At 40.9% G+C, this 72,089-nt stretch overlaps 3 protein-coding genes across 6 annotated transcripts in view; all 3 read right to left on the reverse strand.

The window, feature by feature from the left end:
* Nucleotides 1–261: 261 nt before the first annotated feature.
* On the reverse strand, nt 262–19,562 carry LOC121877384 (glucose dehydrogenase [FAD, quinone]-like). 3 transcript variants are annotated; one of them, XM_042383123.1, is made up of 14 exons: nt 19,519–19,562; nt 15,574–15,720; nt 14,212–14,414; nt 13,750–13,939; nt 13,483–13,617; nt 7,771–7,892; nt 6,907–6,963; nt 5,056–5,169; nt 4,572–4,728; nt 3,061–3,218; nt 2,546–2,723; nt 2,106–2,179; nt 1,773–1,924; nt 262–1,664 (listed from the first exon to the last, which is right to left on the reverse strand). In XM_042383123.1, the coding sequence occupies exons 2-14, from the start codon at nt 15,713–15,715 to the stop codon at nt 1,514–1,516; spliced, it is 1,833 nt and encodes a 610-aa protein (XP_042239057.1). In that variant the 5' UTR covers nt 15,716–15,720; nt 19,519–19,562; the 3' UTR covers nt 262–1,513. The 3 variants fall into 3 exon arrangements, with proteins under 3 accessions (XP_042239057.1, XP_042239058.1, XP_042239059.1); XM_042383124.1 differs by lacking the exon at nt 19,519–19,562 and adding an exon at nt 19,477–19,497; XM_042383125.1 differs by lacking the exon at nt 19,519–19,562 and adding an exon at nt 16,104–16,118.
* Nucleotides 19,563–24,708: 5,146 nt separating this feature from the next.
* LOC121877233 (zinc finger protein 708-like) lies at nt 24,709–51,094 on the reverse strand. Of its 2 annotated transcripts, XR_006090950.1 has the most exons (4): nt 50,894–51,094; nt 38,448–38,604; nt 37,895–38,129; nt 24,709–25,391 (listed from the first exon to the last, which is right to left on the reverse strand). XR_006090950.1 is itself a non-coding variant. In XM_042382866.1 (3 exons), exon 3 carries the CDS (start codon nt 38,073–38,075, stop codon nt 37,122–37,124), a length of 954 nt encoding a protein of 317 aa, XP_042238800.1. In that variant the 5' UTR covers nt 38,076–38,129; nt 38,448–38,604; nt 50,894–51,094; the 3' UTR covers nt 29,663–37,121. The 2 variants fall into 2 exon arrangements, 1 of the variants encoding a protein (XP_042238800.1); XM_042382866.1 differs by lacking the exon at nt 24,709–25,391 and having other exon boundaries at nt 29,663–38,129.
* A 14,173-nt stretch (nt 51,095–65,267) lies between these two features.
* The window catches only part of LOC121877377 (serine proteinase stubble-like), a 72,180-nt gene continuing 65,358 nt past the window's right edge, over nt 65,268–72,089 (reverse strand). Inside the window, exon 8 of the mRNA XM_042383113.1 lies at nt 65,268–67,174. Coding sequence (XP_042239047.1) covers nt 67,016–67,174 — 159 coding nt within the window. The 3' untranslated portion in view covers nt 65,268–67,015. The remainder of the gene's footprint in view (nt 67,175–72,089) is intronic.

The raw sequence follows: 72,089 nt of genomic DNA on the forward strand, positions 1-72,089 counted from the left end.
TACCTTGACAGTGTGATGCTCAGATGTTGCAGTATCACGTTATTATTCTTTTTGTATTTTACCGTAAGATGTTTCCCATGTTGTTTCCGACGCGATTATAATATATAATCCAAACCCACATGTAGAGAAGAAGTGACAAGCCAAGAATATAAGAGTGTTTTGGAAAAGTTGTCAGACATACAGACAGATAGACGGACAGCTAGACATGAGTAACACTATACAGTATATCCCTGCCATGAGAGGTAACACAAAACACAGGAGTAGATATTTGTCATTACTATATATGTGTACAGTTACATACAGAGGACGGTGACATGTTAACAAGACATCAGAGTAATCATGAACAAAGAGAAGATAACAACAGAGGTAGGTTCTATGCAAAAATAATAAAAATTAGTTACTATCTACTCCAATGAAATTAATGAATGTAATGGTAAGTAAATAAATTATATACACAGGAAAAGGAATTTGTTCAATTACAGTAATATTTGGCGGCCTCAGTATAAACATCATTTTTGTTATCCAGTACATAAGGAACCTCTCGCGTTATGCTGGGTCAGGTTCGGGGTCAATTACTTTTTTTTTAGGATAAATCAAATTACAAATACAATTACTGCTCCCAAGATTCAGTCATAATTACAATTATCTATAAAATGTTGTTATATTACACTTATAATTACTTTATTTCCCAAAGATTCCAGTGAGAACTATAATTATTGTCGACCAAAAATAAAATACTTAAAATTTAACTTCATTTTCTCCAACTACGTTCCTGAATGTTCGTGACTGTGATTACAAGAATGACAACGAGGTCATCTGGAAGGTGGAAGTGTACAAAATGCGTATGGTAATCCTTCAAGGATTTCAGTGTTTCATTAATTTTATATTTGCTAAGCCCTGCTAGGAAGGTAATTTTTCAAACACTTCACCGTTTCTCTTCATCATTACTATTGAAAGGAAGGACGTGACACCAAGTTAAGGCCTGCTGAGGTGAAAAAAAAATCCTATTAGCGTTGAGAGACTGTGGCAGTACATCCCACTAGCGCCCTCGAGAATCTTCACCGAGTGTAGTGTTGGGGTCGCTTCCTTCCAGTACAGCAGTTAATCACTCGACTATATTGGCACATTTCAACATATTGTTTTATTACTAGACCCGCTGTGTTTAACCCCGATGCTCCTCGCTGTCGTACCATCTCACTCCATGTCGATCATGTGAGCCTCTTTGACTCGGGAGATCCTTTGGTTGGTGATGGACTTTTTTTTTTATCCTCCTCTTCTCACTATTCCTGAGCAGCAGCCGCTCCTTGTATCTTATCTCCTTGACATCACCGAGCACTTGATCTTTGTTCTCCTGTGACGGCAGACAGCCTCTTATAACCTATATGATTTGGCACGACTGAAAATTAATGATCCAGCCACAGTTGGAGAGGTTTGTTCAGGTGTTTATCGCAGTAGGTCACCTGGAGCCTGGGCGACCCACACCTGCTTGATGAGGTCCCTACACGTATATCCTTCACAGAGGGTCAACAGTGGCGCCCCAATCCTGCTTGATGAGGTCGGCGCCCTTCTCACCGATCATGATAACTGCAGCGTTGGTGTTGCCAGATACCACCAGCGGCATGATGGAGGCGTCGATCACCCTCAGTCCTGCCACGCCCCGCACCCTGTAGAGGGGATTTGTGTTAGTGTACACACACATACACACACACACGTTTGTTACAATTAGCTGGCATAACAGACACTATGACAAGTCTTCTGACACATCCACATACTTGAGGTTGTGGTCGACGACGCTGTAATAATCGTTGACGGGACCCATCTTGCAGGAGCCGGCGAAGTGTATGGCGGAGCTGACCATGTGACGCAGGTAACACTCCCAGTAACTGTCTGACCCCTCCTTCAGCCCCTCACACCCCGGCAACACCTGTACACGATACTCACCTTACATACGCCACTAAAGAAAACTCACACCTCTTATCTGTATAATTATTATTTTATTGCAATTATTATCCTGCATCTGTTTTCTATCAGTAAATTATTCATCGTATCGTCATGACTGCGTGTGTTTGTATAAAAGCGCGGGCAAAGACAGGGTCATTCATTACCTTGTCGTGGAACCTGGCGCCGTGTTCCTCCCTCAGGGCCGATGTATTGCCCAGTGCCAAAGCGAACCTGATAGCTGCAGCAGCCAGCCAGGTGACACAACCATATTAATCATCATCATCATCATCATCATCATCATTATTCTAAACTATCAAACGCCCCACATTACCCTCACGCTAACAAGTCATCAACAGCAAGAACGTAAATGTATGGAAAAATATTACGCAAATGAGAATGATATACTGTAGTTGTGGATAGACAATAATGACGATTATGATATTTTAGAGAAGGAAAGATACATAGACTGGGAAGGCGAATAATGGAAAGAAACAATTATAACAGAAACAAATAATAATAATAATAATAATAATAATAATAATAATAATAATAATAATAATAATAATAATAATAATAATAATAATCACATGCCTCCTGTAATTACCTTTAATCAATGTCTTGACGTCATCAGGATGGCTGAGGTAGTTGGGGTCAATGAGAGGGGCATCCCGAGGGTGACCTGACCTGAGCCTCACCGTTCCTCGACTCTTGGGCCGGGTCAGGCTGGGGTAAGCATGGTACACTTTCTTCAGCTGCACCGGACCGAAGTACTGTGCTACAAGCTGGTGGTAATGGTGGCAGTGAGGTCAGTTGCGGTAGTGGTGATGGTGGTGAGGTCAGTAGTGGTGGTAGTGGTAGCCAGGTGAGTGGTGGTGGTGGCCAGGTGAGTAGTGGTAATCAGATTAGTGGCGGTGGTGGTACTTAGGTTAGTGGCGGTGGTGGTACTTAGGTTAGTGGCGGTGGTAGTACTTAGGTTAGTGGCGGTGGTAGTGGTGGTGGTGATACAGATGTCATACATAATTATAAATAAGATATAATAAGAATCAGTGTTAAAACAATCATCAATCTCAAGCCATGTCAGTAAGGAGGGGGGATACCCGCTTCACCTGGTGTTCTTACATCTTTCCTGAGGTTAACGGCAGTAGTAAGGGTGAGTCCCAGGTCGAAGACGCTTGGCAATGATGAGAAGAGGAACTGTATCTGTGGCCATAAAGGGTCGCCCTCTTTCGACGGGAGCCAGGCAACAGCCTCAAAGCCAAGGGGGACAGAGAGTGGACCTGTGAACGAGGAATGCGACGACGTAAATGTACGCTAGTGTTAGTTGCCTCTTACTGAACAAACTGAAGGGACTTTTCCCGATACCTGATACATTTCGATAAGTTTAAGTATTTCATTGTTTTTTGTTTTGTTTTATTACTTATATACAAATAGCAGTATAATGATGTAGATGTTATGAATGATTAAAATGGCTCCTTTCTTCTGATTCTGTCGAGAATTATCTCTGCGCCACGTCAAAAAACCTTTGATCTGATTAATTCTTCTTCGCGCAAACTGGACATTATAGACTCCCTGGTCCTGCTATTCATTGCATCCCATTACACACCTCTGGTGCTGTCGTCGACACTTACATTTTTCATTTGAATGTGTATATAGTGGCTCTGTCAACTGCGCAGTTTTAATTTTGTCTAGTATTAACTAATTTCTTATCAAAAGATGTTGAACCGGTCCCATTGATCACGGACATAAGTGAAAGTGGTTTGGCTAGAATATTAGGTTAAGTTAATCAACCCCTTTCAGTACGTTACAACCCTTTGAATATAATGTCCCTTCCCATGATTACGATGCTGTGATCCAGAGTAACTCAATTAGCGGACTGCGGTCGGGAAGCTTAGGTGCGGACTCCAGCATCTTTCTCTCTCTCTCTTATTTATCACCCCAGGGCCCTTCTTCAACAGGAGAGGGATGGATTTTTTTTACCCGCATGTTACTTTTCTACACGGCACTAGTTCAGTTTTTTAATTTATTTACAATGTTAACATGCAGTATTTTGAGATTATAAATGTATATAGCCGGATATACATCTTAAATGAAACGTTTCATCCGGATCTTTGCCACCCAGGAAATTTGTGTGACTGGAACTTCACATATAGTACACCTTTTCACATATACGTTGAGACACTGTTATATACCTATTTGACAAATTTCATAACCGAATGACAGAACACATATCGAATGACAATCTAAAATAACTGTTGGTGGTATGTCATTCTCCAATTGTTACATTCTCAAACTATATGTAGACTGTCGGTTTGTTGTTCACGGCTGTCAATTTCATAACTTATGTCAGTCATTTCCGTTAGCATGAACGAACAGTTATTTTAGATTGTCATTCGATATGTGTTCTGTCATTCGGTTATGAAATTTGTCAAATAGGTATATAACAGTGTCTCAACGTATATGTGAAAAGGTGTATTTACTATAAATTACCCTGACCCTTGAATACAATGAATTCTTCTCTTGAGTAAGACGTCATTGTATACAGTGGATTTAGTCAACGTATTCAAATGGTAAATAATGCGTTACGTGTACAGGCAATGATTAAACACAACTGTTAACATCAATGAGCTCACCCTGGCCGTTCGTAAGGTAGTTTTTTATGGAGCTGGGGGCCACGAGAGACAGTATATTCCCGGCGGAGTTCTTGTTGACAATCCAGGTGAGGCCATAGACCCCAGGGTGGTCGTGGAAGTTCTCGCCCACCCCGGCCACGTCCGCCACCACGGGGATCTGAGGATAGCAAGAGAGTGTTGCACCACCTGCCTACCAACCAACTGGTGTTGGTGGAGAACCATTTGACCGCCAGCCTCCCTGCTATTGGTCAGGATGTGGTTTAGTGAATCAAATCGTCCTTCACTGTACATTCTGCTTGTAACTGGGAACACAAATTATGAATACAAACACAAGATGACTATTTCTGAACATCGATAACAATTATATTCATTGTTATTCTTTTTATGTTTTGTGTCACTACCTTCAGCGCCTGTTACCAGTATATATACTCATGATACATCACATGTCAGTGTGTAGAGGCAACGTACAGGTGAAATAACTCACGTGGTGCTCCTGCAGGTGTTGTGAGGGGCCGACACCAGACAACATCAGTAACTTGGGAGACCCGACGGCGCCCGCTGACAGCACCACCTCCCTCCGTGCCAACGCCGTCCTCACCTGCAGCGGGAGTAACACAGATTTTGTTGTTCCACCTTCAGTAGACTAAACACTGCACTCTTTTTTTAGGTTTCATATATGTCATCATACATGTTAAGAACTTTGTGAGTGTGTGTGTGTGCGGTGGAGCCCAACATCAGGCAGACATGCTTACAGAGCTCCAAGAAGACCCCAACGGCGGTTTCGACGGAAAAGGTGACCACCATGGGAAACCAACGACTACACCGGCGGAAGAAGGCAATGCTTGATGGACAGGCTACTAAGGCGAAACCCAAAAACTGGGCTATCGGCAGCCCATTACAACTCCCCTTCTCCCCAGTCGTTGCAACACTTGCACCACTGGATCAGGAAAAGGGAGAGCCAAGATGTGTGGTTGCAGCCTGCGCTCCTGCCTCACCACATAAATCAACTCAAGCGCAGCCACCATCCAGCTCATCATACCTCTCATCATCATCAAACCCCTTTATACCAAAAGTCCTATGACGACTGACGAATGGCGATGGGGACAGGCAGATATGACTGCCGGGAATCTCTGGTCACAACTCTGCACATGGGCGGCACAGATAAGATTGTCGTTTATGTAACGGGATCTAGGCAGCAGTGCAATCCGGTCCTGTCTGTGTGCCTGAAGAGCCCTTGCGAGGAGCCACTCTGCTAACCCCACATGGGGAGGGGGCTAGAAAAGGTGTCCTAAACATAGCCTGCCTAAAGAGCCAACCTGACTGGGCAACCGCACCCAGTAGGGTCATCCTTATGTGGTCGAAAACTCAATTATAATCCCATATAAAAAAACAACAACTATACAACCTCTAATGGTCGCTGCATGGAATGTCAGGACCCTTCTGGATACTGGCACAAATGAGCGTCCTGAAAGAAGAACCTCCCTTGTGGCAAAGAGCTGGCTAGGTACAACATCGACATAGCAATCATTAGTGAGTCCCGGTTCCCAGACGAGGGTCAATTCACAGAACGGGGGTCTGGCTATACCTTCTTCTGGAAGGGTAAGCCTGCTGCGGAGAGAAACCACATTCATGGAGTTGGCTTTGCCATCCGCCAATGCATCCTACACAGGCTAACTGAAATGCCTGTTGGGAACAACGAGTGCCTCATAATGCTCTGGGTTCCACTGAATCACTCACGTCATGCCCTTTTAATCAGTGTATACGCCCCAACAATGGATGCAGAGGATGACATCAAGGAGGCCTTTTATGCAGACCTTGACAGAGTGTTAATCTCTATCCCCAGAGAAGATAAGGTTGTGCTCCTTGGTGACTTTAATGCCAGAGTTGGCAGAGATGCTGACATTTGGCAGGGAATCATAGGGAGAAATGGACTAGGCAAGTGTAATCCCAACGGCCTATACTCCTCAGCAAGTGTGCCGACAACAGTTGCAGATATTGACTATGAGGTAACAGTCACTGAATGCCGCATAGATCTGCGGCTCACCTAATTCAACACAGTTAGGGTAGCTACTTATGTATTAGGATATCTAATTTTAAGGTAATAAAATGGCGGCGAAGTGTGTCTATTGGGGGTGGATGGAGGCCCCGTTTAAAAAAGTAATAATAAAAAAAAAATAATAGTAGTAGTAGTTGTAGTAGTAGTAGTAGTAGTAGTAGTAGTAGTGTGTGTGTGTGTGTGTGTGTGTGTGTGTGTGTGTGTGTGTGCGCGTCACCCCAAGTACAGTACATCATTCAATAACTGGGAGCCGTCTCACACAACACACAGTACACCCACCTTCCCACGTTGCTCAAAGCGAACTCCCAGTGCTCGCTTATGCTCATCAAACAGAATCTGAAATAATACAAGTTATTTAGTACTTAACAGACTCACCACAGTTTATTGAGAGGACTTTTATTCATAAGCCGTTCAATATTAATTCACACTCTTGAAGTTCATGTTTCATAATGTTTACCTGTGTTGGATAATTGTTTTGTTCTGAAGCTTATCAGTAAATCATATTTGTAAGATTAGAATAGAAAATATTTTGTTTCCTAGTGACTATATTTGTCTTCCTCAATCTGTTCAAGACGATCATTTATTGGTTATAAAAACAAAAAATTAAACCATCGTCCTCAAAGGGTTACAACTTAAACCATATCACTTCAAGTGTTCATAATGTTGACAATATTTCCCAAAACAGTATTTGTCAGTCTTAATCGTCACTACTCTTAATGCGGTGAAGAACTTACCAAGGTTTTTTTATTGATTTAATAACAATCATGTTAAAAAGTGTGGACAAATCCCTGGGCCAGGAGTATACTATGGGAGTAGTATACATAAGGAGGAGTATACTTAGTAGGAGTGTACATGGAGAGGAGTAGGGAGAAGTATAATTAAGAGTGAGTATACCTAGGAAGGAATATACCTGTGAAGGAGTATACAGTAGTATACTCGGACAAGAGTATAATAGGACTGGAATATGTCACAGCAAAAGAATATTTAAGTAGTAAGAATATACCTGGCGAGAAATATACTTAACCTGGGACAACAGTATACTTAGAAGAGTAGTATGCCAAGAATAGCAATATACCTAGAGTAACAGTATACCTAGAACAACAGTATACCTAGAACAACAGTATACCTAGAACAGCAGTATACCTTAGTGACGTAGGCGTTGAAGGCGACGTGTAGGTTGGGTCGTGTAGAGGCGGGCTTGATGTAGACTTCAGCTGTGGAAGCCCGTCGGCCATTTTGAGTGGTGAACTGTAGTGAACTGAAACCTGTGATAGTGATGATGAGGAAATATTATAATTACGTCAAGTTTGCCTGAGTTTACCGGAGTCAACAGGTTACATTTTGTGAGTCAACAGGAGTTTGCCCTTCTTGTGTGAGTTAATAAGAGTTTACCTTTCATAAAATAGACGACGGAAGTTTACAGTTCATGTTTGACCTGTCACGTCTCGCCGCCACAATATTGGCGCGAAAACACGGACTCGGTGATCCCCGCCGGTCTATAGGCCTATCTGTCACCGAGAAGGTGCCATTAAGCAGTCAATCAGCGTCTTCGATCAAAACTTGACGTCACAAACCCGCGAGAGTTTTCCCACAAGTGAGGCGGATCCATATAAGACTTTGTTCGCCTGCCTCCACAGCCTCCACCTCACTCACTCCCCTCCTCCCTTCAACAGCATGTGTGGAATCCTCGACTCTCCAGCGCCAGTCTGAGCCTCGTTTCAGCTGCCTTACTGCTAAGAGATCTTTGGGTGTTTTACCTTTAAAGTCGAAATGGAATCCGGTCATTTCGCCCACACTATAGAGTCGGTTCGCCCACAAGTCATTTCGCCCACACTATGGAGTCGGTTCGCCCACACCTGTTTTGTTACCTGCTTTATTTAGGCTAAGTATTGTATCAATGTAAAGAACTGAACTTCAATAAAGTTTTCGAAACTATGAAAATATCGTATGTAGGTTTCGTAATTTTTAAGGTCCAGCGGATTTATTCAGTCAATGTCAAGATGGCAGACTGTCAAGATTATTGCATTCAATGCAATGTGCCTGCACGGGCACGGCAAGAAGATCTACAGTGCGACGAGTGTGGGAAGTGGCAGCACAGGAAATGTGATACTTGTGTACCTCGAGCTGAGTACCGGGAAGCTGTTAAATCCGGTCATTCCATAGACTGGAGTTACAATTCGTGCACCGACAGTATCATGCCAGTATCAGACATGATTATCCCCGCCGTGGAGAGCACCAGGACTGAAGGTATCACTTTAATCCAGACGTTTTGTACAATATAATTTGTGTACAATGTAATTTCTTCGTAGTTTAACTGAACATACATGGTAATGGAACATTGCTTTATTACTTACTAGACACAAAGGAACCAGTTCCCCTTCCAATGGAACTAGAGTCTTCAATTGAAAATCCGCCCATACGAGACACTAACGAGCAACCAGAGTGTGATGTTACGTTGAAGGTCGTGGAGGAGGGTACAAAACACGGTCGAGTCAAGCTCATTGACAGCATAGAGTACACATATAACGTAAAAATGCGGCGGCCTAATGCAACATATTGGCAGTGTACTGTCTGCCCGAAAGCTAACCCGTGCAAGACCAAACATCTTAAATCCACTCTAAGTTACTTCTATGATTGACATTTTAAAACGTTTTAGTTTGTGTATTTTAATAGCTTTTTATATTTGAAAGTCACCGAATAAACAACCAGACAGTTAATTTGTATATATTACATTGTTATCCAGTACATGAATAAACATAAATAAACTTGACAAAGTGTGGGCGAACTGACTTCAGGTGTGGGCCAACCGACTCCTAAGTGTGGGCGAACTGACTTCAGGTGTGGGCCAACCGACTCCTAAGTGCGGGCGAATAAAATTCTAAATGTGGGCGAATGGACTTGTGGGCGAATTGACCGTAAGCCGTCTAAATTATATGTTCAGTCTTAGCATATATGTGCAACTTAGGTGATACTTATCACTCAGGTGCTCATTATGTGACTTACGTGTTCCAACTAGTGTCTACTTTGTCATTTATTACTTTAAATTCTGGTGTATTTGACCATCCCTGACGTAGGGCCGGCATCGTGTCGTAACCAAGCCTATCCAGTTGTTGAAATTTGTATACATATTAGTATTAAGATAAACTATGAGCGTGATAGCTAAGATTTACTATTACTATTCTGATACTCCACTGCAACACACTACTACTTACTTCACGAGAAAAACTTCTAGTTGACATCTTTCATAAGTATTGGACTAAGTATTCCTTGGAGGCTCTGAGTAAACCTTAAACTCTTAACTTGAGGTTTTTAGTACGTGACAGAGCCATCTGTTTACCGTTCGTGTGGGATTCAATACAAGTTTACCGTTTGTGATTCAACAGGAAGTTAAGGAAGTCCGTTGGTTAAAGGGGTTAAGGAGGCCCATTTGCTTAAGGAGCCCATTTTATTAAGGGGTTTGAGGAGGTCCGTGGGTAATGGGGTTAATGGGGTCCGTGGGTAATGGTGTTAATGGGGTCTGTGGGTAATGGGGTTAATGGGGTCCGTGGGTAAGGGGTTTAATGGGGTCCGTGGGTAAGGGGTTTAATGGGGTCCGTGGGTAAGGGGTTTAATGGGGTCTGTGACTCTGTGGGTTAAGGGGTATAATGAGGTAAGTGGGTAATATGCTATGTACCCGCCTCATGTGTGGTTACAAAAAGTAGTAGAAGGCGAGCCGCAAAAACTGACTCTTACTTCCCCAGTCACTGACCATCTCCATTTCTCAGAGCCAATGGGAGTTTGATCACATCACCGGATACACAGTTCCTTGTATGTCTGTGCTTCTGGGTGTCATGTCACTGTGAGTCCCGGGGAAGTGATGCTCATAGAGAATGTCGTCAGGTGGGAAAGGAGAGAGAAGAAGAGAAAAGCGGGGAGGAGAAGGGGAAAAAGGGGGGAGGTAAAAAAGAAGGAGGAAATGAAGGTTGTACTCGTCTCTCTGTAAAATGTCAATAGATTATCCTCAAGATATGTAAGCTAAGGTGTTTTATTTTTCAAAGTGAGGCCAGAAACATGATCAGAGCCAATCTTATTTCCATTTAAATAACTGAGTATTATAACAACAGAAAGTAATATTGTTAACTGCTATAATTAGGTTAGATAGTATCGTGGTCAATCACTATAATTAAACCACACGCTCACTACGACCTCACGCGCCATTTAACACACTCACTTTAAGCAAGAAATCGTGTAAAACTCGTTGACCTGTTTTCCCGATGACGTTGTCTGGATCTGTTAAGTAATGCTGAGGTTATGCCACGTCGGGTGGAGCCCCTGGACCATGGTGTGAGGTCTATAGAAGAGATCTACAATGTGTGTGGTGTTGCAATTATGTGAAAAAAATCGTAATTGGTGGTAATTGGATCTACTCTGTATATCAATTCCAAGCGATTCGTGTTTTTATTCTCTCTGAAACTCTAAACGACGCGAGTGTGAAGAGAGAAGAGCGTAAGAAACTCCGGATGAGCTTGAAGTAAAGGAGAGAAATTTCAAGGAACAAAGAGGCCGGATTCTGTTGGGTTGTATACAAGGAGACAATAGTAAGGTGACAGAAGTTATGACATCACAAGACAAGGGTTACTGCCACTTAAACAATTTAGGCAAGTGATCTCTGAGCTGATACACACAATGAACTTTAATGTTTTATGCTGTTTATTTAACCTTTCCCATAAAAAAAATCCGAGCAAGTATATTTCCCCCCAAAACTTGTCAGGGTAAGTAAAAAAAGAAAATATACAAGCAAATAAATTTAAAAAATCACCCTTGCCCGAGTTAAGTAAATGATTCACTTAAAGAAAATAGAGAGACGAAGAATTATATAAAACGAAGTGAGTAAAAAAAAAAAGCATATAAATTCAAAAGTAATGTAGACAGGCCACAGAAGATGATCTAGAAAGGAAATGCAAGTAGATGGAAGGTGATGACAGATGGCATAACTGTAGGGAAATGTATAGAAAGTTTAAACAAATGAACCAGAAAAAAATTAAATAACTTTGGGGTGGAACTCTTAAAAGTAAAGACAATAAGATCCTATTTGAGACAGAAAAGATAAAAAAGAGAGATGGGCAGAGTAAGTCGAAGAACTATGTAATGATAAGGATAGAGTAGACGTAAGAAGCGAAAACGAAATAAAAATCGAACCACCAATTCTAGAAACAGAAGTTGGGACAGCTGTGAGCAAAATAAAAATTAATAAAGATTGTGGGGTTGATCAGCTTCCAGAAGAATTTATAAAACAAATGGGTATGAATGGGCTAATATATTTGACTCAGATATGTGGACACTTTCAGCAGACACCAGAAAGAGGTTAGAGGCCTTTGAAACGTGGTCTTATACGCTTATGTTAAGAATAAGTTACACTGACAGGAAAACAAATGAAGAAGTACTGTGATTAGCAAAAACTTGAAGAGAAATAATTGAAATGTACAGAAAAAGAAAAATTAGATACTTTGGTCATATAAATAGGGATGAGGGGATAATAACAGAAATATTAATGGGTAAAGTTGAGGGTAGGAGGACCAGGGGAAGGCAGAGACTGGGATGGAAGAATGGAATTAAAAACTGGACCCCAAGAGAGATACAAAACCTTGGAGATTTGGTAAAAACAGCCCGAGAACGTTTAGAGTGGAGGACTGGGGTCGCCAACCCTCAAATAATGAGGATGGTACTCTGATTGATTGATTGGCAGTGATAATGATACTGATAGTGTGTCAGTGTTAGCACTACTACAAGTGTGGTACAGTACAGTGTTAGCACTACTACAAGTGTGGTACAGTACAGTGTTAGCACTACTACAAGTGAGGTACAGTACAGTGTTAGCACTACTACATGTGTGGTACAGTACAGTGTTAGCACTACTACAAGTGAGGTACAGTACAGTGTTAGCACTACTACAAGTGTGGTGCAGTGTTAGCACTACTACAAGTGTGGTACAGTGTTAGCACTACTACAAGTGTGGTACAGTGTTAGCACTACTACAAGTGTGGTACAGTACAGTGTTAGTACAAGTGTGGTGCAGTACAAGTGTGGTGCAGTGTTAGCACTACTACAACTGTGGTACAGTGTTAGCACTACTACAAGTGTGGTACAGTACAGTGTTAGCACTACTAGTGTGGCACTACTACAAATTGTGGTACAGTGTTAGCACTACTACAAGTGTGGTACAGTGTTAGCACTACTACAAGTGTGGTGCAGTGTTAGCACTACTACAACTGTGGTACAGTGTTAGCACTACTACAAGTGTGGTACAGTACAGTGTCAGCACTACTACAAGTGTGTACAGTACAGTGTTAGCACTACTACAAGTGTGTACAGTACAGTGTTAGCACTACTACAAGTGTGGTGCAGTACAGTTAGCACTACTACAAGTGTGTACAGTGTTAGCACTACTACAAGTGTGGTACAGTACAGTGTTAGCACTACTACAAGTGTGGTACAGTACAGTGTTAGCACTACTACAAGTACAGTGTGTGCTACTACAGTACAGTGTGTCAGCACTACTACAAGTGTGGTACAGTACAGTGTTAGCACTACTACAAGTGTGGTACAGTACAGTGTTAGCACTACTACAAGTGTGGTACAGTACAGTGTTAGCACTACTACAAGTGTGGTACAGTACAGTGTTAGCGCTACTACAAGTGTGGTACAGTACAGTGTTAGCACTACTACAAGTGTGGTACAGTACAGTGTCAGCACTACTACAAGTGTGGTACAGTACAGTGTTAGCGCTACTACAAGTGTGGTACAGTACAGTGTTAGCGCTACTATCAGGATGAAACAGCGATTTCATCTCTCTAAAAGCCTTTCACTTGCCCTTACCAATCTGTTCTGGTCCGTTGTAGTCGATGAGGTTGTAGCCCAGCTGCTGACCCGCTTTCAGGATCCCTCTGGATACGGGCTCGCTGTAGCTCTGCTCTTCCACCGTCAGAGGTCCGCCTCGACCGTGGTACACAGCTGCTCCCCAGATACAAAACGGTGTTTTTAAGTCTTTGAAAAACCTGTATTATCGTTATTTGATGTTGCTTGGGAGAGAGAGAGAGAGAGAGAAATAATTGTTGTTGATCTCAGGGTGAACTCTTCACTAACCTGTATCAGCATTATGGGTTCCTCTGTAGTCCTCCGCCTTCTTGAAGTACTTGAGGGCGTCCTTGTACCGCCAGCCAGGGTTGCCCATCGCCTCCCAGTTGTCGAAATCCCGCCTGTTGCCACGGACGTACAGTAGCCAGTTTATGGAAGAGCCGCCGCCCAGGACACGACCCAAAGGGGTAGGGCTCTTCTGTAATAAATAGATCACTTGAAGATTCGTCCCCCAGGTTATTTCACCGGAAGATTAACCATCCTAACCTAACATTTGTCAATTAGTAGACATAATTAATACACTGTATACGTCCATAAAAACACATGTGAGCCAAACTGCCAAAGAAAACTACACTACACTACATAGATCTATGAACGTCTCCTCACAGTTCTTTTGTAAACAGTCAGCACAGCTAAATCTGGATCTAACTGAGCACCTTCCTCACCACCATCAATTTCTCATGTACTCACGTTATCGTTGTAGCCTCTCAGTCCAAAAGATTGCGGTACTGTTCTGTAGTTCCAGTCAACGTCGCTGCGATCGAGGTTGATGCTGAATGCCGGAACGACACTCTCAGGGGGCGGTGGTCCTCCAGCCTCCAGCAGCAACACCCGCCACTCCGCCACCTCGGACAGACGCGACGCCAACACGCCTCCCGCCGACCCTGACCCAACTGTCCACACAAACATTGGGTTATAGCAAGCATGTCAAGTACAAAACATAAGGGAACTATTTCATTAATATGTTATCATAAATATAATATCCTTTCATACATATGAGACCCCGAATTACTTGAGCGAATCTCGAAACTGCTTCTCTACCCAAAGATTACACTTGTATCTCACTTAGGTTTGGCACAGCTTCGAAAAGGAGTACAAGGGAACTTTCTTTTTTACGTGACAGTAAATTTAGTCACCGTAAATATGACCAATACTATGTAATTAATCACTTTCTCTCGATCGTCCGGAAAACCAAGTCTAGTTTATAGTTGTAAAGAAGAATCTGTTATGTAGGGTCTTATAATTTAACCTTGTACACTGTCACCAGCTCCAATATACTGTAATGTGTGAGCAATGTAGAGTTTCGTGACCTTAATCATCCTAGAGGAAGAGTTTGTGATACAGTTGTGTGTTGATAGATGATGAGTCTTACAACCACGTCACCCACCACCAGCATGTCATCCACGTCACCCATCCACCACCACTAACAAGTCATCCACGTCACCCGTCCACGTCACCCACCACCAGCATGTCATCCACGTCACCCATCCACCACCACTAACAAGTCATCCACGTCACCCGTCCACGTCACCCTCCACCACCAAGTCATCCACACTTACGGTCAGAGATATTTATTAACCAGTTCAGTATAAGCTATTTCCTTCTTGTCTTCCCAAACAGGTGGTACAATACGTAGTGGCTAGACAAGTGTATGACATTGACCTTATTGTTTATCTTCGTTTATTTGCCTCCACACTGTCGAGATACAAGTTTTGTATACATTTCCTGTGTATGTATATTGTGTATCTGCTTTGTCTGTACACATATTGAATCTATATGTAATTGTATGACGATTTTACTGAATAAAACTGAACTGAACGGAACTAGAGTGTTTCTTCTCAGAGGCTGTGATGAAGAAAGAGAAGTTCACTTGATCGTATAGGCCTCATCACAACACCGTCACCACTTCCAGCACAACACTGTCACCAGCATCACAACACTGTCATCATCATCACAACAGTGTCACCACCACCACAACACTCACCATCACCACAACACTCACCATTACCACAACATACCAGGTGACGAGGAGTATCAGTGGCTGTAACTTACCGACGATGAAGTCGTACTGGAGTAAGAGGTCGTCGGAGGCGTCGTAGTCGTGTCGTGGCGTCCCAGGGAAGAGCACCAAAAGCAGGAGCCGCAGCATCCCATTCAAGGTCCCCCGGGTTAAGTGTAATAGCTGCCTCGCCATCTTCTCTGGAGGTTAAGGTAGGTTAGGTTAGGTTCTGCGTTCTTAGTAAATAGAGTTATATGGATGCTCTTATTTACTCAACATACTATAGTGTTTTGCCTCTTGTCCTCACTCTGTCAAGTTAGCCAGCTACTGTTACAACCCGACAAATTTATCCTGCTGTCATTACCACTCAGCACGTCATATGTTCCTGTGCTATACTGTATCTTACACACACACGCACACACACACACGCACACACACACACACACACACGACCACCACCACCACTCTACTTACACTGACACACACACACACACGACCACTACCACCACTCTACTTACACTGACACACACACACACACTGACACATACACACACAACCACCATCACCACTCTACTTACAGTACACTGGCACATACACACACGACCACCACCACTCTACTACACTGGCACATACACACGACCACCACCACCACTCTACTTACACTGGCACATACACACGACCACTACCACCACTCTACTTACACTGGCACATACACACGACCACCACCACTCTACACCTGGCGCACACACGACCACTACCACCACTCTACTTACACTGACACACACACACACACAGCCACCATCACCACTCTACTTACAGTACACTGACACACACACACAACCACCATCACCACTCTGCCACAGTACACTGGCACATACACACACGACCACTACCACCACTCTACTTACACTGACACACACACACGACCACTACCACCACTCTACTTACACTGACACACACACACGACCACTACCACCACTCTACTTACACTGACACACACACCACTACCACCACTCTACTACACTGACACACACACACGACCACCTACCACCACTCTACTTACACTGGCACATACACGACCATCACCACCACTCTACTTACACTGATACACGACCACCACCACCACTTACACTGACACATACACACACCACTACCACCACTCTGACTGACACACACACACGACCACTACCACCACTCTACTTACACTGACACACACACACGACCACTACCACCACTCTACTTACACTGACACACACACACGACCACTACCACCACTTACTTACACTGGCATACACACACGACCACCACCACCACTACTCTACTCTACTTACACTGACACACGACCACTACCACCACTCTACTTACACTGGCACACACACACCACTACCACCACTCTACTTACACTGACACACACGACCACTACCACCACTCTACTTACACACATACACGACCTACCACCACTCTACTCTACACTGCACATACACACACGACCACTACCACCACTCTTGACACACACACGACCACCACCACCACTCTACTTACTGACACACACACGACCACTACCACCACTCTACTTACACTGGCACATACACACACGACCACTACCACCACTCTACTTACTGACACACACACACGACCATCACCACCACCTACTTACACTGGCACATACACAGACCACTACCACCTCTCTTACACTGACACACACACACGACCACTACCACTCTGCCACACTGGCACACACACACGACCACTACCACCACTCTACTTACACTGACACACACACACGACCATCACCACCACTCTACTTACACTGGCACATACACACACGACCACTACCACCACTCTACTTGCACTGACACACACACACGACCACCACCACCACTCTACTTACACTGACACACACACACGACTACCACCACTCTACTTACACTGGCACATACACACACGACCACTCACACCACTCTCTACACTGACACACACACACGACCATCACCACCACTCTTGGCACACACACGACCACTACCACACTCTACTTACACTGGCACACACACATACCACTACCACCACTCTCTTTACACTGGCACATACACACGACCACCACCCTCTACTTACACTGACACACACGACCACACCACCACTTGGCACATACACACACGACCACCACCACCACTTACTGACACACACACACACGACCATCACCACCACTCTACTTACACTGGCACATACACACACGACCACTACCACCACTTACTTACACTGACACACACACGACCACTACCACCACTCTACTTACACTGGCACATACACACGACCACTACCACCACTCTGACACTGACACACACACACACACCACCACTCTACACTGGCACATACACACACGACCACTACCACCACTCTCACACACACTTACACACACGACCACTACCACCACTCTACTTACACTGACACACACACACACACTACCACCCACTCTACTTACACTGGCACATACACACACGACCACTACCACCACTCTACTACACTGACACACACACCACACCACCACTTACCACTCACTCTACACACTGACACACACACACACACGACCACTACCACCACTACTACCACTACACACACGACCACTACCACCACTCTACTTACACTGACACACACACACCACACCACTCTACTTACACTGACACACGACCACCACCACCACTCTACTTACACTGGCACATACACACACGACCATCACCACCACTCTACTTACACTGACACACACACACGACCACTACCACCACTCTACTTACACTGGCACATACACACACGACCACTCACCACCACTCTACTTACACTGACACACACACACACGACCACTACCACCACTCCTTACACTTACACACACACACCACTACACCACTCTACTTACACTGGCACATACACACACTACCACCACTCTATTTACACTGACACACACACACGACCACTACCACCACTCTACTTACACTGACACACACACGACCATCACCACCACTCTACTTACACACACACCTCACCACCACTCTACTTACACTGCACAACACATACACGACCACTACCACCACTTACACTGGCACATACTACCACTCTACTTACACTGACACACACACGACCACTACCACCACCACACTGGCACATACACACACGACCACTACCACCACTACTTACACTGGCACATACACACACGACCACTACCACCACTCTTTACACTGACACACACACACACCATACCACCACTCTACTTACACTGGCACATACACACACGATACCACCACTCACACACTGACACATACACACACGACCACTACCACCACTCTACTTACACTGACACATACACACACAACCATCACCACCACTCTACTTACACTGGCACATACACACGACCACTACCACCACTCTACTTACACTGACACACACACCACTACCACCACCACTCTTGGCACCACACCACCACCACCACCTACACACTGGCACATACACACACGACCACTCACCACCACCTACTTACACTGACACACACACACACCATCACCACCACCTACTTACACTGCACATACACACACACCACTACCACCACTCTACTTACACTGACACATACACACACCACCACCACTCTACTTACACTGACACATACACACACACCACCACTCTACTTACACATCACACACGACATCACCACCACTCTACTTACACTGACACATACACACACGACCATCACCACCACTCTACTTTACACTGACACATACACACACAACCATCACCACCACTCTACTTACACTGGCACATACACACACGACCACTACCACCACTCTACTTACACTGACACACACACACACAACCATCACCACCACTCTACTTACACTGACACATACACACGACCACTCACCACCACTTGACACTGACACACACACACCGACCATCACCACCACTCTACTTACACTGACACATACACACACAACCATCACCACCACTCTACTTACACTGGCACATACACACACGACCACCACCACCACTCTACTTACACTGACACACACAACTCGTTCCTCCAATAGACCACTGACCAAACTCAACCCCCCCCCCCTCCTAGTAACCAGTTCCGCTCACCGAAAAAACATGATGTTCATATTAATAAAAAGTCTTAAAATCTGAATGATGTAACCGGACACACACACACACACACACACACACGCACACATTAATACCAAAATAGTTCTCCCATTGCAACTTTCCTGTAGTTAAGAACACATAATAATACAATAACAATTCACAAAGATAAAAAAAAGGGTACAAAAATATATTTATTATATTACATCAACTACAAACTATTTTTTTTATTACATAATCAAACTACAGAAGTAATGCAAAACAAAAATGAAAGTTCCAATGTAACATTTTACTATATATAACAAAAAATTTAACCTATATTAGTTTCACTATAATTATATTGACGATGTGAGATAAGACATGTACAGTAGAGTGAGTGAGAGTATGAGGCAGACATGTAGAGTGCGTGAGAGTATGAGGCAGACATGTAGAGTGCGTGAGAGTATGGGGCAGACATGTAGAGTGCGTGAGAGTATGAGGCAGACATGTAGAGTGCGTGAGAGTATGAGGCAGACATGTAGAGTGTATGAGAGTATGAGGCAGACATGTAGAGTGTGCGTGAGAGTATGAGGCAGATATGTAGAGTGCGTGAGAGTATGAGGCAGACATGTAGGCGTGAGAGTATGAGGCAGACATGTAGAGTGCGTGAGAGTATGAGGCAGACATGTAGAGTGCGTGAGAGTATGAGGCAGACATGTAGATGAGTGGCAGACATGTAGAGTGCGTGAGAGTATGAGGCAGACATGTAGAGTGCGTGAGAGTATGAGGCAGACATGTAGAGTGCGTGAGAGTATGAGGCAGACATGTAGAGTGCGTGAGAGTATGAGGCAGACATGTAGAGTGCGTGAGAGTATGAGGCAGACATGTAGAGTGTGTGAGAGTATGAGGCAGACATGTAGAGTGCGTGAGAGTATGAGTCAGACATGTAGAGTGCGTGAGAGTATGAGGCAGACATGTAGAGTGCGTGAGAGTGTGAGGCAGACATGTAGAGTGCTTGAGAGTATAAGGGAGGGTGAGGTGTGAGGGAGAGTGAGGCGTTAGGGAGGTGTAAGGGAGAGTGAGGTGAGAGGGAGGAGTGAGGCGTAAGGGAAGTGTGAGGGATGCGTGGGGGAGAATGAGTTATGAGGGATAGTGAGGCGTGAAGGGGGAGTGAGGTGTTAGGGAGAGTGAGGTGTGAGGTGTGAGAGAGTGAGAGCTTGATTAAGGTAGTGTGAGGAGTAAGGGAGGAAGATTTACACAGTCACTCAACAGTGAAGATAAACTTACCCCTCTAACTGGTGGAGTGAGACTGTAAGTAACTGGGTCGGTTAAGCTGCAGTAGAGAGGTACCTTGACTGAGGCAAAACATGGTATCGAAACTTCATTATGACTCTCTGATGATCCTCACTCAAAGGGAAAATCAAAATTAGTAATATTTGCAGGTGTGGACACAGGTTACAGGTTGGAGTCATAGTACAGGTGTGGACATACGCTACAGGTGTGGACACAGGCTACAGGTGTGGAGTCAGAGAAAAGGTGTGCAGGTGTAGAGTCAGGGTAAAGGTGTGGACACAGGCTGCAGGTGTGGAGTTAGGTACAGGTGTAGTCAGGATAAACGTGTAGATACAGGCTACAGATGTAGAGTCAGGGTAAAGGTGTAGACAGGCTGCAGGTTGTAGAGTCAGGCTACAGGTGTGTACCCAGGCTACAGGTGTGGATCCAGGCTACAGGTGTGGACCCACGCTACAGGTGTGGTGTCAGGATAAAGGTGTAGAGACAAGCCACAGGTGTGAGTCAGAACACAGGTGTGTATCTAGGCTTCAGGTATGGACCTAGGCTACAGGTGTGGACCCAGAACACACATGTGGACCCATGCTACAAGTGTGGACCCCACACTACAGATATGAGCTCAGACTACAGGAGTGGACCTAAACTACAGGTTTGGACCTAGGCTACAGGTGTGAACCTAAGCTACAGGTGTGGACCTAATCTACAGGTTTTGGACCCAGGCTACAAAAATGGACCTAAGAATATACAGGTTATGTGTAAGTCTAATCATCAGTTTCTTCCCTGACCTATAGCGTAACCTGATAACCCACACTAGTAGTAAGCAGTTACCAAACAGGGAGGTACTACTGCCTGGGAGGATATTGGAAGCATAAAGTGTTGACTAATGGTAGACCCTGTTGCCATATGAAATCACAAAATTGTGACCAAGTCCCAAGTTGCTGATCTGCCTCATTTACACACAATTGCAGGGTTTCAATTGTATCTCTCACTCTTGATTTTTTCATTTTGTATTTACTGTATTATTATTTTTTATTATAATTGCATTTATTTTTATAATTATTATTTTTCTGACGGGGCATCCTCCACTCAGGCGGAACTAATAGCCCTCCTTGCTGCCCTTCTCGCTGAGGAAGAAGCAGATGGTTTCTGCCCCTTGCTTGTCTGCTGCGATTCCAGGCCTGCTCTCAACGGGATTGCATTTGGATCAGGGGAAAATAAGGACCTCATCCTCCGAATACGAGGATTAACATCCACACTTCAGGATGCAGGCCATCCTGTGACATTCCTATGGATACCCAGTCATGTCGGTATCTTGGGGAATGAGGCAGCAGATGGCCTTGCCAAGACTGGCTGCAACAAGGCCCACACCTGACTACGTTGTTCCTCGAACACTTTTACAGCCCAGGACCCAAATTCGCCGCAAACAGAGAGAAGCTCGGGAAGCAGCCATCCCCCTGGACTCCCCGCCCACCTGGTACGATGTCCTCCGTAAACTTCCTGACCTCTCGTACGTCTATGGGAAAGGGCCGCGGAAAGGGGACGTGATTGCTGCCCGTATCACCATTGGGTCTGACTTTGCTTGGGAGATTGGTATCCTCGCATCCCCTGAGCAACGCTCTTGTGCATTATGCAGAAGACCCGACAGCAGCACCCTTAACCACTACCTCCTAAGATGTCCCCACACACAACGCTTCCATGACTCCTGCTGGACCACCACTCCACGACCCCCTGACAGAGACACGATGATCCTCCCCATACTGGCCAGATATCTTGTAAAAAACATTGATTATGTGTTAAAGGAATATCCTTCCTTCCTTAGGCTTTAGCAAGCCCCTTTATAATATTTATGCTGTATATACTTGTCACACTTGCCAGATGCTTCTGGTGTCATTGTACAGGGGTACCTAGTGACAGCACTAGGATCCCGCTTCCTCTATCAAGGAATAAACAATTGAAATTGAAATTGAAAATTGAATTATTATTATTATTATTATTATTATTACTATTATTATTATTATATTTTCTCCCCACGGGCCCGATGTGGGTCAGTGACTTGTGCCCGGGTGGGTTAATCCCCGTAAAAAAAAAGTATCAAAAACACCTAAGGCAAAAAAAAAAAAAAAGGAAAAAAACATGTCGCCGGATTTGCAGTTGAGTGGTGACGGTGACGAGCAAAAGAATTCGAATAAATTAAGTATTTATCTATCATTCCACCACTTACCAGCTTACTAGCAGTTCGAGCAGTTGGGCTGGTTTTTTTTTCTTTTCTCCCGTGTTAGAATGAAAAGAAATTCGAGTACCCAGAGAAAACCTGTTTTATTTGGTTGGGTCACACTGGACAACACTCTTCTCACATGTGTCCGAGCCAAGCAAGAGTTGAACCCATAACATAGTTTGAGAGAGACACCCCATGCCTTCTTTTTTTTGGGAAGGAGGAACCCGTTTGGTATAAAGAGAATGATTGCATTACATCAGAAAGGAGCAAAAGATCAAGAAATAATGCCACACTGACACAGATCAAGATGGAGGTAAACGACATTTAAGAAAAGATAAAAACAACCATGATAAAAAAATGCTGCTCCTGATTAGAAAGTTGGCAAAACGGGAAGAATGTGCTTAACTTTAGAGCTACACTTATGATGAAACTGAGACTATGTGGGGAATACACCCCAGCTTATTTCACCAAAAGATCAACCACCCAAACACTAATCTAACTTAACCAAACCTAACTGAATATTAACTACCCTTATGCAACATGTTGGGTTGGGTTAGGTTAGTTTAAGGTTGATTAACATTAGGTTAAGTTATATTACCATTACGGTGGCTAATCTTCAAGAAAAATAAGCTGAAGGTATTTAACCTTTAGAATCGGTTAGATTTTTTTTTTTTTTCGGACAACGGGGATTATCTGTTCCCGGCATTGTGATGATACATTCCAAGTTATTCCATTAACGTCTGAGTTTTTTAGCCCACATATTGTGTTTCTAATAAGACATCAGTGGCCTGAAAGAGTTTGTTAAGTTGATTATAGACTTGCATACCTAGTACAGTAGTTCGGATGCGTTTATAAAGTAAGTGCAAATGAATGTACCGCCCAAATAATTTACAAGTCAGGAAATTTATTTTGTCGTGATGTAAGAAACTTTATCTCCTAAACTAAGATTTATTTAGTTCCTAAAGTGAATAGGAAATTAACTCATAGTAAAATAACAAATTTACCAAATATAAACAATCTTAGTTTGTTGTTCAGGAGATCAACCATTTAATGCCTAAGATATTCTCGTGTGAAAATGGTCACATGATGACACAATGTAGCGAGGCCAGACTTGCCATGTAGGAGTAGACTGGCTGCCTTATACTTTTTTGAAGTTCTAGAACCTTCACACAATCAACATGCATCTGCATTAGATAATTTCTTGAGTGTATAAGAATAAAAGAAGAAGAATCATCATACAAACATCTAATTTTCAATGGTCTTAGGCTCAGTGGTCTCAACTCTGTCACTGTTTGACAGCTAAGCTGTCTTCACATAAGTGGCAGGAGCAATTCCAGGTTTTGACAAAGAGGTGGAATCAACCTCAATAGATAAGAGTTGGCCAGCAAGTGGTAAAAGCACAAACCTCTTCCAGAATTACAAGAAAATTTAGATCCTCTAAGGAGCATTCTTTGCATTTTAAGAGTGAAAACTGAAGGTTTTACAAGTGGTTATTCTGATAGTTTCCTTTCATCTTTTACATAATTTGTAAATTTGACAATAGGAAACTGCATTCTGGTAATTCAGAGAAAAACTCCAAGGCAATAATTAAGTAATTTATTGAGCTACATTTATGGATACATACAAGTTATCAAACACTAACAGAAACACATACAAGTTATCAAACACTAACAGAAATACATACAAGTTATCAAACACTAACAGAAATACTATATTAATAAGGATGACCAACAACTGGTCTTATGCTAAGTCACTGCAGCTGGTCAGGTTGGGTGAGACAATGTGGGCCAGGCAAAATGTTCTCAGTAAAGGATTAAGTCAATTAGGATTGGCATCTATAAAGCTGACTGATGCATCTAATGAAATAGAAATAAAATACTAATACTGTACCTGTACGTACAGTAGACCTTCGACATAACACGAGAATGGGATAAAAAATGGTCACAAAATATACAGTACTGTAGAATCACAATACAGTATATAATTCTATCTATTTCACTAAGAAATATATCTGTACAGTATACAGTAGGGTATGGACCACAGCCCCAACAAATACACCAAAAAATTCCTTTGAGACAACACTTCAAGAAAAAAATCTTGAACAAATTATAACTCGCCTTGAGTCACAACAACTGCTTCCTGGACAACAGTCATTTAGACTCAAGTTGAGTGATGGACCAATAGAACTTGGGGTGTCGTGAATCATGCGTGATCTGCGTAGATGCTGCTGGTCAGTGCTGGCAGACGACATGCCCGTGCTGCCATCTATTAAGGGCAAGAGAAACTTATTTAATGATCTTATACTAAAGATCACAACTTCAAGTTAAAGTAGCCACAAGTAAAGGAAATTATTAGCGTCAACTTCGTTGGAGTAAGAGCTGTGAACCAGTGATTATTGTGAACTGTAGTAATAATCTACCAAAGAATGTTGCGACAGTAAGAGTTATGAACTGTTGTAATAACTTACTAGAGAATGTTGTGACAGTAAAGGCAGTGTCACACTGGCATTCTTTCGTTGATTTTTTTTAACTTTCAGAAAATCTTCAAACTTTTTGCTGTACACCGTCACACACGCGTTTAGCACCAACTTGCCAGTTTCCCTCGTTCGACAACTGTCAACAAACAAGATGGATCCAACTGATGAGGAAAGCGCAGTAATTCTACGCCTTTTTTGGTGTATGAAGAGTCCTAGTGATCCCAGAGACAGATGCACTGCCTTATCTGGTCCACCAAGAACTCCTCGGAGAGGCGTGTCCATACTTGGGAAATGATTTTATCTGTTGGCTCCGTCATGTTGTTGTTATTCCGCAGGGTCAAAATGTAAACAACAAACAATATTTTCTTATCCTTTTAAAATCACGAAATTAAACATTATACCTGTAAAGAGTAATGTTGGGAAGAAGAGTCATAATTACTTCATAATAATTTTAGCTTTATATTTTAAGTAGAAATTAGTTAATTTTTATAACTATTTGTAGTATCAATTATAGATCTTGATTGACTCTGGTAAGTTGTCGTATCAGTTGTCAGTGCAGACGGTCTGTACCGTTTGACAACAGCCAGCGACAAAGCCGACAATTCGTGAAAAAAGTCGACAGTAATGAAAAAGTTAACAATAGAAATGCTAGTGTAATGCCACCTTATGAGTTGTGATCCTGTGAGTGTTGTGACAGTAAGAGTTGTGAACAAGTAAATGTAACAGTAAAAGTTGTTAACTCTTGTAATAAACCCCAGATACTGTTATAACAATAAGAGTTGTGAACTGTTGTAATAACTTGCCAGAGAAAATTATAACAGAACGAGCTGTGAACTGTAGTAATAACTTGCCAGAAAATGTTGTGACAGCAAGAGATGTGAATTTGCACATGTTCTGTTACAGTCTAGAGCCTGTACAGTAGCTAAAACAACTATCTGTGCAGGTGGGGGTCGATATGCTCTGAAATTTTACGTGCGACTAGTGACAGCCCTCATATACCAAAATTAATAGTCCATGTTCTCATATTGTTCCCACAAAGTACATATGCACAAATAGTTGTTTTAGCTACTGTACATGCCCAGCACTTACCAACAGTATGCAACACAGCCAGCCAGCCCATCAATAGCAAGGAGCATTAAGGCGGCATAACACTGGGCACTTTCCTTCAAACATGTTTAGCAAACACGGCCCAGCTAGCAAAACAAAGAGACGTTTTGCGTCAAACCGGGATGTTTTGTTGGTGCATCTACCCAATGCAACGAAAACAACAACAAAGCATCTAGTTGAGGTTAGCCATGGATCCCATAACTACAGTTGAGGTCTTGCAGGATTGTGCTATAGTTCTCCAATTGCTAAAGCAAGTGAGGCATCTGCAAAGGCTAAAGAAAAGACAAATGGGTGTGTAATGAAAGTTTCTTTAAAAAGTGGCAGGGGCTGGCTGGTCAAAGAAGACTCTGAATAAAGATTTAATAATACTGTTCTAAAGAAGTTTTAAAGTGACGAATAAATAGAAATATGTCACCGGTTGTAAATGTTTTAAATGATCATTGTTTCATGATTTATTTCAATTTTTACTTGAAATTATATGAAGCTCATTTGAGCACTAATCCGGCTAGCAGAGATCCACGCCAAACCGTTGTCCATTCCTAGCAACAGCCAAAATCCTGCTACTTGTTGGGCGTTTTGGCCAATGGCCAGCAAAACGGGTGACATGTTTGGAGGAAAGTGCACAATGTGCCACCACGTTTAGTCCATATGTAATATGGATGTGTTCGGGTGTCTTCAAAAGGGGATGAGCTGTTGCTATCACTAAACCCCAAAGCTCAAGTTTAATATAATTTCTGACATTTATACTTTTACTTTTATCTTTCATATTTTTCATCCCATTTTATTTTGTTTTGTTTAAAAGAATCTCAAAGGCTATTTTCAAAGTAAACCTCCAATTGTCTTATTATTTTATAGTTTTGACACTTATATTTTTCAATAAATATGTTTTGTACAAGAAATAAATAAACAAGTTCAAAGTTATATGTATCTTTAAGCTAAGAACATTACCATTTCTGAGAGAAAAAAAAATCATAAAAATAACCCCAACTAATTACATTAGAAATATGGAAGTCATGGAACGATAGCAGCATAAATGACATATTCTTCACATTATTTTCATTTGATTTCTAACAAATAACATTTGATACCTTTACCTCTTGAATGATCCCCCTCAGCACTAGTGAGCTCTCATGTGGCTAAATGACCGGTCACGGCAAAATAGTCTGACAGGCTGTTTTGGGTTATTTTGCCAGTCCACTGTTTATGTAATAGAAGTAATGATATAATAGTATTGTATTATGCAAATAAAATTATGACATGATATATATGCACACTTTTTTTTTATATAAAATTGTAAATGAGAAATAACAAGATATAATATTCATGGAGATGGCTGATACAGTAATTGTGTAACCGACCCACCACCCAGTACAACTCAAGAGCAGGTGAGGCTGAGTGTGGGTCAGTTTATAGTAGAGGACAAAATTGGATACAGTAGTTAAGTTATTTGTGTTTGTAATGATCATTTCAGACAAAACCAAGACAAATTTCTTCTATGACATCATTCTTGCATTTTACCCATAACCGAGATATTGGGAGTTGAAATTCAGGAAATTACTAGAAAAGGTACTATTGCATTTGTTGCCACTAACCAACTCTCAGGAATTTTATCTTTTTAATCAATAGCTTCAAGAATTCTGAGACACTTTTCATCTATGACATTTCCCTCGCAAACGACCAAGAACTAAGATATTTAATGTGCCGGGAGGCAGATCCCCTGGTTAAGAAGTTAGATAGGTTTGGTTGCTTAGGATAACTTAATTAGTAATATGTGATTGATAATACAGTAAATACTATTATATCATTGCTTCTATTACATAAACAATGGATTGACAATATAGACCAAAACAGCGTGTCAGGTTATTTTTTGCCGTGATCGGTAATGTAGCCTATTCGTTATCTTAATTTCTCATCAAAAGTAATATTACCTCCTGTATATCCTTTCTTCTTAAAACCACCATATGTGGCAGCATCAGTTTTCCATCTACAGGTATTTCTCTTTTTGCTCATAGTAATACATGGTACAGGTATCCCTCGCTATACAAACTATCAATACAAAAATTCACTCATAAGCATTTCCTAAATTACCACCCCTTTTTTTTTACGAAAGTTTTCCCTGCTATTATGAATTTGGGTCCTGGTGAAAATTCAAATCACGCACCCGCAGGAGTGGCCACATCCCTCAAACTCTCTCCCTACCAGGTCGAGGTGTGAGTTATGTTATAGCTATTTTTCAACTCATAATTTTGGATAGATAAACATAACTTTCTTCATTTGTTTTTTTATTCCGTTACATACACACACAATCCTACATACAGAATATATATATTTATATATATATATATATATATATATATATATATATATATATATATATATATATATATATATATATATATATATATATATATATATATATATATATATATATATATATATATATATATATATATATATATATATATATATATATATATATATATATATATATATATATACTGTATACCAAAAGATAAAAAACATAAGGGGAATAAACATTTCTCCATGCACCACCAAGAGTTGTAGCAGGATGAGCTGGGAGGATCTGTGTAAAAGTTCTTTTTCAACTCGTAATTTCAGGTAAAAAACTTAACTTTCTTCACTTTTATATAGTACTCAGTTACATGAACACACAATCCTACATATATAATGTTAAAAAAGTAAGAGACATAACTATCATTAGGTCAAGAACAAAGGGAATAAGCATTTCTTTGTATGTGGCAGAAGAAGTGTTGCTAAGGGTCAGCAGAGACAGCATCCCCAGCCGGGCTACATTGCTACGGCAAGGCTTGAGGCCACACAGCCACCATCTATACAAAAATGACGGTTGTATTAAACCTTCATATAGCTTTTCCTCAATGGTTTTAGTTGTATATTTTCATCTAAATAGTACTTTATTAATGTTTTTAATATGTTTGACAGTAAATTACAGTAGTTGTGTACTGTTTATCATTAGTTAGATAAGTTTTTTTTTGTTCATGAACATGGGATACCTGTACAGGTATCCCTCATTAGCATTAATCACTTAACATTAATTTGGTTTAGTGATAAAAAAAAAGGACAACCTTTCTTACTTAACGTTAGGTCAAAATTCTGTTTAATAGAGATTGCTTGACTCACTGGGAAGGTGAAAACTGGGAAGAGGTGGCCTGTGAGATGGCATGTTGCCATTGCTACATGTAACAAAACTATAAAAGTTGTGGAAAAATCAAAACAATACAATAATCTAATGTAGCTTAGAAATAAAAAAAATATACAATAAAACTATAAAATATGAAAAATGAATTGAATGGATGTGTATATGTGTGGAGCAAACGTTTGTGTGAAGGCATAGGCTGTAACTGTGTCGCCGAACCCTCCAGCTAGCCGCACTCCAACACTGATGTCATGTCACAACACACGCACACACTGTATGTTCCTTTACCTTTCTCTAATGAAGGCTTTTGTTAAACCACCAATGTATGTAATAAGTCATTTATGTCCAACGTATATTTTCAGCCTTCGGGCTGCAGAACTTTTTCAATAAACCGTTAATTATTATTATTATTATTATTACACACACACACACATACACTCTTGGAGTCAGATGGGTGACTGCTTGACTGAACTGCATCACATTGCCCAGAGCAAGGTTTGAGTATGGAAGGATCTATTTTTTGTAAACAAAAAAAGTGCTATTTTATTTTATGATATGCTAGGTATCAATCATATTGTTTATCATAGCTTTTTCCTTTCACTTTTGACTTACAAATCTAAATCTGATTGAATTAGGCTCACCTTTCACTCACTAAATTGTTTTAACACCAAACCATATTGTTTATATTGTATAGAAGTTTGGTGTCAATAAATAAAGTGTTTACCTTCAAAACTGTTTATAAAAAACTAATTTATTATTATTATTAGGGGGCACGGTGTTTACTGCTTTGCTATTTGATCCTGTTCTCTGCCCTCCGTGCTTTGTTGTCATCCTTCATTTACCAATAACTTCCCTTAACGTTAGGTTTTTTTTTGGAACACAGCCCCATCGATAAGGGGAGTTCTGGCTGAAAATACGATGAAAATCGGAAAAATACGAAAAATATTCAGAAAAATTCCTGAGGAAAGCTGTTGCCTATGGCTTTCTGCTGACGTATTTTGATTGCGTAATTCATAATAATTATGTAGCTATGCATGATTGTTCTACCCCCGTTCATTTAGAGGGCCCTTCTGTTTATGAAGTAAAGGCTGTAGAAAAATATTTATAATAATATTTTGGTGTAAAGTAATACCAAGCACTTGGTAAAAATCAGTATCTGGCACTTTTCTCAGTTTGCTAGCAACAGAACGAGAGTCAGTTACCCATCAAACATGTGAGAGTGAGGTACAATTGCGAGTTGCTCTCGAGCAACTACCTAAGGCTCAGCCATTTATGGCCAATTCTAATAAAACAAAAACTATGTAGAAGAATATTAGGCATGGCTGAACTTATAGATTTTCTTTATATTTGGCTTGGTTTATTATTTGCTGATTTATCTTTATAAATATTTGAAGGAAAAAATGGTAAGTTAGGAAAAAAGTTTATGCACCCAAAAAAGTGATAATCAGAAATATCTATATGTCACATTTAAGAGGAATAAATTACCTATACAGTACTCCACATAAATTTCAGAATAATCTAGTGAGAAGTTACGAGAAGTAGGATTTTGAAAATTGATAAGAATATAAGGGAAAAATCAGGTATCAAGGATTAAGCAGAACCGATTCAGGGGTATAGCAACTATGCATCTGGTGTCCTTAATTGCTGACAGGATACTTATTTCGTAATTCAGCCGGACACTCCCCTTAAACGAGGGATACCTGTATAAGGAAATTTTCCATCACAATATAAATTACCCTGTAAATGTGTCTCAGGTGATGATCATTGTGGTCCATTTACTGTACTGTAATTAAATTTTCTGGGCTTAAACTGTGCAATGATGGAGTTTTCCTGTGCAATTATGAAAAATAGGAATAATTTAGGAGAATGCAAACTACTTAAAGCTCAGTATAGAATCACACTATATTGATGGTCTACTGTACTACTACTGCTACTACTGTAATATTACTGTACTACTATTATTAGTACTGCTGCTGCTATGGTTACTACTAATGATAACAATATTTCTATAAATCTGTAGCTCAGTGGTAGAGCATTTGCCTTGAAAGAGGAGGCTCCTGAGTTGATTCCCAATTGAATTGGAGGATGGAGCTCCTCTCTTGTGCATGGCGTCTCATAAGTCGCACAACATAGGGAAAATACACTGTACATTACTACTGTATACTAGTAAATTTTCCAATGCTTCACCATCTACTTCAATACACACATTGATTCTAAGTGAACAAGATGCCTCCACTCTCATCAGTATATCTTTGGTAATCTTGTTACATTCAGCTGTGATATTCTGCCTTAAATTTTCAGTGGTTCTTGGATGATATTGGTCGACAAAATATTTTAGATGTTATCAATTATATTCTTTTACAACTGATCAGTGTGTAGCATCAGGCTCTCGGTACATGAATATTAAACCGACTCTTTTCTCTAGTGTCAAATTCTCTGCCATCTTCTTTAATTTGTTATGATTCCTATTGAGTGCGACTTATGAAAAACCCTGTCTATTAGCCCTTGCACATGCAGTTAGTAAAACAAATACATACTGCATACACTTGTCAATGGTGGAAAAATCCTTGAGTGGACTATCATGCTGCCAAGGGGTAGAGTAACCCACTAGCTGCTCAGTGCTAAGAAACAGGGTATAAATTACCTGCCAGAACATTTTGCATCATAACAGAAAAAAGCATCTATGAAAAAAATCATCATATAATAATAATAATAATAATAATAATAATAATAATAATAATAATAAAATCCTATAATGTGTTTGCCCACCCAAATGAAAAATACGAGAACAGTTAACCAATACAAACATACAGACAGACAAAAGTGTGGGGACACATTAGAGAATACCATACAATTAAACATAGATCATATTAGCCTTAAGTCTTAATCACATTAAACTTACAGTGACTCCAGAGTAAATTATATATCAACAATGACATGACCTGGAGAAAAGAAACCTAACTATATATAAAATGGGTAAAGTGGCCCGGGACTTGGTGTTGTCAACTTGACCAATGCCACTTTATGATAGTCCACATTCTCTCTCTCTCTCTCTTTTTGCTTTACAGTAATATACTAAATTTGATGATGTGAGTTGAAGAAACATTTGAACATTTTCTTTGATAAATACCTGTTTACTACCATCTGAGTCACCACAAAATGAAGAAATGCAGCTACAGTAGAACGTCAATTTAACGTGAATCGATTTAAAATTATTGATTTGAAGCGACACCCACAATTAATGACAACGTATCAATTTAAAGCGAATTTTTCCCATTTGACGCGAATCAAATCTGGAGCGTCATATGGAAATACACAATATTTTATGTTTCACACCTAATGTTTCCCGCCAGACACCTCTCTGGGCAGCTACAAGGCTGCCCGCCACCCTCCGACACCCTCAGTTCTCGCGCTGACGCTCTAATGAACGGACATATTGTGTGACACTATCTCCTTCCACCACGTGCATCAACCATCGCCACTACATCATTAACTGGCCCATCAATGTCTGGGCAGACAAGACCATCATCCAGTGTTTCCGTGTCAGGTGCCTCCACAGCCACACCACCAGACAGTGATGTGGATGATGAGCTGGCCGTGTTGGGCTCTGCATCTTCAGAGGATGACTTACCAAACTAAAGGTGGGTGAATATCTATTTTTGATAGCATAAAGTAATGAAAAACTAAGTTGAAAGTGAAAGTGCAGGGTGAGGGCCAGTGACGCGAGGCAGCAGACAGTACAGTACAGTACCTCGCAGTAACAGTACCGTCCAGCTCTCAACTCGACTGCAGGAAGTGCTTGCTGCATATATATCATTACGCCATATATTTTTCTCATATTTATTAGCTAATAAAAGTCTTTTTAGTATTATGTGTTTCTCTCAAGTACCAAACTATATTATTCCATTGAAACAACACTTTGGTTTAGTGCGAATTCGATGTAAAGCGACCTCTCCTGGAACGTATCTCACGTTATATCGACATTCTACTGTACTTAAATTTTTTCATATAATGTACCTTGAAGCGTAACAGTTTTATTTTCTCACCAGATGCATGAACCAATGTATCTTGCAATTTTTCTTAAGACCTGGCATAAGGAGAATGTGACTTGACAAAAGTGATTCTGGACCAATTGAGACATGCCAAAAATAACTTGGTTATAACTGTGGCAGCATAGGAGGTCTTACAGTGCTTGCCAGAGCTGCATTATATTCCACAACAAACAGCCATATTGTACTTGAATAATATACCTATAACTTCTTGTAATACACAAAGTGCAGAACAAGAGAAGCATAATAAACTATAGCAATAAAAAAACTATACTGTACTGTATATCCAAGATCCATTTTATGTTCCATGAGGTAACATGGGACATTACATTCTGGGTTGTCTACCCTTATGTCTGATACTACCACTTTGCAGATGCCCAATAATAAGTGAAGGACTTCCATTAAAAGTAAAAAATACAGTGGACGGGAGAATACAGTAATCCCTTGCCAATGTTCTAGAATTCTCCCGCAGTTGACAAACTGTGGTTGGCAAGGGCGGTGTCTAATGGGAAATAAGGGTTTGGGGAAATGACCCCTGAGAGACATACCTAAAGTCCTATAATGTACTGTACAGATCAAGGTTAAAAATAAGTACAGGAAGTACGCTATCCTTAAAAAAAAACATTTATCATACTGTATAAAAATAAGCTTCTTCAGCACATCAGGTAGGTTGTCGTGGCCACGTGGCGTGCCAATGCTGACTCACCCAAGGTTTTTATGTTGTGCATGTTGATTCTTTTTCTGAAGTTTCCAAACCACCCTTTGTTATCAAGGAAGCTGGTGGTAACTCATGAAGTATATCAAGGAAGCTGGTGGTAGCTCGTGAAGTCCCTGCTGCACTGCTTAATGTCTCCACCGTATTGTTGCAAATGCGACTCATTTTCTTGAGTCATATCCTTGAGTCAAAAAGAAATCTTTCTCTGTTCTTTCTAGGCAAGGATCACAAGGCATACTGTTCAAGTCACTTTTGCACTCTGGTGCTTTTCCCTTCACACTTGCCCAATGGCATCTTCACTTTTCTTAATAGTTCTCACAGTTGACCCACCAATAAAAAAATGCCTGCTGATGGACACTACACTTTCACCACACACACGATGATCAAACAATTCCACATTCTATTCCAATGAAAATACATTAGTGCTTTAAGGCCATATTTCAGGGCAATAAATTTAACAATGTAGAGTAATTTCCAATTAGTGGAGAGCAACACCACAGGGATGTTTACGGGATGAGGGTAGCATTCCCGCCACGCAGGGCTAGAAATCTCTTATGTGGCTGTGGAAACCCGCAGATAATTAAAATTTGTCACCGAGGTTGGTAAAACGGTGGATACTTAAAACCGTGAATGGTAAACCTGCAATTGGCGAGGGATTACTGTACTGTCAATGTGATAGATAAAATTTGTTTTGACCCCGATCTATGCATGCCATCTCACCAAGGTTACAAATCATTTAGAGTGGTGGATGGCATGGCACATGTGGGGCATCAGTGGTCCTCTGTACATAACTCTGGTTCTTGAATGTAGTTTCATAAAGTGAGTGGAAACACATCGTGAGTCCTGGACACACAAAGGGTTGAAGAAGACAACATCTCATGAACTAAAATACAGTAGTTGTTAACCATCTTATTAAACTACAATTACATTCACAAGTAGTTACTGACAGGATGTAAGTAAACTTTAAGAGAACACAGATATCACTTTTTAACTCTAAATACCTAAATGATCTTTTGGCTACTTTTTCATGTCTGAGAACTTTCAGATAGGTCTTCTTCTAGGTCTAAGAAAGGTCACCCAACATATTACTACAGTTTTATCACTTCACCACTTATCAGCTTACAAGCTGTTCAGGCAGTTGGCCCGTTCTTTGTTACTTTGTTATGAACTCTATTTGTCCAGAGTTAGTACAGGATGAAACCGGAGTACCCGGAAGAAACCTATGATGTTTGGTAGGTTCACACTGGATAACACCATTCTCACGTGTGTCCAGGCCACGCAGGACTCGAACCATGACACAGTGGTGAGAGATATGCGCATTACTGCTGTACCACCAACACCCTACTACCTCTAAGATATCCACATTCCTCTATCAGAGCATAAAGAAACCAAACAAAATAAGTTATATTTTCTGTCTAAGATCAAGCAAGTTAGAAAACCTTTTGTTCATTGGAAACTTAACATGGATAACCAAGAATTGATCAGGAGCTGTGTCTGGGGAGAAATAAGTGAGTGAGTTAGGACACAGTATTGTCTTTAAAGATCTTAGACAAATTAATGATCATAGCCTCAACAGAAGATACCAGAATACCTTACAAAATTCAGCCATGGCAAACAACTTAACAAAATTTTAAATTTCTTAAAGGGTGACACCATGTTACTCATTGTTCAACTTGCTTTACCTTATAAAACAATTCCTCACAGTCAAGATTTACCTTAACTTGTATGAAGTCACCTTTTGTAAGGACAAATTATGAACATAAATATTAATTAAATACAAACTACGTTGAAAAGCCATAATTTTCTGTAATGCTTTTTACAAATACCTGTGGTGGCAGAATAGAGGTCAAATGTGTCACGTGTTGCACCTTGACAACAAACTGCATGCACTCATATATAATATAGTACAAGTCCACATGCATTGATGTAGGATGTTGCAACAAGCTCAATGTAATTTTGTGAAGGAGCACAAATTTTCAGGTACCCATATGCTTGACACAGTAATGGCTGAGGCAGTACATTCTTTCTGGTCAGTACAGTACATGTTGAACAACCTAAATTTTTCAATCCCATTTCAGTCTATTTAGGTGACCAAAATATAAATCTATATGAATTATATTAGTTCTTGGTACTGAACAGTACTGTACTTGTAAATTTAAACCTAAGATCTAGTTCACTATTGAAGGTTTACATAATTTTTGATGTGTGTATGTGTTGCTTTATTGGGGTTTAAGAAAGGAGATTCAATGTCAACTACCCCTTGAAGGCCCTTGTGGCATGATATAGCCTCAGTTATTATAGCCACTTCCAAAATCCAACTAGTGTACTTGTACAATGTCAATGAACACCCTTATGATCCTGATTTATTATTCCACTAAATATTAATACTGTACAACCTGTGTACAACCTGGGGTTGTATGTTCCACAAGGATATGTCAGATTGTTTTCCTGTCTCTGATATAGTTTCTTACATTCAACATATCTGATTCTTTTTCAAACATGTACGCAAGTGCCTGCCAAGATTACGTTTATGTAGCATTAGCTTCCCACATATGTAACATCCAGTGGTTGAGGTGCCCCTGTGTGTGACCAAATGACCTGTAAGATGACTTTTTTGTGAGAAATGTTTCCCACATTCAGTGCATTCAAACTTTTTTATGCCACTGTGCACCAGCATGTGTGTAGCAAGATGACCTTTTGTCAGAAAATGCTTTTCACATACTTCACATCTGAAATTTCTGACACGACTGTGCACAAGTAAGTGAAGCTTGAGAGTTGACCTGCATGAAAAATGTTTCCCACATTCCTCACACTCAAATTCTTTGAGCACAGGGTGTGCAAGCATATGTTCTCTGTGAGAACATTCATGCACAAACTTTTTCCCACACTGTTCACACTCAATTTGTTTTATGTCACTGTGAACAAGTAGATGCTTTCTAAGAGATTGATCAGAAGGAAAATCTGTTTTACATTCAGGACAAGTGAACAGTTCTATATTACTGGGCTCATATAAATTTTGAGTGAAACTTTCCTCATCAACTAAATTTTTCTCACATTCAACACACTTAAAAGAGTGAGACCTGTGCACAAACAAATCAACTCCAAGTGTACTTTCTTGTGAAATTTTTTTCCCGCATATCTCACATTCAAATGGCTTTGCACAACAGTGGCCAAGTGAATGCCTTCTCAGAGAACTATTAAATTTAAAACGTTTTCCACAATCAAGACACCCGTACAATTTCTCACCAGTGTGCACAGCTGAATGTGCTTTCAGATGACCCTTCTGAGAAAATTGTTTGCCACACTCCTCACATCTAAACTCTTTGATACCATTGTGCACCAGCATGTGCTTCTGGAGGTCACTCTTAAAGGCAAACAGTTTTCCACAATCCCTACAAGGGAGGTTTTTTTCTTTGGGGCTTGACATGGTTAATTTCTGCTTTGTGTTGCACTTGATCTAGAGATGTGTCATCACCAGTCTCTGAAACAAAAAATTTTGTCTTAGTATTTTCACTAAGAGTATATTTGTATAAATACAGGCATACCCCGATAACTGACACATATACAGTAGGGGCCGGGAAAAATCATTGGTTAGTGAATCAACGGTTATCGAAGCAATTAATCCCTTAAGAACATAACAAATTCAGGGGGATAGGGACCAACCACCCTCCCAAAACTCCCATTTACCCTTGATATGTCTCTGTAATGCACACTGTCAAGCAATAAAATAATCAATCATATAAAGCAGCATATAAGCCTTAAATAAAGCAATGTAAAGCATAAATTGAAACTTATTTACCTGTGTTGAGGATGGTAGAGGCGGTCTAAGGTAGCAACCTCAAGTCTCTACCACTCTTTGCTGGTCCATCACCACTCTTATTATGCCTTATCACATCAAGTTGCCCAGCACAAGAGAAACTACTGCATTTTACAGCATATAAGACACACTTTTTTGTCTGAAAAAAAAAGGCTAGAAAATCAGCCAGCGTCCTAAATGTGAAGTTGCGTCTCCCGTAAGCTAATGAATCCCCCTTGCTGTCTCCAGTAGGTTAAATTCTACCTAACCCAACTCCAGAATTAAAAATATGTTATTTCTTTCTTAAACACACATTATTTTTAACTAATTAAAAAATAATTATTGTAAATATAAGAGGTCGATCTATAACTATATTGTACTGTACTGATGACGATAACCTCAGGCTATTAACGTTCATACAGCAGACACCCAACTCTTCAGAGGTAACTAAACGGTAATCATTTCTGAGCTCTTACAAGCATTACAATCTAGTAATACCATACCTGCAACATTTATATTTCAATCTACAGATACCTGATACAAATTAAGATTTACGGATAACCTTCTTTTCACATACGGTATACATCTGTTAACATCGCTGGCGGCATTATAGCCAGGTTAGACTCGTCTCTGTTACCAGGCCACTAGGAGAAGCTGTTGTTTTTTAATTCATATTTTTGGGAAGATATACGTAACTTTCTTCATTTATTTTTACTGATATACATGCACACACCATCCTACATACATGTATTGTGAAAAAAATTAAAAGAAATAATTGTCCTAAGGGAAAACAGCAAGGTAGTAAGCAGCTACCATACAGGGATGTACTACCTCCTGGGAAGATATTGGAAGCATAATGTATTGTATTGTCTAATAATAGACCCTGCTGCCATATGGCATCACGAAAATTGTAACCAAGTTCTAGGTTGCTGATCTGACTTTCTGCCTCATTTACACAATTGCAGGGTCTCAATTGTTTCTCTTACTATTGACAACACAACATACATACAGTATATTGTTTCTCACTTTTGATCTTTTTTTTTAATTTTTGTATTTCTTCATGGCTCTTTATTATTATTATTTTCAATTTTGTATTATTTATTTTAAATTTTATTTACAATGAATTATTATTATTATTATTATTACATTTTTGCCCCCAGGCCCCAATGTGTGTCAGTGACCTGTGCCCAGGTGGGCTAATCCCCGTGTAAAAAAAAAAAAAAGAAAAAAAAAAGGAATACTGTATACATTTCTTTGCACACGAGTTAGCTGGCTTATTGGGGGAGCGGGAGGATGGCTGGGTGGTTGGTCGTGGGGGGAGCATTGCTAGGGAATCGGCGGAGGTTGCGTCACATTTGCTGTGGTAAACAGGAAGTGTAGATGGCGACTTGTGTTAAATTTATTTATTGGTAATATTTTTGTTTATTCCTCACATTTACTGATACTGTATATATTGCTTTAAGAAAATTATGGATGCAGGAGGAAAACACACACAAACGGCAGTACCATAAATTAAACTTCCAGCAGAGAAGAATGTGTGGAGCGCATTTAAACTGAAATAAGCCTTACCAGCCGTGTTGCCAGATGCGCTATTGACAAACTTTCTCAATGCTTCCACAATTATGCTCTCCCCTTGTTTCTCCCCATTTTTCTTCCATCTCCTCTCCGTACCCGGTTCTCACCTTCCCACTTGATCCTCTTCTCTCACCTCCCCACCTGATCACCCCAACAAACACACACACACCCATGCTCTTCATTTTTATTATTTTATAGTTTTATAATATATTTTCTTTAATTCTACACCACATTACAGTACAGGTATATTTAACCATGTATGGCTACCTGTGGTGTAATGGTCAGCATGCTCGCCTCGCAAGCGAGCGGACCCGGGTTCGATCTCCGGGCAGGGTGAAACTATGGGCCAGTTTCTTTACGTCATTAACCTCTGTCTACCCAGCAGTAATTGGGGACCTGGATGATAATCGATTTGCGGAACATATTCTGTAATAATGGTTAGCCAGTGCAGTTGGCGAGTTGTCCGGTTTTCTCGGACTATTCCTTGACACCGGGTCATGCAGCTAGTTAACTCAGAGTGTGGTTGTTATGTTGGCGACAACTTCTACACCTTAAACAAATTCATGCCTAGGTGGCCCTTGGGCCGGCCATCCTCGTTACACGAGGGGCAACCATTATATAACCATGCACTTTATGGGTGATTTAAGAGATTCCCTGCGTAAGATGCGACACGACTGTAATCCATTATCTGGTAACTGTATCACATAGGCTGACTCACATCAGCATGAGCCGAGCACAGAATATAGAGATAGTAGAGAAGTAATATATAAGGTGCAATTAAAGCACTGAGAATGTATGGAAAAGAATACTTATTCTAAATAGCACTTAATAATGTGAATGAGCAGCTAAGACAAATAACTCCCATACACGTCACCCTAATCACGAAACATTCCACCAGCAACTTTATCATTAAGACTTTAAAGCAACAGCTATATCATTTTGCATTATAATTTGCACATTTTATGATGATGATGATGATGATAATAATAATAATAATAATAATAATACATAATAATAATAATAATACTGTAATGAAATTTTTCTTTTTACCCATTTAACTGCACTGTTTGGCCCCAGTGAACTATGTGCTTTGCTGATTCTATACTGGACAGCTACTACCTGAAGTATTTTTATTCACATCAAGTTTGTATTACAATAAATATGTGGTGCTCATTTCCTGGTTGTTTTGATTGCTAATTCATCCCTTCAAAACGATGTCTTCTTATCAATTTTATTATGGCTGCTGCTAGATGATTTTATTCAGCTGGGGAAGTTCCATCAAGTAGTCAAGTGTGTAACCAAAACTGCTGCTTCTACAAGATGTATATTCAAACATATCCATAATACATTTGCTTCTAGACGATTACAGTCAGCTGAGAAAAACCCGTCTCTTGTCAAAGTGTTATTCTGCATTGTAATCTCTCCCAACTGATATACACTTTCCCTCCTCACTCCCAGCATCCCCTCCCTCCACAGAAAGACACCTACCCAACACACCCTTCCCTTCTCCATCTCACTCATAAGCGAATGCTTCGAATTCACACCTCAAGGAAAGGGAGTATTGGCAATGCTAAGTGGCAAATGCAGGAGTGGAGCTAACTGTACAAATGTATTTAAAGAAAAACACATTGAAATACTTCATACGGTTGTTACTGTATAGTATACGGTCGTGTTTATGGGTGAATCAAGTATTTTATCTTAAACATACAATCAGGAATGGTTCTAGCTTCTGAGGGACCCTGTGCAAGATAATTGTTGGGGGCGCCCATTCCTTAGACAACCCTCCCATCGTGCCCAGTCCTTCACCCATATACAGTACAGTGGCCCCTCGGTTAACGAACTCAATCCGTTCCAGAAGGTCGTTCGTTAACCGAAACGTTCGTTAACCGAAACCATTGTTTCAATGGGTTTTTGGGTAATTGGTTCCAGCTCACCGAAAATTTCCTAAATTCAACAAAAATGGTAGAAAAGTTCACTTACTTTGAGGTGTGTATGTAGAAGGCTCCTGGATGATGATGATGATGATGGGATTTAGAATGGGGGTGGAGGAGAAGGAAGAAGAGAAGGCATTGGGGTGGAAGAGAAGTCACCCCATGGTGCCATTTCACCCATAAAATTTTAGCTCTCTGGTTTAATTCAAGATTATTTTCTTTAAATCAACGCTGCACTGCATTATATATTGTCAATATATAAAATATATTTCAAAATGACCAATAATTTGCTTGGAAACACAGAAAAAAAGCGTTTAGTTGAAGAGAGTCTCAAGCAAGATGTTACCTCCAGTGAAAACAGAGAGAGACTGACGCCTGTTTGCTGTGTTAAGAGGCTGGATGCCGCGCATTAAACTAGTCACTTTACCTTCAATTTTGTTCAATAATTGTTAAAATGACTAAAAAATTGAATATTAAACTTTTAAAATTATTGAATAGTATAAACTTCTTGATATTTACAAAAATAGTAAGGAATTTAAGCCCTAGAACCGTGTTTGCCCGTCGTTGGTGTTAGTGATCGCACTGTGTACTGACAAAATTTTTGTTTCTAATTCCCTTTAAAATGACTGGCAAGTGTAAAAGTGAGAGTTCTGGTGGTGCTCAAAAGAAAAAGAGACAGTCAATTACTTTTGAGATGAAAATGAAAATAATAATGCAATATGAAAATGGAAAAACGGTAGCAACCATTTCACGTGACCTAGGCTTCTCTCACTCGACAATATCAACAATTTTGAAGGACAAGGAACGAATTTGTGAGGTAGTGAAAGGATTAGCACCTATAAAGGGAACAATAATAACAAAAAAAAAGATAAGGTCCTATACATGAGATAGAAAAATTACTTGTGATGTGGATGGAAGATCAGTTGCAAAAGCATGTACCCTTAAGCCTTCTCACCATACAGGCTAAGGCAAGAAGCCTTTTCGAAAGCCTGAAAGAGCAGGCAGAAGATGAGTGCAACCAAAACTTCACAGCAAGTCATGGGTGGTTCCAAAGGTTTAAGAGCCGTTACAGTTTGCACAGTGTAAAGGTGAGTGGAGAGGCAGCAAGTGCTGATGTGGGTGCTGCCGAAGCTTTGAAGGAGGAGCTAGATCATGTCATCGTGGAGGGAAATTATTTGTCTAAGCAAATATTTAATGTGGATGAAACTGGCTTATTCTGGAAGTGCAAGCCAGAACGGACATACTGTACATCCACAAAGAGGCGAAAACCATGCCGGGATTCAAGGCATTCAAGGACCGAATCACACTTCTGTTGGGGGGAATGTAGCTGGTTTCAAGGTAAAACCCTTCATGATATATCATTCAGAGAACCCAAGGGCTTTTAAAAATGTCAGCAAGCACATACTGCCAGTGTTTTATCATAGTAATAAGAAAGCATGGATGACCCTAGCACTGTGTGAGGATTGGTTCCTGAGTTGTTTCATTCCACGAGCCAAGGAGTATTGTCTGCAACAAGGGGTTGCATTCAAGATTTTATTAATTTTAGATAATGCTCCGGGACACCCACCACACCTGGACGGCCTGCACCTAATACTACCTCTATCATCGAACCCATGGATCAAGGTGCTATTGCTGCTTTTAAAGCGTATTATTTATGTACGACCTTCGCTCAGACTGTTGCTGCTACTGAAGGTGAGAAAATGCTCAGAGAGTTTTGGAAGGACTACAACATTTTGAAATGTACATAAAGAACATAGCTGCAGCATGGGATGAGGTTACAGGTCAGTGCATGAATGTAATATGGAAGAAGGTCCTGAAAAGATATGTGAACAGTTTCAAAGGATTTAATGAAGATGAAGCAATTTCTGAGATTAGTATCAAGATAGTGGAGTTGGATAAACAGCTGGAGTTAGAAATTGATAATGAAGATGTTGAGCAGTTGGTTGAAAGTGTAGCAGAAGAGCTAAGTAACGAGGATCTTATTGAACTGGATGCACAGAAAATTGCAGAGGAAGAAGAGAGACAAAATGTAGAAGAAAAACCTGCACCCCCCAAAAAGTTTTCAGTGAAACAAATGGCAGAGGCATTTGCTACTAGTATTAATAAGGGGATGCAAATGTTTGAAGAAATGGATCAAAATGTTGAGCATTTTGCAAAAGTTGACCTCAGTGATGATGTTTGTATCTCTGAAAGTTTGTAAGTTGAATGTTCTTAAGTAGAGGAGCACCTGTAGATTAGGCATAAGAACATATTGCGCAGAAAGAAAAAACATGGGATTTGTCACAGTTCAAAGACTCATGAATCTGGATAGAGAAGGCTATGAAAAGCAATTTTTTTCTAAAAAACAGTTTTTGTGATAAGTCCAGAATGCGACGTCTAGCTTTATATCTACATATGCAAATGCCTAGCATTAACTCGCCAGGCCAACATACAGGTAATTAAAACATCTATTAATTACTTAAATACGTAATATTAGGAGGACAAGTCGCTACCTGGCATTTAATTGCAATTCTCAAAACCCCCTCCCGCACCCTTCATCACAAGCATTGCTTCCGTCATCTTCTTGCCTGGCAAATCAGCTGTAAACGCACACAAAGAAGGCTACGCTAATTTGTGTAGTAATAGCTGAAATATTAAGTGCCATGAGGATTTTACTTACGGTATTTATACTGTACATCTTAGCACGGTGAGGAAATCGAGTGACTTTAATTTTGATTATGTCTCTCAGATATTGTGTTTGGACATTCAAGCCTGCATTTAAAGTACTAAAAACCCCAATATGAGACACCACTATTTATTGACAATTGAAGCAAGACAGGAATTAGAATTTATTTTTTTACGATTGGAGGACAACACCCACCGACAGGCCAGAATTATCAGCAGAATATTTAAGGTAAATATATGAACTTCTTTGCATAAAAAGCACCTAAAGAATTAATTTAAGTGTCATTGATAATTTTTTCACCGTGCCTACTACAGGTGATTTATGATCGTAGACAGAGAAAAAGAAAAGAAAAAATACTTATACAGTAATTAAAAAAAGTTGTCTTATCAATTTTATTACTTAATAGCATCCAAAGCACTGTGGAAAATAAATACAGTATGAAATACTGTATATAAATGCATTTCAACTGTCAATATGGATCTGTGCAGCATCTAAGAATGGGGAGGTAGCAATAAAACTCAGTATTTACCAATTACACTTTCCAAATTACTGTACATGTAGATGATCTCCCACCAACCACTTTTCAGGATGCAATCATTCTGCCTAATTTAAAATAGATATGCTAGGCTTTAACATTTCCTCTAATATGTCATGGAAGCCACACATTCACAACATTGTTAAAGCTGCCTCTCGAAAGCTGGGAATGCTGTACAGATGCCGTAGTTACTTCACTCCTGAGCAGTTGCTTCAAGTTTGAAAGGGACTCATTTATCCTAACTTGGAGTACTGCTCTCATATCTGGGGTGGCTTTTCTTCTGTCCAACTGTTAGATAGGGTGGAATCAAAAGCATTTCGTCTTATTGACTCTCATCCTTTAGTTGATAATTAAAACACTGGTCAACATAAAAAAAAAATTCTCATGGTTCTGGATCAAAACAGTCTGATTCTAGTGTAATTGTATGTGCTGAACTCAATTATGACATTCGTATAGCTGTATCAGGCTCAGTTTTCCAGAACCAGCATATCTATATATTTAGTGTACCATGCTATTCATACAGTAATTTATATGCTCATTGGCTCCACTTATGCAATTATTTTGTCCTGATTTGTGCTTTTTTGTTTGTTTCAGTTTGCTGATTCATGATATTGCATATCTACACCTGCATGATTTGTAATTACTCTGAAATTAACAAAACATGGAACGTCGCAAGTGTGTGAACGGTGCTGACAGTTTTTGCTACATATGTGGTGCCTTCACTCCTGGTAGCCTCAAGAAACCAATCACAAAAGCTGTTCGACTGAACTACAAAAGTTACTTCAAATGTCATTTGGGTGACCAAGACAAGAAATGGGCACCTCATGTAGCCTGTAAGTCTTGTGTTAACCACCTGAGCGAGTGGATGTGTGGTAAACGAAGTTCAGGAATGCCGTTTGCTGTACCAATGATATGGCATGAACCTAAAGACCACAGTAGTGACTGCTACTTCTGTCTCACAAATATTAAGGGAATAAAAATCAAGACACGAGGCAAGGTACAGTACCCCAATATTGCTTCTGCAATCCGACCAGTACCGCACAATGCTGAACTTCCAGTCCCAAATCCACCGACTGAACAAGAATTGAGTGATTCCGATTCTACCTCTACCTCAATGGAAAACGACTACCAGGATGACTCTGAAAATACCAGGCCTAAACTATTTACTCAAGAAGCGCTTATGATCTCATCACGGACCTAAACTTGTCAAAAGAAAAGGCTGAAGTTTTGGGATCCAGACTAAAGCAGCGTAACCTGCCAGAAGATGGAGTGCATATCACTACAGCATGTTACCGACATAGACAGCTGTCTGCATTTTTCAAGATGGCAAACAACCTTTGTTATTGCGAGGACGCAGTATCTCTCATGCAACAACTCTGCAAGTCTGAAACATACAAGACAGAGGATTGGAGGCTGTTTATAGACTCAGGAAAAGACTCTCTGAAAGCTGTTCTTTTACACAATGGCAATTGGCTTCCATCTGTCCCAATAGCACACGCAACAAAAATGACTGAGAGCTATGAAACAATGAAAATTCTGTTGGCCGCTATAGAGTATGAGAAACACCAGTGGAAGATATGTGGCGATCTCAAAGTCATCAGTTTACTACTGGGCCTTCAGAGTGGCTACACAAAGCACATGTGCTTTTTGTGCTTGTGGAACAGCAGAGCTGATGCAGAGCACTATGTGAGAAAGGATTGGCCGACAAGACCAAGAGATGCGCCTGGAAGGTTTAACTGTGCTCACAATCCGCTTGTAGATCCAGAAAAGATAATTTTGCCTCCACTGCATCTAAAGCTCGGTTTGGCTAAAAATTTCATCAAGGCTATGGATCAATTCGGTGCTGGGACTCTATACTTATCTCAGAAACTAGGTGGTGTGGTTTCCGAAGCCAAGTTGAAAGCAGGTGTCTTGAATGGACCACAAATTCGTATACTAGTTAATGATAGCGAATTCACCAAAACATTGAACCCACTGGAGAAAAAAGCATGGGAATCATTTGTCAATGTGTCAAAGAATTTTCTTGGAAACTATCGTGCTGACAACTACAAAGAAATCGTAACAACCATGCTTCAGAATTATCATGCATTGGGAGCAAGGATGTCCTTGAAATTGCATTTTTTCCACTCTCATATTGAATTTTTCCCAGGTAACCTTGGAGACGTTAGTGATGAACACGGCGAAAGATTTCATCAAGATATCGCCATAATGGAGAGCAGATATCAGGGACAATTCAGTCCTAACATGATGGGCGACTATTGCTGGACACTGCAATGAGAAGAGAGCAAGCTGTACAAGAGAAAGAGTAAAGTTCAGAAGCACTTTTAGAACTTCATATTTTGTCATTATAAAGGATTTGAACTTATGTTTTTTGGTACAATTTTTTATGAGCTTATCTGTGATAGGTTTAAAATTGTATCTTGCATGACGCGATAATGTTACTATATTTACTATTTTTTTTATTCTTTAAGAAAGTAGGTCTGATGGTAGAATGAAACATCCAATTAATATTCATTAATATGAAATTAGTCATGAAAGCACAGTCACATGAGATAATCTCATCTTTTGCACGACACGTGATGGAATATTAAATATTTGTACCTATTGATTTTTTTATAAAACCTGGTCTGATAGAACAAAACAAATATCAGATTCGAATTCAGCAATATGAAATTAGTTGTGTGAGCATGATCTCATATGTGAACCATTTTGGCTGTTGACCAGTGGTATAATCTTTCTTTCCTTTCTCTTCGCCGCAATGTTGCTTCACTCTCTCTCTTACAGGTACAGTACTGTACTTTAACAGGCAATGTATCGCTGGCAATGCCATGGGCTCGTACCACTCCTCCTGCCCGCAGTGCCTACCATTTCTCTGTGGTTGTCAGTCACACTAGAATAACCCAATTATAGTACATCCTTCTTTCCTCACACAGCCTTCTTCTGTGTTTCCTTACTCAACAGAATCTGTCTTACTTCAAAAAGCTGATTTTCCAGCATCTTTGTGGTGTAGATAAATATAATCTTTTTCTTTTATATTTTTAATTTCTTTTTACTCTTATTTTTCTGCCCCCTGGGCCCTGTTGTGGGTCGATGACCTGTGCCCAGATGGACTATTCCCTGTTAAAAAAAAATGCTAACCGTCTGTTCCACTTATACCTTTTAATAAAATTGGTCATGATATACAGTAGGTTCAAAACATAGGTAGGGTTTTCAATTTTTTTTTTTACCTTTCAATTTCCCTCATATTCAAAACCCTGCCCACTTTAGAAGGTTCTTTGTCATTACGAGTGTTAAAGGAGTTATATCTCCATAAATTTACATAACTCCACAGAAATAAAGATCATATTTATTTATAACAAGAAAAATTACACAAGAAAAACCTATTGAGTTATAATTTCCTGGTAATTATTCATGACTGCCCCACCGCCGATTCTTCATAGAAAACGAATTTAAAAATGGCGTACTTTCACTCTGTTTTATAGTGGACACTGTCGTAATTTGTGCAAATGCGTTAAAAGGTGGTTATTTTTTATTTTAACCCAACCTAAACTTAGTTGATAAGAAAAACAAGCAGCAGAAGTGATGTTAGAAGACTTGACCATCCTAACCCCCCCAAAAAACTTCCTAATCTTACCTAACTTACTAGCCGTGGGGCTCCACCCCCTGGACCCACTGGCATATTAAACAGAAATATCTTAATATATGGTGTAATTTTATGTCTTTTGTGGGCATGAGAGAAGCTGCCCAGACCATGCGGCTCATAAAGCATACTGAGCATAGGCAGCAATCGGTGCGTGGTGCAGCGGAGTGTTTTAAAATAGGCAGTGGGTATTTTGCCATGACCAGCTAAGTTCCTACTAACACTACTTTACCATGAGTGTGCTCTGATTGGCTAATTGTCCATTACCAGTGAAGAATGCGAGAATGCTATGTGACCGTGAATCTGGCGTCATTTGGCATTTATTTCGCCATGAGTCTATTGTTGTGTAGCTATACGTATACGTATATACTGTATACCTAACCAGGAGATGTTCGATTTTGTAATTTTTTCCACAGATGCTCTTATCATTATAAAAGAGACATTTATTAGAACCTAATAGAACCTGATTTAACCAACCAACAAAACCTACCTAACCTTACCTAACTTCTTAGTCAAGGGCAGACCCCCTGTCATATTAAAGAGAAAGTACTTAGGCAATAAGAGTGCACTCATGGTAAAATAGCGTTAGTAGGAACTTAGCCAGTAAAGGCAAAATATCCACTACGCTTCAAATATGTCAATATGAATTGGTTGATTACATCCAGGATCCGGCATCACCACTGAAAGACAAAGTAGTGCACACCTAGGTGCAATTGCACAAGAAATGGTGGTAAATTTGTACTTTCGGACATGAGTCCCTAGGGGTTGACCAATGTGGTTTTCTAGTGTATTTTGGTGTGTTTTAAACGAATCTGGCCTTCATTTTTGGCGGATTTGCTCGTTCCTTGCCCCCCCCCCCCCTCGATAATGGGGGAGAGTCTGGGAAATTGGGGTTTTGGGTGGAGGAAAACATGAGAACGAGTAGTCTAACCTAACCACCTAGCCGGGGGCTCCGCCCTCGGATCCCTGGTAGGATTAGCTTAAACAACCTAACCTATCCTATTCATTTCCAACTAATATAAATGGAGTTCAAAAGACTCAAACCAAAGAGATCTAAATGTTTCAGTAGTTTTAAACTTTGGGGGTGTGCCATGTCCGAAAGTACAATACCTTAGTTAGAAGTGGAAGGATCTGGGATAGGTTCAGGGTCAACCTCTGATGCTTGTTCTTTCTAAATTTATAAGGCAATTTACAGAGCGGGCACTCAACAGGTGTAGGGAGAACACCGTGATTATGTGGGCATTGGATAGCTTTATCGTCTTTCTCTTAAAACTCAGCAATAAACTTAAAATAATCGTAGGAGCACGACTCACACCCAACCTCTACTACGGCCATTGTCACACTGGTCATTGAAATTGAAATCCTTCAAATCCATACCTTAGCTCCTCCCTTTGAAAAAAATCAATTATAATTGGTTGAAAAAAATTTGCGTGATGAGATCGATACATCATTGGTCACGAGTGGAAGACATCACACATGCATGATGTAAAGATGCTCATAATTAGCTCACTTTCACGACGATAACATCTCCTCACATAGATGAAGACCGAAAAGTACGTAAAATCAATTAAATTCAATTGTGTCGCTATTATCCATTTAAGCCAGGTATATATGGGGTTCAAAATGCTAAGAATAGGGAGATCTAAATGTTTCAGTAGTTTATAACTTTGGAGTGCGCTATGTCCAAAAGTAAAATAATACCAAAATGATTATCATATCAGAACTCACAGATGAAATATAGTAAGAAAATAAACATCAAAACAAATAACGCATCGGTGGGTTAGTCGTCAATATTAACCCATTTTCTAGTTATGGCATAAAACGAATCTCTACCAACTTCAGTCCAGCATAAGAATCATAAATAAGACTGGCACAACACAATTAATGTCAGTGTCTTTGCTGATGCCACTATCTGACAGTTTACAGGCAGTCTTAGTTGACCCCATTTTAAATAAGTCTTTACAACACTTAATACGTTATCCTAAATGAAAATTTATCTGAAATAAGTATTTACAATACTGAATGTATTATCGTTGATGAAATTTTATACAGATACATACAATTATATATGAATTTTAACGTAAACAAATCAAATCAAATCACCTTGACGGCGAAACAACAGGAAATTGTAGGCCAACAACACTTCACAACTGACTGTAGCTGATACATCACAGTTCACATGTCATCTGCACACAGTAGCTTCCTTCATATTCAATAATAGATGAAATTCCTTTCCTTTACACCAAATATATGACTGAAAAGTTTTCTGGCAAAGCGTCGGTATTGTTGATGCCGTTCACTCGGTCGCTTGTGTTCCCGTGTTGTTGACTGTCGTTTTCTTTGGTGCTGTCTGGATGGTTTAGAGAGAGATAGATAGAAAGATAGAGAGATAGATAGATAGATAGCTACTGTAGATAGATAGATAGATAGATAGATAGATAGCTACTGTAGATAGATAGATAGATAGATCTTGATCATCTGTAGACTTTCGATAAATGCCGGAATGTCCACTTCGCAAGACTGTGAAGCATCCCTGAACTGAGAGAGAGACAGAGAGAGAGATAACGAGAGAGAAAGAGAGAGGAGAGAGATAACGAGAGAGAGAGAGAGAGAGAGAGAGAGAGAGAGAGAGAGAGAGAGAGAGAGAGAGAGAGAGAGAGAGAGAGAGAGAGAGAGAGAGAGAGAGAGAGAGAGAGAGAGAGAGAGGGAGAGAGGGAGGGAGAGAGAGAGCTATGAGTTGGACAGGGGCGAGCAAGATAATATATATATATTCCTTCCGCTAATGACGACCTCCATATGTTGTTTTAATTGGGGAAAAGGCAGATTTATAAATTATCATATGTTTTCTTGTCCTGATAATTCTACAGCAAATTAAACTTTCTTAATCTTCTACATCAGGGAAAACTTGCAGAGAAATATTCTGGATCCGTTTACAAGATTCTGTAAGTAAATGTTATTGGGAGTGGAATGGAGACTCGTTGCATTTGTCAGTAGAGGATGGACTAGCACTCGGGGTAGTCCAAGCCTGTCACTGCCCTGCCACCATCAGTCACTCCCGCTCACTCTGGCAGTGGACAAGACACCTGGTGGTATGTGTGTGTGTTATAAGACCTATGCCCGGGACACATGACTTTTCGTTAAGTATGTGAAGGTTTTTCTTAATAGAGAGATGCAATGGAACAGGGATTCACTCATATCAACAACGGCACAAAAGAAGGATGTACTCCATGTATCCGTCCATCCTTCCCTCTGTCCATAGTGTGGTCCTTAATCCCTCTTGATGGCCGGTCACCCTCGAGTTTCTAATCGTAACATGACCCACATCACAATAGAGAAGAGCCTCATTATGTCGCGAATATTACGTCAAAGCTGCTGTGTTGTATCCAAATTTGCATTGGAAGTCATATGGTATATTTTTATACATACTGTATTCATATTTAATTATGACTTTTCAACACAAGTGTGAACTCTTTCATGACCAGACTTGACAAGCACTGGAGCAGATTCAGAAACATTCAGGAGCCAGTGCATGTCCAATACTTGCCAACAGTGCGTAACAGAGACGTGACCGGTCTCCTAAGAAGATAAAAATAAAGTAAAAGTAAGTAAAAAAGTTACGGAACAGATGCAGGAATATACTAGTTACCCTTATTACAGCGAGTTTCTCCCAGCCACGTTTTCTATTACAGCCATTTTCAAACACCGCCCTCCACCGTGCCGCCCGTCGCCCGCCGGTTATGTAAGTGACGTTTGGTAAATAACATCATGGGAGCTGCGAGTTGTTGACTAATTCAGTTCCTGTGATAATAATACACTTATACAACATAAACTAACATTATTTGTTCCTAGAATTTAAAAAAAGCACCATTGACGAACAAAAAGAGAAACGTCATCCATGAGCCATGGCATGCTCCTGAGCTTGAGATAGTAGTGTGAGGCTGCGAGCCTGCGAGCGACTTAGCGAGTGGCGGTTATCCGGGGACACACGCGAGCTCCTCCACCTCCAGTAATAAAACCCGACGCCGATAATCCAGTTAACACATTTAAATCCAAAAATAATTCCCATCCATATTAGACCACACATCAGGCATGGAAGGGGATGTCTGGTGAAATGGTCCGTTTAATTAAGGACCTCACCACACTGGGCTATATTTTAAATACTAGGACCTTATTGGTGATACTAGGAACTACTCACAACTGCTAACAGCAGTATTTACGAAGTGTCAGAATTACTTACATGAGATGCCGTCGATCTGCAATATTTTTTTTATGATGACACAAGTGTTGTAAATCACAGGGTCTCAAAGAATGTATACAAACTGCCATATTGATTTTCATGGAGATTTTCACGTGAATGCTTGTACAGTGCAGTACATGTGTTACAAGAGCAGCATTGTCCTCACTTGTGGGAGACCTTGAAAATCAACAAATTATGAAAAAAATTAGATTCAGGCATTCATACAATCTCCAGGAAACTATGTGAGGTAGTGTGTATACATTGTTCTGAGACTTCCTATGTAGGTAATATTATTCCAATATTACAGGCGAGGGGGAGATGTTAGGAAAGGTAAGGTAAGGATGGGTTAAGCAGAGGTAAGTCAGGTTTATATACATACGGCTAATTGATCATGGGGCGTTCAAGTGCTGGTCATGAACTATTCCTGCGCTGGTCATAAGCTGGTTTTATGCTGGTCTTGAACTAGTCCTGGGTTGATTATAAGCTGATGTTGTGCTGGTTATGGGGTGCCCAAGGGCTGGTGATGAGCTAGCCTTGTGCTGGTCATGGTGTGTTCATGTGCTGGTCATGAGGTAGTCCTGGGCTGGTCATTTGTTGCTGTGGATCAACTATGCTAAGATTACTAATTCCAGCCTTTGTATTGGAACAACCCATTAACACCACTAACCAGCAGGTGGAAGATAATTCCGGACATTTAATACCATAGTACTACTGCCAACCCCCACCCGATACCATTAATCAGTAAGTAACAAATATTTTAGTTTATTTTTTATAGCATTTCTAATTAATATATGAGCATTTGTGCTTTTTTTGCGGCACAAAACAAAGCTGGATAACATAAAGCAAAGGGGAAGGATATCGGAATATCTTTAGCTACGATTGAGACACAAAACTCGAGAAAAATAATCACCAATTTGGGGCAATATGAATAGAGACAACTGTATCGACGACCCCTGAAGTACCACACAAGAGATGAAAGTAATATGTCTGCCTTTAACCAGCTGGCTTTTCGTTCACCCCCTGAAAGAATCCTTTAAAACATGTGACAAAAGTTCCTCTGGCTGCAAGGTATGGACTATAAATCTAACCAAGCTTAAGTAAAGGATCCACCCTATTTAATACAAACATCGGATGGCTTTGTTGGATATGTATATTGTGTGCCTGTATTGTCAATACACATATGCCGAATCAATGTAAACTTGTTTGACGATTTTACTGAATAGAATTAAACTGAATTGTACTTAGCTCAATACACGACTAATGAGGGTAATGTTTGTATATTGTACGAGCGTAGCATTCATCTGTGTTTTCAATAGAGGTACTTTTGTGTATAGAACGGGGAACTAAAGGAGAAGGAAGGAAGAATAGAAAAGAGAGCGGGAGAGAAAGACAAATGGAGGAAAACAAAGGGAGAAGAGGGGGGGGGGGCAAAGGGAAGATGAAGAGAGAGTATATGTGATCATTCATCACCAAGACTACACGTAAACAAATACTGTACTTGTATCTTTACTGTTGTGGGTTTGGGAAGGTTCTGATAATATTGCCTGTGCGTGTAAGTGTTGGGATGACCTCTACTGTACGAGGAGTGTGTCTCAGGTCCTGCCATCGTCCTCAAGTCATTTCTCCGTTTTCATGTTAGCAGTGAAGGAGGTGAGAATGGCTGAGGCGAGGATTCGGCTCCTGCTGCTGCTGTTGACGGTAGCGGCGACGGATCTCCTATTGGGGACCTCCTGGGCTGTTGACGCCTCTCGAACTTTTAAGCTGCTTTACAAGGGAGAGGAGATGATCGACGCCACATACACCTACCACGGTTACCTCTCCAGGATCGTGTAAGTTTGGTGCCTTGGCAGGTGTGTAAACTTTGATAATTTAGTGTGATCATGATAATTACCCCAATGATTCTTCAGGTGTGCCATGAAGTGCTACCAGGAGACCAGGTGTTGGGTCTACACTTGGGACACCGTCAGCAGAGAGTGTCAGCACATGAATGAAATATCCTCTGTCATCAAGATAAAATCAGCAGCTGTCAGCCTCTACACCTACTACGTGGCAGGTACAGATAACTACTTGATGTACCTGACACCCCTGAGCTACACCTGGTCGCAGGGTAAGGTGAAGTGTGAGGTACTAGGTGGTCGTATGGCATTACCCTCAGACACCAGCTACACCCTTGTCCTCCACCACGTCTTTCAGGATACAGTTTTCTTCATCGGGATGTGGAGGGCTAAGGACAACATGAATGTGTGGTATGACCTGCGGGGTGAGGTGATCGTCAGCCATCCTCTGTGGGTCCCTGGCCAACCTGACAACTTTGTCGGAGACGAGTTTGTGGTCGCTGCAGTTAATGGTAAAGCTCGAGACTTGAGTATTACGGTACTAAAGAAGGTTCTGTGTGAGAAAACTGGCTCTCTTTCTCTCGTTCTTTATTAATATCCCTCAATCTTTATTTGTCTTAAACTCTCTCTCTCTCTCTCTCTACTGGCCACCACACTGACAGGTGTCGTGACCACAATGCTGCTAGGTGTAGTGGCCACAATGCTGACAGATGTAGTGGTCACAATGCTGACACGTGTGGTGGCCATAATGTTGATAGGAGTAAGCCACAATGTTGACAGGTGTAGTGGCTATAATTCTGACAGGTGTAGTGACTTACAATGCTGGCAGGTGTAGTGGCCATAATGCTGACACGTATAATGGCCATAATGTTGATAGGAGTAGGCCACAATGTTGACAGGTGTAGTGGCTATAATTCTGACAGGTGTAGTGACCACAATGCTGGCAGGTGTAATGGCCAGTGTTGACAGATGTAGTAACCACACCTGTTAGTTTTTAGCAGGTAATTATAATGTGGTAATAACACCTTTTGTGTTAATTATAGAAGAAGTTATACCTGTTGTGTTAATTATAGAGGAAGTTATACTCCTTGTGTTAATTATAGAGGAAGTTATACTCCTTGTGTTAATTATAGAGGAAGTTATACTTGTTGTGTTAATTATAGAGGAAGTTATACCTGTTGTGTTAATTATAGAGGAAGTTATACCTGTTGTGTTAATTATAGAGGAAGTTATACTTGTGTTAATTATAGAGGAAGTTATACCTGCTGTGTTAATTATAGAGGAAGTTATACTCCTTGTGTTAATTATAGAGGAAGTTATACTCCTTGTGTTAATTATAGAGGAAGTTATACCTGTTGTGTTAATTATAGAGGAAGTTATACCTGTTGTGTTAATTATAGAGGAAGTTATACTTGTTGTGTTAATTATAGAGGAAGTTATACTCCTTGTGTTAATTATAGAGGAAGTTATACTCCTTGTGTTAATTATAGAGGAAGTTATACCTGTTGTGTTAATTATAGAGGAAGTTATACCTGTTGTATTAATTATAGAGGAAGTTATACTCCTTGTGTTAATTATAGAGGAAGTTATACTCCTTGTATTAATTATAGAGGAAGTTATACTCCTTGTGTTAATTATAGAGGAAGTTATACTCCTTGTATTAATTATAGAGGAAGTTATACCTGTTCAGTGGCGGCTCGTGAAAAATAAAATGGAGGGACTGCAAGCCTCACACAACAGTAGGATACACAAATTTGACCTACCTCAGGTATGAGTTGTAGTTGATGTCCACGAAGTCCCAGGGCATGGTAGTAGTGTTGGTGGTAGAAGGTGGTGATGGACCAGTATTAATTGAAAATAAAGTCGGCGTGTCTGCTCTTCGATGTAGCAAAATACTCCCGGATTCTTAGAGCTCATTGTTTCATCATGTCCTCTAAGAGGGAGTTCAAATTTTCCACAAAATTTTAAACAGTTTATGATTTTGGATAACACATCTCTGTTTTTTTTCACCTGTTCATTGTGTTTTGCAACTGAGAGCTTGTATGCTGTGTCAATCTGAGCTGCAATGTTCACTTTACCCAGCAACGATAAATTAATCATGTTATTCATATGTTTGGCTGACTGCTCATGTTTCACTATTTTCTGTGGCAAATGCCTCAAGTCAGTCACACCACTTTTCGTCCATGCCGAGTCCCCACCAAACAATAAGCATGGAAAGCAGAATAAAGTATTTGCCTCGTCACAACCACAGAGCCATAAACACTCATGTTAAACTGGCGTGTATATTCTTTGTTCCTGCTTGTACTGTTCTGTTGAATGGATAAAACTGGTGTAGGTCTTCCTCTTGCTTTGATTTCAGTCTTTTCATTTAATGTCAGCTGGGAAAAGTTGATGTTTTGCAAATACTTCACTGGATTTTCCATCGTCAAAGGGTAATTAAAGAAAGCACGATATAACCACACCGTCCACACGTTGTACGAGACTGAGCTGCTTCAAGTGCGGCGGCGGCGGCAATTAATAACAGACATGAATCGTACAGCATTGACAGCAACTATGAAAGTAACTTAAATTTTGGTCTGATTTTAATGAAAATTCACTTAGCAACGTATTGAAAATAATTAAATAACATATAAAATGATATATTTGTTGGTAGTGTATTATTCAGCTGTCTCTCTAAAGGAATCATACGCCTGGCAGTGAGTGTCTGGGGGGACTGCAGCCCTATGCACGAGCCGCCACTGTACCTGTTGTGTTAATTATAGCGAAGTTATACTTGTTGTGTTAATTATAGAGGAAGTTATACTCCTTGTGTTAATTATAGAGGAAGTTATACCTGTTGTGTTAATTATAGAGGAAGTTATACCTGTTGTGTTAATTATAGAGGAAGTTATACTCCTTGTGTTAATTATAGAGGAAGTTATACTCCTTGTGTTAATTATAGCGAAGTTATACTTGTTGTGTTAATTATAGAGGAAGTTATACTCCTTGTGTTAATTATAGAGGAAGTTATACCTGTTGTGTTAATTATAGAGGAAGTTATACCTGTTGTGTTAATTATAGAGGAAGTTATACTCCTTGTGTTAATTATAGAGGAAGTTATACTCCTTGTGTTAATTATAGAGGAAGTTATACCTGTTGTGTTAATTATAGAGGAAGTTATACCTGTTGTGTTAATTATAGAGGAAGTTATACCTGTTGTGTTAATTATAGAGGAAGTTATACTTGTTGTGTTAATTATAGAGGAAGTTATACTTGTGTTAATTATAGAGGAAGTTATACTCCTTGTGTTAATTATAGAGAAAGTTATACTTGTAGTGTTAATTATAGTGGAAGTTGTACCTGTTGTGTTAATTAGAGGGGAAATTATACCTGTTGTGTTAATTATGGTGGAAATTATATTGAACTAATTACACCTATTATGCTAATCAGTGTCGCTTTTCCACTCTTCTAAGGAAGTATCTCAGATGCAGCTTTCAAGGGAATTACAGTATATTATTTTGACAGTTACATAGTTTATAACGTGGAATATCTAATTATAATTATCGATGTCATTAATGCTATATATATATATATATATATATATATATATATATATATATATATATATATATATATATATATATATATATATATATATATATACTGTACAGTATACACGGCCCAGGACAGTTGAGAGAAGGGAGTTATGCAGTGTGACTACCTAACATCAGAAGTTTTCTCCGGTACTCCGGTTTCCTCCTGTACTAACACTGGACAGTAGTCAATAAACAGATCGCCCGCCCAAACTGCTAAGAAATTGAGAAGCAGTAGAAATGATAATATATATATATATATATATATATATATATATATATATATATATATATATATATATATATATATATATATATATATATATATATATATATATATATATATATATATATATATATATATTTTTTTTTTTTTTTTTTTTTTTTTTTATGGGGTTTAGCCCACCCAGACACAGGTCACTGACCCACATCGGGGCCTGGGGGGCGAAAATGTAATAATAATAATAATAATAATAATAATAATAATAATAATAATAATAATAATAATAATAAATAATAGTCATAATAATTCATAATAAATAAAATTTATGATAAAATAAACAAAAATTAAATAATAAAATAATGATGATAATAATACAGTGACTGTATAATAATAATATTAATAATAAAGAACTATAAATACAAAAATAAAAAAAGAAGATCAAAAGTGAGAAACAATATATGTATGTTGTGTTGTCAATGGTAAGAGAAACAATTGAGACCCTACAATTGCGTGTAAATGAAGCAGAAAGTCAGATCAGGTCTGTCTGCTACGCTGTGGTAGCCATCAAACGCCAAAAGGTGGAGTGTATCCCACATAACTTATAACTGTTTATGACAAATGTACATTATATTCGAGGTTAATTATCATATCAAGGCACAAGAATGCTATATAACATCAATACCCCAGTAAGGTAGTTGATAAAGAGCCCATACGAAAGTCTATTATTGTTTACTACATCTGATAATACTTTTATGTTTTGTTTATCGACGAGATATTTGCTACTTATATAGTCGCATTATTCAAAAAAGTCTTAAACAAATACATTATGTGTGAGACTGTCTTTATAATTGATATGCTGGTGCAAAACTTTCCTAATGCTTGATAGTGACCTCTGGTAACCCATTTTGCCCGAACTGTCGCTTTTAGGTAAGATGACTGGTGTTTGTGTATGTGTGTTTGTAGGAGTGGAGGAGAAGAGCATGACTTCCCCTCTTCCTACTTATTAATCTAGTGATCGTTAACAATTGTAAAAAGTTATAGTAAATTTCCAAGACATCAAATGTCATTTTCACACATACACATACACACATATTTCTACATAACCTCAACTTACACACATCTTAACCCCCACACTAATCACGACATTTCATAGTATTACATCTTCCACATTCACTTGGGCTTTTACGGTCTTCTATTAGGTGTGAAGGATTACCAAAAGAATAGCCTCCAGCTTATTTCACCTGATGATTAAACACCCTAACGCTACCTGGGGGATTAGGTTAGGTGGTGTTGTAGTGGATACCTCCCCTACAAACGCTGTTTGTCGCTGAGTAGCCACCTCAGCCGACCCCGCGAATTCCCCAGTGTATGCATCGTGGTCTAGGTCAACCAGCGCCGCCTTACATGACGGAGGTCAACTGTTAAGCCACGCCTACCTCCGCTATATAAGACCTGACCTCGTGGAGACCACCCTCTCTTTCGACCTACACCAACCAACAAGCAACACCTCCTCCTCCTCCGCCTGCCTGGCGGTCCTCGCTCCCGCCGGCGAGCATGGCGACCCACAAGCTTGTCCTCTGAGCACCCTCATCAACCAGCTCTCTCTACTCAACGCTTGTAACCATGCTGCCTTCCCAGCACCAAGCTGCATTGTACATCCAATACAACATGTATACATTGTGAGTTTCCTTTCTCCATCCCATCCTGAGCATGAACCAAACATACCGAACCTTACAGTGTAAGGTCAGCATTAGAACTGTAAGCTTAAACTTGAAATGTGGTGAGATTAACTACAGTAACTAAGTACATCCTGAAAAACATAGAAACGCCAACCTTGGAGGTATTTTCAGGACCGAAAAAAATCGCGATATATGCGATTTTGTTTAAATTCTCAGTATTAGTACTCCCGAGCATGCCGATTCTGAACCTATGCTCGATAGATCGATTGCGGAGTAATTAGTGGTCGTAATGACGTTTGGAAGATTTTAATGACATTTTCCTCAATGCTAATTACTGTACTCGCCAACTATTTGTTTTCGAGGTGATTGGTTAGTGTTTTTATGTTCTTCTAGATGTACTTAATTACATCACCCATAATGGATCTTGAATATTTCAGTTGTAATCAGGTATATACATCTTATAGTAACACAGATGCATTCATTCATGAATTTAAATCTACAAGATCAACATGAGATACAAGAGAATCTGAAACACATTAGAGAAAACGGATGTATCGGTATCACTGAAACAGTGAGAAAACGGACGTCGCAGTTGGGGGACTCAATAAATAAGTTATAGCTACATGTTTTATGGGCGTACTTTTTACTTTTATCCTCTTCACCACTGATCGGCTCGTTAGCCGCCCGGGCGATCGGTCACGTCTCCGTTACGCACTGTTGGCAAGTACTGGGCATGCACCGGCTCCTGAATGTACCTGAACCTGCTCCAGTGTTGGTCAAGTCTGGTCTTGAAAGAACTCACACTCGGTGCCGTCACAACACTTTCTGGTAGACTGTATAATATGTAAGTTTGTATGGTTACCTGCCCAACTGTATTACTGTAAATAGGTTAAGGAAACTTAAAGGGGAAATTAACATATTTCTATTATATTAAGACACATGACACAATATTTGATTTTGTCATATTCTACACCTAGTTATTGCCGTGGGAAGGACCTCCTCACTCATACCATTACAATACCAGGATTAACACTTACTAATGACCGTCCTGCCGACCGAGGAGTATACTACAGGTACACGAGGCCTCACCTACTGTATGTGCCCCCACGCACCCAGCTTAAACTGAAAGTCCTGGGTTCAGAGCTCACCCGTAATTCACAGTTTGCCACTATCCAATCACAAGTCCATTTCCAAAGTTAATAGGCTTCCTTTCTGCATTGTGAATGGTCACACAATATCATGGGTGGAGACAGTGCCGGGTGCTCTTACCTGTGGAGTGCCCGCCTAGAGAAGCACAGTTGGCATGACTAATCGTGTAGAAATTACAGTATGTTTGGCAGGAGTTAAGAACTTAAGGCTAAACCTGAGCCAACCTGTGGGAACGTGTGTGTTATAGGAGTGGTCGGCGGGTTGTTATATGTGGGCGGTCATGGACAGTCTTTATGCTACAATTGAGTGCTGTAAAATTTTAATTTTTAATATGATACTGATATGTGAGTTGGATACTTGTATGTGTTAAGTTTGTTGTAATTATTTTAATTACTTGTGTCTATGGTAAGTGTGCAATAATTACTTAAGTCTGTATTGGATACTTAAGTGTGCAATGGCTACTTTAGTGTGTGCTGGGTGGAATGTTATTTAAGAATCTTAAGTGTGTGTATGCAAGTGGCAAGTGTGTTGTTATAATAATGTTATTACTGGGCTTCAATAACATTTTAAGCGCGTAGCAATGTTAGTAATGATACTATACTGTCAACAATAAAAAATGAGATAAGACGCTCTTGTTCGTTATGGGAGTCATTCAGCGTAAACAAGAACACACTAATAGTTAACTTTGTCACAACTAACAAATGTACACCAAGTTACCACAACAACGGGCGTAACGAAACAACTAGTTTAGTTTCATTTTATTTACACAAATATAATTACAAAAACTGTTTCGTGTACAAAGTGTTGAATATCCATAACGTTAACACACATTGCTCACTTTTAAACGCAATATATATATATATATATATATATATATATATATATATATATATATATATATATATATATATATATATATATATATATATATATATATATATATATATATATATATATATGTATATATATATATATATATATATATATAAATATATATATATATATATATATATATGTATATATATATATATATATATATATATATATATATATATATATATGTATATATATATATATATATATATATATATATATATATATACATATATCATATAGATCACAATGAAAACTTGGATAAGATAAATCTTGATAAAACATAGGAAAAGGAAACAACGGAGCACCTTTGTCTTTATTGAAGACATCTTGAATAAAGACGAAAGCTAAGGTGCTCCGTTGTTTCTTTTCCCGTGTGACTTTATCAAGATTTATCTTATCCAAGTTTTCATTGATCTATATGATATATATATATATATATATATATATATATATATATATATATATATATATATATATATATATATATATATATATATACCCTGTATACAGTCTCACCATGGCCAACAAAAAACATGTGACTATCGGGAAACGAACACCATAATCAAATATTTTTCGTTTCAACGGTTTGAATACCAGGAAATATATCAATGGTAGTGTATTACGTAGCTCCTGTTGCGGCCGACAACAAAATCCAATTAATTTTAATTGATAATATGTTGCAAGTAACTCAGGTAATGTAGGTTGGTAAGAATAGTTGGTCTGGTTGGGTCTCCAACCCGGGACAAGTGTTGCCGCCTCTCACAACCAGCTGAGCGTCAACTCTCACGCACCACCACCAATACTTACCTTAACAAACGACACAAGAGAAATTTATCAACAAAAACTTATGAACATCAGTCGCCCATGACAAATTCTAGGATTAATATAATTATAAGGTATTGGTGGTACACCGGTAAAACCCGCATTTCTCAACATTATGTCCTGGGTTGTTTTTTAGTTTAGTTTAACACATTTATTGGCAGGAGTCTTGGCTTGGGATAGATGTGGGAAGGGTTGCTATCCAGTGTGACTAAACCAAACATCACAGGTTTCCTCAGGGTACTCCGGCTTCCTTCTACTCACAAAATTCAGAACAAATTAACAAGGATTAGATCAACCGCCCGAACGGCTAGTGGCCGATAAGCGGTGAAATTAAAATCTCAGTAGCGGAAGAGAAGGTTGCCCCAGTCCCTTATGATCAAAAACTGTTATTATTTTTAACACCAGTGTGCTAAAGATCACTTCTGAAACCAAGAATTATTTAGGCAGTCTCGAGAAGTTTGAGTTTCAGTCTTCAAAAAAATAATGTACAGTAGATGTCGAGAAAAAGAAATGAATGTAACACATGCAGAGTTACAAATCACGAAATTCTTTACTGAATTATTTTCCAATGACACCAGCCGCCATCATTACCTCGGCGCTAAAACTCACACTAAATAATTTTTTCACGGGAACTTACTGACCGCTACCGCAGTCCTAAATTAAACAAAACCAAACCAATTTTCAACAACCTCAAGAAGTATCGTACAACCCAAATTAGGTTACGTTAGTAAATTTTTTAAATGTTAGTCTCATTATCCCATGTAAACAAAGGGACCCTGGATGCTATTGAAGACAAACACATTTATAAAAATTGCGCCTGGATCTAATTAACAAACGCGCTTTACTGCCCATTCTATCCACAGATGTAAAACATTAATATCTTTCCTCCAAACTGTCTCTGTTCTATTGGATAGATTTTTGCTTAACAGTGATATATAAAGGAGTAGATCACTGAAGACACAGGGCCGAGTACTAACTAGCCACTGAGGAATTAGGTGTAGCTCATCCTATCCTTCTTGAGAGAGCGAGGCGAGAAAAGGTTGAGTTATCAGTACAAACTCAACTTTTACTTTTATCCTCTTCACCACTGATCAGCTCGTTAGCTGCTTGGGCGGTCGGTCACGTCTCTATTATGTACTGTTGGCAAGTACTGGGCATGTATACTGGCTCCAGAATGTATCTGTACCTGCTCCAGTGTTAGTAAGGCCTGGTCTTGAAGGAGCTCACATTCGGTGCCGTCACAACACTAGCACATTGTTCCAAGAGTTTACAACTCTCACTTCGGAAAAGTTTGCCCGTACATTTACCTGATAACTTCAGGTTCCCGGAGCGTTGACAGTGATGTTGTAACCATGGTGACCTGGTAATTGTCGATATTGTAACCATGGTGACCTGGTAGTTGACGATATTGTAACTATGGTGACGTGGTAGTTGACGATACTCTAACTATGGTGACGTAGGAGGCTGGCCAGGGTGAGGGAGGGAGGGAGGGACGGGGGAGAGGTAGGGAAAAGGGAGGGACAGTGGGAGGGAGGGACGGGGGAGAGAGGGAAAGAGGGAGGGAGGGAGAGGGGGGGAGGTAACAACAGTGACCAGCACCGTCGACTGCAGTCTGTTGTCTCACAGTTCACTCATCGACCAACACTCCCCCCCTCCTCTCCCTCTCCCACACACTCACGGCTCGTGGCCTGTACAGCCCAGCCACTCATCACTCTTGCCTCTATCGTAACCTGGCCAGCAGGAAATAGTATAAATATACACAAGCACCAGACATCTTGACGTATGTTCCAGACACACGCTTTATCATGTACACATACTATTATTTTTTATTACAAAAGTTCACAGACTCTGTAGACAAACATGATTTTTTTGGGTGAGTAAAGCAGCTAGTGCTTTATTAATGCATCTCTGACATTGGGGATTTGACTGAGAATCTGATAAACAATAGATTTATCTTGTCCACGTTTCCATTGTGGATCTACAATATATATATATTATATATATTATATATATATATATATATATATATATATATATATATATATATATATATATATATATATATATATATATATATATCACAATGCCAGAGGAAAGTTGACCTTGCTAGACTCATTGTCTATTTTGCCTATTCGAGCAGAGGTATTTTCAGTCTACAAGATTGCGTTGGTGAAAGCCCAGTTGGAGCAGTAATGGCACATGTAACTTAAACACTACACAGAAAGGGGTATAATACACGGGGTGACGCCTCGTATAACGGCGTGGTATTGTACACAACGTACAGGACAGCTGCTTCAAGGGGAACTCAACCTCTCGTGGCGAGTTCATATAAATAAATTATGCCAACAATATTTGAAGAAAAAAATCAATACCGAACTGCTTTGAGATCTCACACAAGACGTCAGTACAACAACTACTTCATTACAACATACCTGTATACATACACAAAGGTGAAGGCATCACCCATCCAGTGAGAGGGACGAGTTATAATGTGTGAGTGGTGCAAGTCTTAATATCACCTATAACAGTAAACACAAGGTAACACACTGGTAACATTTCCACGTCTTCACACAAAACGTTATCCTCGTGTCGTAGTTGTTGTGGTGCAGAATTATCATCAGTGTGTTAGTGTTACATTGAGTTATTTCTATTATTTGGCTTATGAATAAGTCGGTTTCAACGTCAACCTGTTGCAACCACACTGTGACGATAACCCCACTGTGGCAACAACACCCACACTGACAATAACACCCACACTGTGACAGCAATAGCCCCACTGTGGCAACAACACCCACACTGTGACAATAACACCCACACTGTGACAACAATAACCACAGTGACAACAATAACCACACTGTGATAACAATAACCACACTGTGACGACAATAACCACGCTGTGACAACAATAACCACACTGTGACAACAACCACACTGTGACCTGTGACCACACTGTGATGCATTCAAGTTTCATGTTTAATTCTCCGCCTCTTAAGAACACGTCATGGGGCAGTAGGGAGCCACCGTCAGCTTCCCCAAATACTGGTCGAGGTGGACACAGTAACACAGCTCACTTCTACAACAGTGGTTTTCTCTCCTCAAGTTCAAAGTAGTTTTCCGCTCATGAACGAAGACAATTTAACTATATTCTCACTTTAGATTCTATCTGGTAAAGTTTTTCCTTTAGAATGGAGTATATCAGAGATGAGTTACACGTTCAAGAATAAGAATCAATAAACTTCACAATCTTCATTAGTCACAACAAACATCGTAATGATCCGGATACGCAATCACGAACGCAAGAGCACATACCCTTAAATCCACAGTACCTGTTACCCCTTGGTCTGACTGTGTCATACTCGAGTGTTTGCGCGTCTATCAGGTCAAGTTGTTACTCAGCACACTCAACAGGATACAGCCAACCACGTGAGATGATACAGATGGTGTTGTTGAGGATACAGATGGTGTTGTTGAGGATACAGATGGTGTTCTCGAGGATACAGGTGGTGTTCTCGAGGATACAGGTGGTGTTCTCGAGGATACAGGTGGTGTTCTCGAGGATACAGGTGGTGTTCTCGAGGATACAGGTGGTGTTCTCGAGGATACAGGTGGTGTTCTCGAGGATACAGGCGGTGTTCTTGAGGATACAGGTGGTGTTCTCGAGGATACAGGTGGTGTTCTCGAGGATACAGGTGGTGTTCTTGATGTAGGTGACATTCTTGTAACCCTAGGTAATGTTCTTGGGGATATAGGCAGCGTTCTCAAGTTCGAGGTGAGGTTCTACTGTAGAGGATACTGGGCGGCGTTCTTGATCTTGATGACCATTCTTGGAACCCTAGGTGACGTTCTCTAGGATCCAGGGCACGAACATAGATATCCTAGTACAGACGCCGGGTAGGTTGGGCTCGGCGCACCCAATGCCCCACGAGATGATACCCGCCAGGAAATAGCGACCGTCAGCACCACGAACCTGCAGAGGCCCTCCTGAGTCACCCTGCGGGACAACACACATCAGTCACTAGGGATAATAATAACAATATCATTCTAATGTCAATACTACTACTACTACTACTACTACTACTACTACTACTACTACTACTACTACTACTAATACTACTGCTACTACTACTACTACTAATACTACTGCTACTACTACTAATAATAATACTACTGCTACTACTACTACTACTACTAATAATAATAATAATGAAAAGAAGGATTTTAACACTAAACATATAAGAATAATATAAACAATGTCCAAGAATTTATGTCCGCCACTGAACACACTTGAGTCTTAACAAGTACGACAACACAAGTGTAAGTCAATCTGGAGACCTAAGGACACCCAATAAATCTAATTTTAATCTAAACTAGCTGGAGGGGTGTAGTGTGTGGTGGGGGTGATAGCTGGGGGGTTGTGGTGTGTGGTAGAGGGTGATAGCTGGAAGGGTGTGGTGTAGGGTGATAGCTGGAGGGGTGTGGTGTGTGGTAGAGGGTGATAGCTGGAAGGGTGTGGTGTAGGGTGATAGCTGGAGGGGTGTGGTGTGTGGTAGAGGGTGATAGCTGGAAGGGTGTGGTGTGTGGTGGAGGGTGATAGCTGGACCGGTGTGGTGGAGGATAAGAGCTGGAGGGGTGTGGTGGAGGGTGATAGCTGAAGGGTGTGGTGAGAGGAGAGGAGAGGGCGGGAGGAGCGGGGAAGAGCAACCACACGACCCGCTATGTCTTCAATAATAGCGCCTGTGGCTTGGCTAGCGTACACCTTCTTCCTTACTACAGTGTGTGTGTGTGTGTGTGTGTGTGTGTGTGTGTGTGTGACCCATGGTTTAGTGTCATGGGTCCGTGGGTTTGAGTAGCATCAAGTCTCTCCATGTAATAATTCACCTAAGAACTCAAGAGGGAAAAATATTTAGTGATAATGTTCCGCCACACATTTAACTCGTAAGTGTGGGTCATCCATAAAGCTTGGCATCCTCTCCCGTGCTTCTGGCTAGCTGGGGGGCTGGCTGCTGGTACAGAGAGAGAGAGGGAGAGATCTACTCCCTCTGTACTGTAATAATTCTTTCACCTCTTACTTCCGTTATATTCTACGATGTCGCCGCCCAACATGAACCACCACCACCAACCTGCCCTGTACTCTGCCTCTTACCATTATAATTACCACGGTCATGAGGCTTCTCTGTTCCTTATCGTCTACCTCCCCCCCTCTTCTTCCTATTCCTCCTTCTCCTCCCCCTCCGCTTTCTACTACTCCATCACCTGGCCCTAGCCTCCATAACTCCATCATCTGCTACTCCACATGGCCCTAGCCTCCACTCCATCATCTGGGCCCTACCACCATTATCTGGCCTCCCTCCACCACCTAGCCCTACCCTCCACATCACCTGGCCCTACCCTCCACCACCTGCCCTACCACTCTATCACCTGGCCCCTACCCACCATCTGGCCCCTACCCTCACCACCTACCTCCACCACCTGGTCACCCTCCACCACCCCAGCCCCTACCCTCCATCACCTGGCCCTACCCTCCACCACCAGCCCTACCCTCCATCACCTGGCCCCTACCCTCACCACCTGGCCCCTACCCTCCATCACCTGGCCCTACCCTCTGTCACCTAGCCCCTACCCACCATTATCTGGCCCTAGCCTCCCATCACCTAGCCCTACCCTCCATCACCTGGCCCTACCCTCTATCCACCTGGCCCTACCACCATTATCTGGCCCTAGCCTCCATCACCTGGCCCTACCCACCATTATCTGGCCCTAGCCTCCATCACCTGGCCCTACCCAACACAACTTTCTCACGCCTACCACCACCACCACCACCACCGAGGTAACAGGTGTTTGTGACTGCGAATTTCTGCCTCAGTCTGTAGCTCACAATCATTGAACATTGTCTTAGTATAAACATCGTGTAACCCCTCGCAGTAACGCGTTATTGGTAACTAACTCTCGCCTCCCTAGTTACATAACGTAACGCAGGAGTGACACACACACACACACACATAAAGTGGTAGGTATACTGTAGTACATGATGCATACATACATTCTCTCTCTCTCTCTCTCTCTCTCTCTCTCTCTCACCTTATACCCACTCCTACCCCTGCCCCTCTCCCCACCACCCATCTTTTCTCCCGAGTGTGGCCAGATGGTCAGCAGCAACAGATGGACTGACCGACCTAGTGATGCTGGCTGACTAGGGGGTGAAGGGGTGGTCTAAGGAAATGGGTTAGGTGAGGGGAAATGGGACTTCAGGGAAAGAGGCTGGACCTAGGGCTACACCACCACCGTCACACCACCAGGGCTACACCACACCGTCACACTCTACACCCAGTCACACCCAGGGCTACACCCCACCGCACACACCACCACCGTCACACCCCAGGGCTACACCACCGTCACACCTACAGGCACACCACCGTCACACCACCAGGGTCACACCCCCAGGGCTACACCACCACCGTCACTACACCAGGGGCTACACCACCACCGTCACACACTACACCACACACACCCCCTACCACCACCGTCACACCCCAGGGCTACACCACCACCGTCCTACACACCGTCACACAGGGCCCCAGGGCTACCACCACCGTCACACCCCCAGGGCTACACCACCGTCACACCCCAGGGCTACACCACCCGTCACACCCCCAGGGGTCACACCCCCCAGGGCTACACACCACCGTCACACCCCCAGGCTACACCACACCGTCACACCCCCTACACCACCACCGTCACACCCCCCAGGGCACCACCACCGTCACACCCCCACTACACCACCGTCACACCCCCCTAGGGTCACCGTCACACCTACACACCACCGTCACACAGGGCTACCACCGTCACCGGGCTACACCACACCGTCACAGTACACCACACCGTCAGGGCTACACCAGGGCTACACCACACCGTCACACCCCAGGCTACACCACCACCGTCACACCCCCAGGGCTAAGCCACACCACCACCGTCACACCCCCAGGGCTACACACCACAGTCACACCCCCCCCAAGGCTACACCACCACCACCGTCACACCCAGGCTACTCACACCCCAGGCTACACCACCACCGTCACACCCCAGGGCTACACACCGTCACCGTCACCCCCAGCTACACCACCACAACACACCCCAGGGCTACACCAAGCTACCACCACACACCCCCCACCCACCAGGGTCACACCCCAGGGCTACACCACCACCGTCACACCCCCAGGGCTACACCACCACCGTCACACCCCCAGGGCTACACCACCTCCGTCACACCCTCCGAGGCTACACCATCAGCAAGTGTCAGTGACCGCCAGTGGACCAGCTCGCGCCTTCGGTGGAAACTACACTAATATTGTACGACATTTCAACCTACTACCAATACTACTAATACTACTACCAATACTATTACCACCAACTACTACTACTACTACTACTACTACTACACGACTGTCCCTACTGCTATGGCTATGATTACTACCATCACTATTACAAATACCACCACTACTACTATTACCAATGGTACTATTACTATTATCACCACCACTACTAATACTACCACCAAAACCACCCCGACCAATACTACCACTAACAAAATCAGCACCACCACCACCAGCAGCTTACCTCTCACCAACACTCCTACCATAGTATTCCACCATTCAAACTTTATCCCCTCCACCACCCCCTTCAAATTATACCTACCCCTTCAATTCCCCCATTAACCCATTCTTCTAACCACCCATTATCACTCGCCACCCACCCACTCACCTTCATCCACTAGCTACAACAATCACCACCCACCCAACCATCTTTACTACCATTCACCACCCATCCTAATCACAATCACCACCCACTCCACCTACCACCCACCCACCACACCATCAGACGTCTTCATCTCACCCTCCACCTCCTGCCGCCCACAAGCAGCATTGAACTGTTACAAAGTGGCGATGTCTTCAATAATCTCAGTAGTTGTTTGTGACGGTCGTAGGGAGGGCGAGTGACGGTCTTAGGAGGGTCGAGTGACGGTTTTAGGAGGGCCGAGTGACAGTTTTAGAAGGGCCGAGTGACGGTCTTAGGAGGGGGCGAGTGACGGTCTTAGAAGGGGCGAGTGGCGGTCTTAGGATGGGTGAGTGACGGTTTAAGTGCCTTCATTATATTACTATTATTTAATCCTATCTTCCATTTATATACTATGATCATATCGCCCCTCAACCAATGTCTTTCAAGGGAATATAAATTCAGTTTTCTTAATTTGTCTCTACACTCAAGGTTCCTAATGCCTGGGATTAGCTTTGTCATCCTCTTCTGGATACTTTCTAAGGAATTAATGTTCATTCTATAGTAAAGTGACCAAAACTAACCCACATAATCCTAGTGAGGTCTCATATACGTGAGATATAGTTGTAACATAACGCTATAACACGGAGAAAATTGAACCCTTTGAGTACTATGACGACCAGAGTACAATATCATCGTACTCTAGGGATTATAGATCATAGTTTTCAAAGGTGTTAAGACATCTTATTCGAGGGATTAAGTTATTGTACTTTAAAAAAAAAATCATTCGTTGAACTCCTGGGGATTCGAGAGAACTCATCTAGTTACGGTAGAGTCTCAATGCAATTTCGGCGCCATCATGGTTGTCAGCCTTTGTACTGTGGTTTGAGGATGACTGTCAGAAGGTATTAACTCGTCTTCACTTACGGTGGGAATTTTTAACTTTGGAATATTTGGTGTCTAACATTGGCTTTGGTGCCGAGGGAGGGAGGGGAGTGAGGGGGGAAGGGGAAGAGAGGGGGAGTTAAGAGGCTGGGGAGTGGAGGAGATGGATGAAGAGAGGAGGAAGGGGTGAGAATGGAGGGGAAGAGGGATAAGAGAGGGGATTGATGAGGAGGGAGGATAGTGATGGAGGG

The sequence above is a fragment of the Homarus americanus genome, unplaced genomic scaffold, assembly GCF_018991925.1.
Source record: "Homarus americanus isolate GMGI-L3 unplaced genomic scaffold, GMGI_Hamer_2.0 scaffold367, whole genome shotgun sequence".
NCBI lineage: Eukaryota > Metazoa > Arthropoda > Malacostraca > Decapoda > Nephropidae > Homarus > Homarus americanus.

Coding starts and splice junctions, on each gene's coding strand:
- LOC121877384 (XM_042383123.1), bottom strand. CDS start 15,715: ATGGCGAGGCAGCTATTACACTTAACCCGGGGGACCTTGAATGGGATG. Junction 13,618..13,749: donor AACCCATAATGCTGATACAG/GTTAGTGAAGAG, acceptor TCTGGGGAGCAG/CTGTGTACCACGGTCGAGGC. Junction 5,170..6,906: donor GCTTTGAGCAACGTGGGAAG/GTGGGTGTACTG, acceptor CTCCCGCTGCAG/GTGAGGACGGCGTTGGCACG.
- LOC121877233 (XM_042382866.1), bottom strand. CDS start 38,075: ATGTCAAGCCCCAAAGAAAAAAACCTCCCTTGTAGGGATTGTGGAAAA.